At 41.5% G+C, this 60,948-nt stretch overlaps 1 protein-coding gene across 1 annotated transcript; it reads right to left on the bottom strand.

The window, feature by feature from the left end:
* Window positions 1-9,817: 9,817 nt before the first annotated feature.
* On the bottom strand, window positions 9,818-12,367 carry LOC122769036 (cytochrome c oxidase subunit 7C, mitochondrial). The gene is made up of 3 exons (XM_044025297.1): window positions 12,204-12,367; window positions 10,321-10,468; window positions 9,818-9,914 (listed from the first exon to the last, which is right to left on the bottom strand). Exons 1-2 carry the CDS (start codon window positions 12,276-12,278, stop codon window positions 10,352-10,354), a joined length of 192 nt encoding a protein of 63 aa, XP_043881232.1. The 5' UTR covers window positions 12,279-12,367; the 3' UTR covers window positions 9,818-9,914; window positions 10,321-10,351.
* Window positions 12,368-60,948: the final 48,581 nt, after the last annotated feature.

The raw sequence follows: 60,948 nt of genomic DNA, 5'->3' as shown, positions 1-60,948 counted from the left end.
TTACATCAGCAGACGTTTGAAGGAAAGCGAAATTCAATTTCAAACTCTCAAAGAACCATAGCTGCATCGAATTAAAGCCGAGATACTTTGTTCCGTTTATTCTGGTGAAAATGACACCGAGGTGTGTAATGAAATATTATGATATAGCCACAGGGGGAGCTTTTCAAGGATATAGATGAAAACACTTAGTCAGTGTGTGAATATGATAGGATGCCTGCTGAGAACAGCCTTTGTCAGATTTGATAAATATGTCGCTTCTTCACAGAAATGATTAAAAAAAAAAAAAAACACGGTGACTTTTTTGTTACCTTTCACAAACCACTTTACCAGCTGTAGTTTTCTAATTTTTTTTTTACCTTTCCACCTTCGTTGTTTCGCTTCACTTTTGAACCCCACAGGAGCCGAAGGGCTACATGTTCTATTCAGAGTGCCTGCCCGCCTGCCTGCCATCAATTCCCATTCATAAACCCAACTTTGAAAGATGTGATGGAGATGGAGGGATCTGGGGCTGAGTGAGTGAGGGAGGGAGGGAGGGAGGGGGAGAAAAAATGAAAGAAAGAAAGAAAGAAAGAAAGAAAACAGGCAGCTGAGGCAAAACTGCTGTCAGTGCCTGTGTATGAATTTTGGAATGGTGCCTGTGCAGGAGCGTCTTCCTCTGCGTTTTTTTTCTTTGTCAGGGTTGAGCCTGGTTTTCAATCCCCATTGGTGTGTGTTTGTATACAGGGATGCTGCATTTTGGAAGTGTCTATTTAGCAGTGGAGAGGAGAGAGAGAAAGAGAGAGAGAGAGAGTATTCATGTGGGTGCTTCCAAGTAGAACGAGTCACGTGACCCATCAGAGAGTCATTCACTGCATGTCTTGCTGTTCCAACCTGAGTGGAGACAAGAGGCTGCTGTTTGTTTTTTGAAGTAAAACAACGTAGGATTTGCTCGCGGGGGCCCCCTACAGTTGGTGAAGGGTATTGTCTGTGATAACTTTCACGAGTATTTATTGCTAAGCCAGCGATTACGGCGAAGTATGACTTAATATATGTCGTAAAGTAGTATTTTGGCTTTTTATATTCTTTTTGTCTGAAATAAAAGCGAAAACTAGAGTTTAAAAAAAAACTCACAACTAACTGAAATGAACTGTGCGTTTATGTTGATAAAACTAACTAAAAATGAGCTTAAACTAACATTGGAGTGAATATGTGCTTAGTTTTTCTCCTACACAATCCTTTTGGGTTCATATGAAGTCATTTTTTTTGGTTGTGTTTGAGACAGACTTTTCATTCCTAATCAAATGATGTTTTAATTGAACCTTTAAATGTCTTCTCGTGATGAGAGACACTCGTCCGTCGTCAGTGTCGTATGAAAAAGACCTCATTTGTACAACAAATGACTGGCTAAACAAAAAGCATGTGATCCTTTTTCCAGGTTTGAAATATTGAGTTCGTCCAGCTCGAGGAGCTTTTGTTGCCGCTGTGGGTTCACGGCCATCGTGTGCTTTTCGCCAAGGGCTTTGAGAGGCGCCGTTCAACTGAACTCAGGCCAACCTGAACTGGGCCTGTTCCTTTCATCCAAACATCTGTGATACCCAAAGAACATCCATGGAAGAGCTCGGTCCACAGAGAGGAAGAGGAACAACAAAAAGCGTTTAGAGCCCTCCGTGCGTCCCTCTGTCCCAGTCCTGCCTCTGTGTCTCTGTGAGACACCAGCCTTTCATTCCACACACAGTCAGTCAGCTGTGCCTTTGGGACTTGCATTGTCTCTGTTGGAGCTCGGCCGCCGCCGCCGCCACATCCTGACAACGCTGACAAAAAAACCCTAATTGAGATCAAAGTGTTTTTATGCATGGATTCTTACTGTGCCGCTCTGGCTTTGTCAAAGTTTGACCTGCCCTGGGTTACTTAGCGACTACTGTTATGAATATATATGGCAATTAAAAAAAAAACAAAACAACCAGAATAACAGAAAATGTGTCATCATGCAGCAGCTGCTGATGCTGCTGCAGCCTTTGGACCTGATCAGTATTTCAAGTCTGCTCCACTTCATTACGTGTCACAGTTGGATGATTGGATGATGTCCAGATGGGGGCGCTATTAAGCCACCCAGCAGCAGCAGCAGCAGCAGCAGCAGGGGTGCACCACTGCACAGCTTCTCCACCTCTCCGAGTCTCAGTCCTGGGAGAGAACGCTGCAGATCTACATCAGAACTTATGGTAAACAGAGCCTGCGAGAACTAGTGAAAAGTGCTGACTCTCTCAGAGTCGAGGACAGTTTGTTCCCAATGGAGAGCAATCGCAGCGATAAGGTTCCTCCTCCTGTATTGTACACACACATTGATATCTCGCCGCTGTTTGTCTTCGGCTGACTGCAGTGAATGTGAGATCGTGCTCGGGGTTTGCGCGTGAGAGAGGAGTCTGCAGACAAAGCTGACTGTTGTCGTACGGTGTGCAACTTCACGTGACATCAATCAATCAGGATTTGTATTTGCACACAGAAAAATCACAATTTGCCTGATGGGATTTCTTTTATCTTAATCTTATTCCTTTAGGCCTCACAACACGAGAGTTTCTGTCGCAACTGGAGGAATTCACCCACGTTCATATATACACTCTACAGTCAGGTCTGATAGTATTGCTTGACAGCCCATTCCCTCTGTTTACAGCTGACGACAAATGCATTTTTTAAATTCCCCCTTTCTCCCGACTTGAAGAACATTTTAAGTCTGTTTTTTCATTGTATTCTGTACATTTTAAACATATTTGATGACGTTTCTATTGCATGCTGGGTGTTTGAAAAGGTGTACGCTTGTCTTTTTAATCTCAATTACTATTATTCCTGGTGAAATGAAGCCTTTAAATATAACACAAGTTGTAGTTTGTGTACCTGCAGAAGTACTTGAATCATATTTGGGCAGCTCTTTTATGTGTGAGTGTGTGTTATGTCATGAGTTGAATCTCTACAGTGAGAGCAACTAGGGAGAGGGAGAGAGAGACAGTTTCTTGGCAAAAGAAGAGGTTGAAATATTTCCTCTGTGTCCGTGGAAGAGGAGAAAAAAAACATGGCAGAGAAAACAACAACAAATGATCAGCTGCATCTCCCTCTCCTCTCCCTCCATCTCTCATCTTCTCACATTGTCTGACTTTACACTCACACTCCATCTGTGCTGCACCGCCTCGGATAAAAGCATCTGTAGAGATGCTTCATTACTGGGGGGGAACAAAAAAAAGAAAAGAATAGAAGACGATATCTTTCCCTGTTCATTTTCTATCTGGATGCAGATCACACTGCAGAGACTGAGAGGTTTATTAGAGTGAAAAAATTCTCTTTTGTAGCGTCTCTGTCAAGGTTACTCGTTCTTGTCAAAGTGACGCTTCGTTCTGATGAATCAGAGACAGAAACGATGTCGTTTAACCATATATTAGCCACTTCTGCCTCCTGTTATCTAAATAATGCTATCTATGACCTGAACTGGAAAATAACATAATGAGGTTGTCGTCACAAGGACCTGGAAAGGAGGAGAAAAACACTGAAGAAAAGCACTGTGTGCGTTTAATTGAGAAGAAATGGAGCGAATTCAAAATGCAATGTATATTGTATGACGTTTTAGGGAGCAAGAGAGAGAGAGAGAGCGTGCCACATTAACATACTGTGTGCCTTAAAGTGGGGAAGGTGTAGAGTGAAGAATGCATGATTATTTAAAATGACAAAAAAGTTTCTCAGCCTGAAACTTGCCACCATTAACGCTCCGTTAGTAGAGTAGCTACTGTTCCATTATTGAACTGAGGACTGTTCTGGGGTCTGCGGCGGGCAACGCAGACTTCAGCTCGGGTCCCTGCCAGCTCTGTGCACCTGTTCTTTTTATATCAAAGTCAATGTGCAAAAGCCCTGGAGTGACACACGACTGTTTTTCCACTACTCTGGCTTCACAACCTCTTTGTGTTCTAACAACTGGGCAGCGGGAAGGGCTTTGAAAAGTGGCTGAGAGCACGTACATGGTCATGTCGTGTTCTCTAAAGCAAAGCATTTCAACGTTAATAATGAAGTGTGAAGCATGAAGATTAAAATATGGCAAAGTGGAAAAAAGGGCCGGGTTTTTAATGATACGCACAATATACGCAACGTGCAGCAACACAACGGTAACTTGTGACAAAAACACACATTTGCCATTTAATATTAGACGCTATATAAACATAAATCATACATTACACTTTCTGTGGCAGCAGTACAGCACCACACACAGGCCTGACTTCAAGTAACAAAGACTTTGAAAGTTCTGTTTCCATGTGAAGAAAGCTCTTGTTATTTGGGACCAGTGACATAATAACATAATGACCTATAAACAAAAAGGACTCCAAATGTTTCCCCGTAGTTTTTTATTTTTTTTACCAAACATATTATGAACAATCTGAAGTTTCATGAGGCAAAATAAAGGCCAAAAAAACAACCAAAATAACTAAATATTAAGTTTTCTATGTACACGTTTGAGTGGATCTACAAAGGCACAACGCCACAAGTATCTGGAACTGAAAAAACATTGTACGAATTCATCCTGCGGGCCGGAGTTGACCCTCTGGAGGGCCAATTCTGGCCTGCGGGCCTTACATTTGACACCAGAGAATAAAGGTGTCTGCTTTCTCTATATTAAATTACATGTCATTTAGCAGACGCTTTTATCCAAAGCGACTTACAATGGAATCAAGTACAATTAGCCAGGGGTGGAATCGAACTTGCGACCATGATGTCTTTGGTACACAAGGTAGGGTCTTAACCACTGAGCCACTCCACCCCAATGGTGTCTATACTGGACACCATTGGTTCCCACATTCCCAAACCTACTTTGTGACCACACATTGCCACTAATTAATATGTCACTGCCACACTTCCTTCCTTCCGTCCTTCCTTCCTACCTATGCCATGTCTGGGGCACTTGTCTCCCCCCCCCCAAAAAAAACCCCACGGGTCGACTTTGTATCCTGTGAGCATTCATCTCCCACTGTATCAGCCAATCCCTGGAGGTTCTCCTCGACTAATTGTGTGGCGTTCCCGGGGGCTGAGGCGCAGCGCAGAGCCACATACTGTAGATATGTACTCTGACGAAGTGGGAGGTTGCGCTCACACTTCATCTTCCCGCATTGACAGTTCCCCCACTTCTCCACAAGTCAGCATCTTTGAGGCGTGAGTGTGTAGAGAAGGTGTTGGGGGGGAAAAGAGGATAAGCACCGAGCGGGGGAAACTTGGGGAGTTCAGCGTGTCCTTGAAACTTCATCGACTGACAGTGTGCAGTGTTCGGGGGTATTTTTCTTTTTGTGCTGTTGTTCAGCAGCTGGAAGCCGACGCCGCTTTCACCTCTTCCTGTCGTCATGCTGCTATGATTGGTGGCCACGCTGTTACTGAATGCAATCCAGTCTTGTATGAATTGCCTGAAAGAGATAAAAGTATATGACGTTTACTGAACTTTTTAGAAGTAAAAGTATTAAAAAGGTTGCGGGTTCAATTTTCTGGCAAACACAAAATACATATATCTGTATACTTATAGCAACTCCAAATCAAATCAGAAGAGTTGGTATTATGGTCTAGCTTTTCTAGTCTTGATGAGCTACTTTACACTACAGTTAAAGTACAGGGCGAGCCCGTGGCCAAGTGGAAAGGGAACTTGACTTGTAACCAGAGGGTCGCCAGTTCAAATCCCCACCCGGCCAAAAAGGGCTGGGGTACCCCTGAGCAAGGTACCCAACCCCCAATGCTCCCCGGGCGCCACTCAGTGTGGCAGCCCACTGCTCCTAATTCTAGGATGGGTCAAAATGCAGAGGAATACTTTCCCTAAGGGGATTAATAAAAACTAACTTTAGTTTTAACCCATTCACACACTTCAACATGGGGTTAAGTGTCCTTGCTCAAGGACACATATTATAGCAGAGCCAGGAATTGAATCCACAACCTTCCAGGTGAAAGACAACTCGCCCTACCACTGAGCCATAGTTTTCACTTTTTTTAAAAAAATACGTTTACTTCTTAAAACTTAAGTACATTTTTTTATCAGAAAATTACTACTTTGATACTTCAGTAGTGTCACATACTAAAGTATTTTTACTTATATGGGACATTATATATAAAAAATAGTAATAAGATATACAGTTTTTTATTCACTCTGAGAGATAAACGTGTCGCTCTGAGGAAGTCGAGTCAAAGTCACTTCCTCCGAAGAAAATAAAAGCCCTACGCTGCTCTTCACTGAGTTTCGGCAAATTATAATTTATTATATAATAATAAAGTGGGGGGAAAAAATGGGTGAAACAGCCCTTTAAGTAATATTATAAAAAAGTGTCTTTAGCAAAGTCATTTCCTGTCACTCTTCTTCTTCTTCTGATTTTATTTAATAGTACAAGTAACAAAAAATAGTTACATGTGAATGTCACAGTCAAGTACGGTAACGAAGTACTTGTACTTTGTTCCATTACGACACTGAATGCATCACATCGACTGGGCGGCTTTGTGAGACGCTCGTAACAGAGCTGCTTATTACAGTTCCTCCAACTCACCCAGACAGGTCATTTAGCCTGAGCGACCACAGATGATTATATAACCATCGGTCACAGTCGTAATAAGTCCACTCATCCCAGACCAACAGTTACAAACGCATGCAAAGGATTAAATCAAATAGTATTCTTTATTAGATAACTGTGGATGCGTTACACCACGCTCAGCTCCACCCTCTTCTTCCTCTGAAGTGCAAATGAGTCTATAATTAGATTCCTCACGTGAGAGATGCAGAAGAAATGATGTCATTACAGTGGAAGACTTTCAGGGAAGCTTCTTCGTTTTTTGCGTCCGCGTGCAGTTAAACAATCACCGCGTGGTGATAAGGCCAGTGCGGAGGTGATCTTTAATGACTTGCACTTTGTTTTAATTAGCGTCCGTGCACCCGGGGGAACGCAAAGCATTCGGGGAGACGATCACAAATAATGAACTTGCCCAGATATTGGCTGTAATGAAGGCATAAACTGTGGGGAAACCCCTCCAAGACCATGGACACACACACACACACACACACACTCCAAGAACGACTCATGAAATGACTTGGGCATAATCCGCCTGTAATATATTCACTCTCTTTCTCCTCGGCTGCTTCGTTCCTGCAGTGGAGACACCGTACAAGCAAAGGCGGTCCAAAACTATGCGACTGTACTGATAACACCTTTCCCTGTGACATGCACTTTTCATAAGTAACGCACCGCGGCGCGGTCCTTGACCGGAAAATACCATTGTGTCTAATTGGTCCTCACTTGTCAAGAGCAGATTTGGATTCTTAAAAGCTTCGGTTAGAGCGCATAATAGCAAAGAATGGAGCTGATATTTATAGTTGAGAAGAAGAACAGTGTGACAGCCCTCTTAGAAGTGCCGGTGTCCGTGTGAATCTGTGCTTTCATGGGGAAAATGGGGCTTTTTCGCCTATAAGAGTTCAAGCGCTTCCTAAATGACCTCTCAAAAATGCCGGAGCAAAATTTTGCACCCGAGTGAAGCGTTGTAGACTCGCTGCAGGCCGCTCTGTTTGATGAGTAACAAACTAAAACTAAAAGTAAACCGCAGATCAGAGCTATCTCTAGACCTCCTTTCTCTAGAAGTCATGATGAAGCGCGGCTCGTGTCCTGGAGTCTGGAGGGCATGGACTCACGCGATGGGCCGCCTGGCATCCTTTCACCGTGATGGTTTTACGACTTCTTCTGAGAGAAGAGAAGTTGTGTTTGAAATAGTGAGAGCTGAGCATTCGTCTTGGTAAACAAACAAGCAAAAAGGCAATTTCGGTGCAGACTTGACAACGACTGTGTTATGCAGTGTTGAAACAATTTCCCAGACTCACTCACTTGACAAGAAACTTATGGAAATGATGCAGCACTTGAATTTGTGTCTCCTGCTGCTTTTTTGCCCTCACGGTGCATGTTAACATGGATCTATAGGTGCTGAGGAGCATCTATATTAGTCTGTGAGTGTGTGTGTGTGTGTGTGTAGAAGTTGAATGAAATGGGTTATAATCTGTTATTCTTCTGGCAAACTAATGGTCAGAGACTCTAATCCGCATTTTGTGTCTCCACTGGAGTGCACTCATTTACTTGAAATTAAAAATAGTGCAGATTACATATGAAATACAGGAAAACAGTATTGATTGTTTCAGAGAATTAAAATATGCACATTTACATAAATAACTTACACAAATATGTTACTATGTGCTAATTGAACAATAATTATTATTATGTTAATCATCAAAAACTGAGAAAAAATGGCCAATTATAACATTTATGAGGGCTTGTTGACAGAAACACATATACAAGTGCATAATAGCAAATGGTTTGGCTTTTGTAGGCTATGAATAGCGGCCAGAGCGTGCGGTGTGCATTTTGAAGTGGAAGCTTACTCGTACGGAACTTCGGTGGCCTTCACATGCCATTTTGTTTGCATCATAAACTCAAGCGGTAGCCAGTTGTGATGTCACCCACGAGAATCTGCCCGAAACACCCTTTTTGAAGCCTCAAGAATTGTGATTTGTCCTGCGTGCCTTACTTTCTCATCCATTTTACAAAATTGTCACTCTGTGTCAGCTGGGATTGGCACCCGCGACCCTCATGTTGGGGATAAAGTGGTAGAAGGATGGACATATAGTATTCTATTGAAAAATAGCTAAAACTACTGATTGAGAGCAGAAGAATATAAATCAAGTAGGATGTCGGGTCATTTTCCCACAGACTTTCCATTAGGGTTACTAAAGAAACAGAGGCGATAGATGGCAGCTGCCATGCAGCATACTCTTGCCTTTGTAATTTTATTCACAAAAGCCTCTCTCTTGCTCTCTCCTCTGTTGCTTTCCCCTTCAGCTACTAGCAAAGGTCAGTTCCTTCCATGAGCCGATACCCAACACGGCCGTAATTTATCAGCTCCTGCTTGTTGGCCTCATTAAATATCTCATAACTTCATCACCACAGAGCGCAGAGCTGGACAACCTGAATACTCCTGCATCCGGGAAGCCCAACACATATGCAGTGTAACATCTCTACAAATGGAAGAGAACACAAAGGCACCCCAAATCTTTAAAATGTTGTGTGTATAAGAAATAAGAGCAAGGGGTTAGAAAAGGATTTACACAAGGTCGTTTAAAATACCTATTTGATCTGCTGTATGTTGATGTCTTCTATTCTTACCCAGGCGCCCCTCTGTGGTGTACAGGACGGGGAAAACGGAAAACCAACCTTATCTGACTTGTAAAAATGACTTCAGGCATAAGGTAGACCTGAATAGCGCTTAACTTTTTAACATTACCCTGCTTTAACAAATGTGCAGCACCGTTTTAATACTCTGTCCTTGGATAATTATACCCAGAAGCAGAGGGTTAATTGAACTGAAAAAGGTTATTTGGGAGAGTTGAGCTGAAGAGCGGAGCGTGAGTGGGTGAACAATGCCCAACAGAAGAGATGAAAGAGGAAGAGGACTGGCTTCTTTTCATACTTGTCACCTCACTGCTACTTTTAATTTTCACTTGGTTCCACACAAGAAACGGTTTAAATTATAGTTGTATTTAGTTAATTTGACTAAAACCCCCTTTTAAAAACAGCAACAGGTAGTTGCAGCAACCGCAATTGGGGCAATTTTGATAATTTATTGTGCCCCACATATTCACTACTTCAATAATTGCTCACTGGTCCTCTGCTCTGTACCCGAGTAAAGTACCCTCTGTACCTAATAAAGTGACCAGTACATGTATCAGCACTGAATGACTGGGTCCAGAAAATAAATTGCTTTCAGCTTTAAATTTTGCATCATGTACAAGGAATGAGAACGGATGTTCATATTTGGGTAAACTTTATTTACAAAGACAAATAAGAGATTTCCATTCGCCTGTAGAGACAGAACTGGGATGGATAAATGCTCCAGCTGATGACCTATGGAGAGAGCAAGGAAACAGAACAAAAAAGGTGATTACATACCTTACACATATCTGATGACAGTGAAGCAATTTCTGAGTTAACACCAGAAAGATAAATGTGTCAAAATCCAACAATGACCTGCTCCCTCCTGCTACATATCAGTGTCTGTGCTAACTTGCTCGCGCCCACGCTTATCTAACCACCACAGCAGCATTGTGAACCCATGTGACGTTTGTTACCATCACTCTGTGACATTTAAGTAATTTATTTAAGGTATGTCACTGTGCGAAAAGCTAAAGAGACTAAATGAAGGACCGTCGGTGTCTGAGGCTTTTAAAATCAACGCTGAAGTAAATGCCAAATCATTCTGACACATTAATGAAAGCAGATACCGCTAGATAAACATAGCACTCATAATTACCATGGAAGCAGCAGAACAGGGCTGGGCCATTCTACTTCTTTAGGATCTGATGTCTGACAACAATGAAGGGAGCTGCGAAGCCACTGCCAAAGAACAGGACCATCATGCCCAGCAAGCGCCACTTATTCTCCACAGAGAAGGGCAAGTTCTGTCAAAAGACAATGGTTGTGATGACAATGAATGCATTTTGAACTCAATCACCAGAAAGCAACTTTTGTTTACTGAACCGGCATACTAGAAAACACCTGGTTCTCACATTAAAAACAGGGGACTGTGTAGCACATAAAAACAACACAAAGCAGACAAAAACAATTTGATGAGTCCAGGGTAGAAATGACAGCTGATATGAAGAGAATCTCTCAAGTTAAAAATAAAAATGGAGAGATTTTTTTTTTTACATTTCTATCATTCAGTTCATCTTATTTCTCTCCAAGTCAACACCAATACATTTAAAGAACTGTTGAATAATCGACAGACTAATTGATTGGAAAATCATCATTAGGTGCAGCACTAAACTGGGTTTCCCATTTCCCGGACCAACAATGAGGTGGAACTGCTAATTTAGTAAATTAATACAGAGAAATCAGTCATCTGTTTCTAAAATCTGAGATTAAATCTACACAACTACATTTTCGTTTGAAAGACATTATTACAGTCTTTTGATTTAATGCTATGTGATTTTCATTCTGTTAAGGGCTACTGCAACTTCTGAAGTTGTGTTTTCACCTGCAAACATAGTAGTATAGCCTATGTTTCTGACATTTCCAATCCAAGAAGGGGTTTATTAAATTCATAAAAAGTTGTCCTATGAAATATAAAAGTGCAGATGCAGCTTTAAATTGTGCACAAAAGTTCCATTCAACATTAAACGTTAGCAGAGAATATTAACTCCAAACTCAGTAACATATGTCCTCGGATGACCTGGTTAAACTGACACTGCATAAAAATTAGAGCTCTTATGTCAGCAGTTACCACAAAACAATGTAAAGCTAGGTATTAAAACTACTGAAGGAACATTGCAGAAAGTTTTTTTTTTTTTTTCCATTTCTTTCTTTCTCTTGGGCCCCAAAGTTTTAATCTTAACCTACATGTAACTTGTCTATGATTTACTTGTAATGTCTTGTGATTTATGTATTCTTTTGTATCATGTCCTGTTAAATGTCTACTGTAATAACCTGCCTTAGAACAACGGAAGAAAATTAGCTATTGTACTTCCGGCATATTTACGTTGTTGCTCTATGCTGCCATGTTGATGAATATGCATTGTCTTAATTCAAATAGATAAATAAATAAATAAATAAATAAAAGTAAATCATTAAAACATATCCCATCAAGTCAAACTGTACTCATAAACTTTGAAATTATTTAAAACTAGAAGAGGTCACAACCAATAACTCTGAAACGTCCACAGCAGTTCACTGTGACCTGCAGTTAGCACTGGAAACCAAAAAACGTAACATTTATTTACAGGTTGAACTTGTGATAAATGCGTCTAGCGGCGTGTCTTAAGTCTCTCTAATCTAACCTAAATATCAGATAAATTAAAATGGAATCGCTTACTTGTGAATTTACTAAGAAGGGACCACTTCTTTGGATGACACAATGCTAATGCTAACTGCCGTGTTTTCCATAAACACTGTGGTGCAGTCCTCGGTCTGTCCTTAACGTAGACATTTTGATTACGTGTATATAATAAATACATATGTGCATGGAAGACTGTCTGTGAAGTAGAATTATGCGAGCATTATGAGAACGTTCAAGGTAAATGACGGGACATGACCTCCAAACAGCGCTAGCTAACGTTAGCTTCTGGAAACAGACAAGGCCGCTTCGGAAAATACAACACTTTAAATAGTAATTCCGTTTTAAGTGCGTCAACTCACATTCCCTGGTCCTTCTGCATAGTGTGAAGAACGGACAGCGGATGTCGCGAATCGTCTCACGGCTTGTCCCAGCATGGTTAAATGACTGCTTTCTCCTCAGACTCGGCTAAACTGTGCACCGTGCGACCTTATCTTGTTCCTGTGACGGATGGATGGCGCAAAGGATTGTGGGGAACGGAAATGAGACTACAGTGTGTGGGGATTGTAGTTCAAACGGCTCGGGCGGCTGCAAACCGAACATTTGGATTGATTATCATTATTTTATCCTTTGAAGTAAGTAAATAAGAATAATTTCAGCGCTTTGGGGTGGCTAATTAACATTACACCGCAGTTTTGAGGTACAATACACATCTGGATTTGGAAAACTGGTGGGTGTAGTTTTCTGTTCCAACAAAGCATTAGAAAGGGAAGAAAGCTAATTTAAGTGACTTTGAACATGGCGTCCGCTTTGTTTCACTGTTTATAGTCACAAGTATTTAATTTCAGCCATTTCGTTGCTATTATTAGCTTTCTATAAAGCTTAAACAGACAGTGCAGAACATAGAATCAAGTGGGCTAAAGCCTCATATGCCCCTTCATGGTAACTTGCCTGACATTTAACTGATAAATGATAACGTGCTAAATGGGCTTCTTTGCCTGTTACCAATTTTTTTTTTGAAACGATTCATTTATGATGCAGAGATGTGTTTATTCAAAATCCATGTCAGCTAAAGCTGTATTGCTTTGTCAGGCCTAATTGGTTTCTAAAGCACTTTTTTAAAATCCTCTTCATGTCTTAATAGCCATCAATTTAAAAAGTCAAGAAATAAATTACTGTGTCTCTAGCCGTCGCAATAATGTAAGAATGACCAATTATTTAATTTAGACTGAACAGATTGCCTCGCTATCATCATACCTGTCACTCACAGACCTTTTCACCAGCGTTGATTATTATGATGATGTTTAGTTTTAATTCTTAGAGCTGATTTAGACATGATGTTGTCAGTATTACTGACGCTGTCAATGCGGCTCTTTCTCCTCATCTTGCTGTTTTCATGATTTGGGGGTCATGCTTAAAGGAGAAAGCAGACAGGAAGGGGTTGTATGTTTATTTTTTTAAACAACTTTACAACTTTATTCATAGATGGCACGTATATATATATATACATATATATACCAGGCAACCGGGCAATATGTCTGGCAACTCGTCTCTTCACCTGCTGTATCCATAAAAGGTGAAGATAGTGGAGAGCTGTTGTGCCCCGGGATACCAAAACAGCGACTGACAAGCATCCCAAGAGACGACAGAGTTGGATAACTGCCATGAAATGTGCTCAAGGTGAGCGCGAAAGAACACAGAATACTGAGTGATGGGAGCCTGCAGGCAACGGATTCTACTTGTGTGGTGATCACTTCATATCAGGTACTGAATTGAAGAACACATAATAACTTAATATCTTGTTTATTTTTCATGACTTATTTCACATGTAAACAAACTGAGTCACATGACACCTGTGACCCCATTCAGACCTGATATTAACATGTCCTCTCGGTGATCCATTCACGTGTAGATGAATTCTTTTTTTTTCTAATTCTTTTAGCTTCCTCCCTTCGTCACAGCATCTGCTTCCGTCTTGTCCTCTCCCTTGTGTCCTCCCAACTGTCCCCATGTCCCCCCTTCACAGCATCCATGAACCTTCTCTGTGGTCTTCCTCTTCTCCTCCATCTTCCACATCCTTTGTCCAGTATCATCTCTAGTCCTCTTCTGCACGTGACCAAGCCATGTCAACCCTGACTCTCTTACTTTATTTCCGAACCATTTAACCTGCACTGTCCCCCTGAATATGCTCCTTTCTAATCCTGTCTATCCTCTATGCCACTCCCAGTGAAAATCTAAGCATCTTCAGCTCTGCCACCTCCGGCTTCACCTTCTGTCTCTTAGACAGTGCCACTGTCTCCACAAGCCGTACATCACAGCACGTCTCGTTGACCTTCCCTTTCACTTTTGCTGCCATCCTTCTGTCATGCATCATCCCCGACACTCGTCTCAACCGACAGCAAGCAGAGACACCTAATCTGATCATATTTTGGCACAGGTACGACAGCGTATTAGGGCCAAGTATGAAAAAAAAAAAAAAATTACAGACCCGTGGGTGGGGGGTAATATTTTGAGAAAAAATGTGCATATTTACGAGATTAAAAGTGAAAAATCTTCGAGAAAATTAAGTATTTTTTCTCGTAGATTTGCTACTTTTAATCTCATAAATCTGCACATCCAGGATGCATTTAAATGCCGGCTTTGAACAGTCATACTTAGCATTAACATCCACCTCCCCATGTGCTAAGTCTGAACGAGGCCTTTACCTTTTAGACCAGGTTCCAGGTTCCAGTGTCATTTAAAAAGTTTACTAAATGAGTCCCAAGTTATGGCTCGAACTGTTGCCTCATCCTCATCAGGTGATGTCGGTGTGTATGCATGTGTGCACTGATTTATGTGACATGTCACTTCTGCTGCTTGACTTGTTCCTCATATATCCCCCAAAGAAACCGGCACGTCTTATTTTCATGTCTTCTCTTCCACATAGTTTGTAAAAGATGTCCTCTCCATGTCTGTGTGCATTCACAATGATTCATGCCACAGGAATGTGAAGGTAGGATGTGTACATGTGTCTTGTGTTCCTCTGGGACAGAGAAGAGTTTTATAAAGTGCCCGTTGCTTGTAATCAAATCACGAGCATGAACATCAGTTTGACATTTGTGTGTGTTTTTCAAACGCACAAATGCACAGATGTCACTTGATGTATGTGACACACATTTGGAGCGTCGACAGAACGCCAAACAAGAGCCGTGTGGATCCTGCAAGATGGATTTCACAGGTGGAATAGATTTGTTCATGTTATGTAAAGGGTTATGATTCAGACAAGGATATTTACTGTGACACCTGTGTGTGATTGTTCTCTGCAGTGACTTGAAGGGAGAGTTGATTGGTTTTGACTGTTGATCTCACACTTAACTTCAGATTTGCTCTAACATTCACAGATGTTGTTGTTTTTTTGTTTTTTTCGGTGGTTATTTGAGCTGTTTTCACACACAAACTCTTGAAAAACTGGGTCCAAAACATTACCCAGAGTGCATCTGTGAAAACAGCTCATCAGTTTTGCCTTTTCGCATATGAAGACTGCAGCCAGAGAACGTCTATGTCTGGAACACTGGGGTGAGGAGGCAGGAGGCAGGATACTCCCTCTGTGAATTTGTCAGGGCTCAGTCTGACACATTTTTCCCCCCCGGAAATTTGCATGAGGTTGTGAGTGTGTGTGTGTGGGGGGGCCTGACAGAAATCGCTTGCAGACATTTACATTTTCACAGTTCTTCCCGAGCGTATGTGTGTGTGTGTGTGGCTACAGTAGTGTGATACACTCTGCTGCTATCTGTATAATACTGTTAGTCATACAGTATACAGCTCAAGAGAGAGAGGTTAGTTTAAGTTATGTAAATGTGTGTTGATTTTATGTCATATGGCAGGTAAATTATACATGATTATTATACAAATCAGGATCTGATATGCTCTGTTTTGCATAGTAATTTAGAAAATCACGAATCAAGTTTAACACTTAGTGCAAAAAACAATAACATACGTTAGTTTTTGTTCAATGTATCCCCAAATATAAAATTAAATACATCAGTCAATATGGAATCACTAAATTTCTTTACACACTAATCAGAGATAAACCAAATTCCTGAAGTGTACGAAACAGTGTTTATCCTACTCCAAATTGCTGACCCGGTGGTTTACTTAATGTAGTATAGTTTCATATTGACCTGAATATTAAGAGATTTAGGCCTTATCCACACAGATAAGGAACAGAACTTTCCCTATACAGCATTTTAAAAAATGTTTCCATTGTTTCACGGAATGTCTTCATGCGCACAAATCCCTTCAAAAATGACTAAACGCTGTAGTATATATGCCAGGCCTATGTGTGGCACTGTAATGCCACTGAAATACACCAACAACAGAAGAAGAAGAAGACAAGGCGCACACACATTATTAACCCTTTAACACCTAAGCCTCAAAATGTTCATCTGGACTATTTTGCTTATGTTAACCATAAAAAGGGCCAGAAATGTAAGTGGTTTTGCCCATTTTTCCGGAATAACTTCCAGTATGTGACAGTTATTCACAATTAGCTGCTTGTTAAAATGGCGTAATGACAATTTGAAATGAAAGAACACTGTGATTGGACACAAACGCTAGATTTTGGTTGAGTCTTTGTTTGAAAATGTCCAAAAACAGGCCATTTGGTATCATTTGTACACGCCCTTAAAGAAAAAAGTAATTTACAAAGAATAAACTTCTGCTATTGCTAACAGAGATGTAGTGAAAAAGGTTTCCTCTTTTCCTCTAATGAGTCACAGACTAATATTAGTTTTAATGTATGACCATTTTTATTTCCCCCAGTCAATGCAGTGCAGGATTCAGTTGCAAGAAGTTCAAAGCTGTCTGTCATGAACAAGCTGAAAAATGAACAAGTCATTAAAGCTTAGAGTCTTTTTTTTGGGACTAAATCCACTGAGTCTCTTCCTATTGTTGAAGTTCACCTTGGGAGTTCTTTTTAAATTGGTTATTTTGAGCATTTTCTGGGTAGAGACTGAAGTCTACAAAAGCTGAATAAAAGGTTCTTTGCCTTTTATACATACTGTTAGATGGGATGCCGTGGTTTTGGGTCAGTGATCAGCAAAGGTTAGGGGTTCAATCCCTGGCTCCTGATGACACATACACACACAGACACATATAGAGCAACAGTGACTCACGTTAAAATAACCACTCATTACGGCCGAGGTAGGACCGTCTATGAACAAACGACACATCTAACCTTTCAGCAAATGGGCTACAGCTGCGGCAAACCACACCTGCTGCCACTCCTGCCATTTAATGAGGTGCCATGTGCACCAAATAAAGTGAATTTGTATGTTCTGATTACACACTCATTGCTAACAGAGTGTTTTAAAAGCTTGTAAAAGTGATGCCGATGGCGAGGCAGGAAGGGGAAAAGGGCGGGGGGGGTTTGACATTGTCTGCTATGATGTGGACACTCGTGGCAATCTCTTTAGCCCATGTCACGGCCGCCACAGCCATCAGCGACAGGTCATCACCTGCCACGTGCTCTCATTACCTCACAATCTGTTAAAAATGAATAAAAGTGGGGCAGTCGAGACCCAACTGTAAGTATTCATGTTATACTTTCAGTACGGTGCAGTCCTAAATCCACGTTCTCGTTCATCCTGGCCCTGCAGCAAATATTTTATCTGCTATTTACATTCCCCTGCCAAGTGAGTCAGACTGTTTCTGATTGCTCTGTAAATAACCACGTGACATCCTTCACATAAGAAAAAAAAAGGGAGCACAAACACACAAAACTGCCATCTCGAAATAATAACCCACGTTCTAATTTAAGTCGGGCCAATTAGAATTTGGTGAAACCCAGACTCGTTCATGTCTGTAAACAAACGTTTAATCAGCCGCGTTCATAATACACGTGCACGACTTGCAGTTGTGGCTCGATCGACATTCACTGCGAATAAAACCGGAGCCATATGTAATAAGTATCCGAGTCGTTTTCCCGTTTTAATTTTATAATTAAAATGCAATTTGCCGTTATCAAACGTTCCGCTGATGAATAACAGGTTAGACTGCTGTGGTAAACAGCATCCGTCTCTCTCTCTCTCTCTGCCTGCGTCGGCAGTAATGTTCTACAGAGGAGTGACGAGGTAAATGGATAATGTTAATCAATGAGGACAGTTCACTTTGGCAACAGCGCTCTCCTGTTTAAAGGCATCTTGCGTCGTTGCCGCCGGCGAGAGCTGATTTCCACAACGATGTGAGCGAGAGTCATTTTGGATTTTAAGACAGCGCTTCAATCCACTCCCCCCCACACACACACACACATGCAAACATCCATTTAAAGGCTCTAAAGCACACCTGCCTTTCTCTAGTCACTATGGGAGTTCATGTTATGCACACAGCTGCATGATTTGATATTAATCTTTAAAGTGGATTAAAGGTTGGGGCCTCTTAAATGACAAGCATCCTTTCTGAGATTTGTCTTCATGCACAATCTAGTCACTCCACTCCCCTTCCCTCACTCTCTTCGCGGTCACCGATGCTCTGAAATAAAAATGGGTGCTGATTGGATTCCTGTATTAAACCAGCTGGCCCGGAAAGAGAATTAAACAGAGAATCATTCTGGAGCGCGGAGGTAAACATGACAAATTTGAGTCATCGCTCCGCTGCGCTCAAAATGCATCAGTCTGGTGCTAGCGAGATTTTTACGAGGTCCATTACTCAGGATTATGTGAGGTGTGTAACACCTGTCTGTCTTTACGTTTACCTTTTTCTTGCATCGGTGGACTTTCATGAAAACGTGTTTTCAAATTTCTCCATCATATGGCGTCTTAAAATGATATTTCTTCTTACATTTTTACAAAAAGGAGGGTGCTCTTATTTGCTATTATATCCCCTTATGTTAAGGAACATAGCAAACTACATACATTACAAACCCAAAGGTTTCTTTTACACCTTTTTCTGCTGAGATGACTGCAAGTCCTTTGGAATAAATCACACAGCATGATTCTGCGCTATACAAACTTCACCAGTTCAATTTTATTTTTTTTTGAAAGTTCCTTTACAAGGTCAAGCTTGAATGTATTCAGTCTTCTTTTCATTTTGGTCCACTTCCACTTTTTTTCTTAAACGACTTGCCTGCACAGGATTGTCATTGACTGTATTACTTGTAAGTCCCTCGAGCCATTGAGAGAACTTCAGAAGGTTTGTTGGGGGGAAAGAAATGTAATGTAACTTTCATTCAGTTGCAACAGAACTTCCTGCCTCTGGCATTGGTATTTTTTTTTTGTGAAAGTGAGAGCTGAACCTGAGCTTTGTGCAACAACAAATGACAACAGCGACAGTTCAAAGCAAAGTAAACTTTCTTTGATTGTGTGTGGATGAAACTGGCACTGCCTTCTCATTCCTCTGCCTCTCTCCTTCCTTCTTCTTCACCTGAATCTGTGACGTTCCTAAATCCATCCTTCTTCTACCGCTTTATCCTCCACATTAGGTCGGGCTTGGTCACTGTGCAAATCTTAGCTGACATAGGGCGACAGGTGGGGTACTACTCAACTTGGGCGGAGTCAACACTGCAGGGCTGCATGAATCTGCGGCGACTTCGTTTTACACGCGTCACGCACAAACGAGTTGTTTTCAGTGTAACTGAATCACTAGAATCAGTGAATTAAAGCTATTTGTTCAGCACTTCCTCCCTGACCGGAGCACAGACTCCTTCTGACACAGTCGCTGGACTTAAATACAGCGGCAGGGTTTGTGATGTCGCTAAATACACCAGACTCCTCTGTTAAATATTAAGATTGTAGACATTTCTCTGGTAATTGTTGGAGATGAACCCGCGTGTCTTTCGTAACTGATCTACAGTTTGGCACTGTTTGTTGTTTGACGTTCTTGTGTCAGACGTCTCTTCCTGTGACGGCACTCTGACCAATCAGTGGCCAGGAGTCTAGCAACGTCACACAGAGTACCTACTCTGGTTACTAAGAAGTACCTGGCCGAGGCGAGGTGAGGTGGTGGAAACACGCTAATAGAGACAAACCAATTCACCTAATCCCCATATTGCATGTTTTTGGACTGTGGCAGGAAGCCGTAGAACCCGGGGAAAACCCACGCACACCCGGGGAGAACATGCAAATTCCATGCACAAAGGCCCTTGTTCCAACCAGGCCTCGAACCTCTAAATACAAGCTCGAACCTGCTGCAAAGGCAAGACTGCTAACCACCGCACCAACCCGTGTGGCCCTTGTGACATCACCTATTGGCACTAATTCATAATAAAAACCTCTCTAAACACAAGCCACAAGGAACAATATAGATCAGGAATAAATGCATAGTAATAGTATTTATAATTATGTTATTTATCAAAGATGTTTATAACATATTTGATTAGTAATAAATATTAATAAAGTATTATGCCTGACACAGCATGCAAACAGTCATAAATCATCCACGTTTTATCCGTGTCTCCACCGTTCACCGGTTATACACAACCGTATTCATGTCTGTGAAATAATATCTGGTGTCCTTGGTAATCCCAGCAGTCTATTGAAGATGAGCTCCCGCTTTGCCACCCTGTCAACCACGAGACAGAGTTCCACAAAGCCACCTGTCAGCGGGCCGTTAAGAGAAGCTCCGGGCTGACCAAGGACTGACCGGGAGCATCTGTGCCACTGTTTGTGTCTAATACGCTAATGAGAGCTGTCAAGCTGTCGCATTTACTCCCGCTGCCCTCTGGCATGAACAATAGCACCTTCAATTTGGCTGTCTTGAGTGACATTAACAAACACCGCCGCGAAGAGAGCAGTCGTGTGCCAGCGACACCGTGTTCGCGAGAGCGTGTAAAAAGAACACACACACACACACACAATTCTAACCACACACACACACACAGAGGGTGAAAATGAGAGGGACAGAAAGATTTGTCATCTTTAATAATGGAGTCAAGTTATTATTTTTTTATTTCTTATTTTTTTCTTACGCTAAAAAAAAAAAATTCCTCTGACTGCTAACCCGTGTGTGGGGTCTTTGGGTCTTTTTCTTTGGGTCCTCTGGTTTCCTCCCACAGTCCAAAACCATGCGGACGTGGGGATTAGAAAAAACTGGACACTCTAAATTGTGTGAGAGTGAATGGTTGTTTGTCTCTATGTGGCCCTGTGCACCTTCTTGCTCTAGTTAGTGTTTGTTTTGGCCTCTTCTGCCAGCACTGCAGCTGCGGGTCAGGAATGCGTAATGTTAGAGAATCTAAAAGGCTGCGATGTCCCTCTGAAAAATGCCTCTAATCCCTTCTCTTTTCTCAAACAATGCTTTAACAGATGAGGCGAGCAAAGCAGGAACCGGAGGGGATGAAGGCAGCGATCAGATCCGGACAACGAAGAAGGTAAGGTAAGCGTCAGTGGCACGCACGCGGGAGGAAGTTCTGAGCACACGGCGCACAAGTATATAATTAAACACTAGAGATCTTCAAGCGAGCGAGAGAGAAAGCTATGGCGTTTACCACACAGAAGTCTGTAAAAATCTGGCGACGAGAGGCTGGAGAACAAGGAAATAAGTAGAGGTGCTTGATGATTAGATATGGAGCAGGTGTGCGCCTCCCACAGGTGAACTGATTGCATGCTGAGGCGAATGCTGGACAGAATTGAATTTGGACTGCAGAACTCAATGGACATGCTTAAAGGATGCAGTTGTACTTATTTTACATGAACATCACCTGCTATTGCACTCATTACATGTGAGCCTTCTTGATCAATACCATGCATCAGACTGTGTGACCCTTCACCTACTTGCGAAAAGAGCAGCGTACACCACCACACTGTCGGTGGGAGACCGCGTGTGTGTGTGTGTGTGTGTGTGTGTGTTGGGGGGGGTTAAAACGCCTCACTCTAAAACTGTCAAACATTCATCAAGAACAGTCAGCCTCCTCCGAGCTCCTTTAACATGTTTCCACTGTAGCATCGTGGGCACTGACCTTGTTCCACAACAACAAAGTCTTTCTCATAAAAATAGAAATAATTTAATACAACGCGCACACACACACACACACTGTAGGGAAAATGGAAAACAGAAGTCCACTCTGGACTGCAGTCTTCAATAATACTCTCTGCACTATCTGTGTACACAGAGGCAATGGCACATGAATGCAAATGTGCTGCACTACTACTAATTGTTGTAACACCTACAGTTTGGAGAGCCATTTACCACAAAGCTTTATACTGTGACAAGAGTCAATGTGTGCATGATGTAGTGACTAAACTACGGCCATAGTGTAGTATAAAAACTTTGATGTTTGTCGAAAATATGCTTATGTAAGGGGAACATTTAACAACCTTGACCCCCAGTGCATTTTAATTTTCAAATATTTATGATGACTCAGGATACATATAGACATTTATAGCAACGCGTCAGGCTTATAGCGCTAAAGGTCAGGGATTATTGTGGCGGGTGCCTGCATTATGCTGACCCAGAGTGCAACAGTGTGGAGTTCTCAGTCACATGATGCCACGACGATGTCACCCTGCGTGCCGCGGTTTCATAGTACGAGTCACGTGTTTGTCATCATAAACGTTCCCATATGTCAGGCAGCGATAAGAAATTATGTATACAGTATAATGCAGTGGTTCCCAAACTTTTTCTGTTGGGCCCCCCTTTGGAGGAAGAAATTTGAACATGTTATAATATATATTTTATTATTCTGAAGATTTATATCACTACGTCTGAAAATAGTGATTTAAATGACTTTTTTTAAATGAATTTTAGTTAGATCTTGAATATACTTTTGGTTTATGGTGAAAAATAAATGCCTGTTACTTAAAATACGTATACCATATATATGTATATATGTATATATGTATATATATATATATATATATATATATATATATATATATATATATATATATATATATATATATATATATATATATATATATATATACACACACACATATGATATAATATTATATGTGTTCCGAGTGTCCACACACAAAAATGATTATGAGCTGATGATACATCTCGGCATTCCCCTTAAGGTCATGGTTTTTTTTTTCTTTCTTTCATGTTTCCTGTTTTGTTTTGAAAACATACCCCTCCTCTCGTTTCAGGTGACTTCCTCTCCTGCCCCTGTGTGTTTTCCGTCCAGTCTTGATTGTTTGCCCCGCCCTCTTTAGATTCACCTGTGTCTCGTTGCCTCCCTCCACCTCACGTGTATATAAGCTGTGTTCCCTTTTCCGCTCTGTGCCAGTTTGTCTTTGTACCCCCGTGGATTTGTTTGCCTGGATTTGTTCGTACTGAACCTGCCTTTTGAGAAAAGGTAAAGTGATTTAGTTTTTTGAATTCTGAACTGTTTTAAGTGCTGTTTTTGTCTTAAAAGCTGAGTCTGGCCTCTGGTTAGTATGTAACATCATTTTTTCGCTCGGTCTGGCCAACACGAAAGCCACATCTGTGCGTTGACTCCGTATATAAACTTCCCATCAGGTCCGGTGTGAACACAGCATTCAACTCTTCCCTCCTGTGGTGAACTGCTGCAGCGAATCTCTGTTAAAGTATCACGTTTATGCAGCTGTACTGTAACTACATTGCATGTACCTGCATGTATCTCAGACTCATGAATTAAACATTGCAAGTATGTCCTGCAGTGGTTTTGAGACTTACAGTGTGTGGAGTGTATTTTTCCACATTCATAATATGAATTTAACTGTTTGATGTGATGAATTAAAAGGAACGGCGTGCCCAGGCCTTATTCAAAAGTTGCTGAGGTCATGCGAGGTTATGCTGCTTTTGCTTCAATTTGAATATTTGTAGCCTGGTAAAAGCAAAATAAGTCTTTCATACATATTACAGTTCCATTTCTTGAATTAATAACTTTGTAGTGCACATTTAAACATCCCAGGTGGGATAAGTTTCCTAAGATATTATGTTACTCAATGCAAAGGCAAGACACGAGTGCAAAAACCTGCATGATATTGGAATGCTAATAAGTAAACGCTCCGAGGACTGACATCGACGTGTACAACAACAGAAAAAGGATTGAAACAGAAGTATTTTACAAAACAATAATGTTTCCTCCTGTAAGTTTACTAAGAAATCTGGGAAATGTGTTAATCCTACACAAATCTAGACTTAGAAGTGTTGTCAACAGTAAATCAAACCCCCATGCATCCTCATCACCTGGGGAAAACAGGTGGGTAAATCCCAGCCTGCCAAGAACTGACGGATCCTCTTTATTTTGCCAAATATCAGACTCTTTATCTGGGCACGAGAAAGAGGAGACAGTGCCAGGTGAGACACAGGTGGAGCTGTCACACACCTGCTCTGGCACCCTGTGATTTTGATCCGTTCGCCTTGTTTGGCTCAGTTTTGGAGTGTCGGGAGCACTTGACATACGGCGGGGACAGGTGCCTCAGAGACGGCGTCGCCGAAAAGCATCTGCGAGGGGCTCCTCCTTGCCCCCGTTAATGATGCTCTGTTGACATTCCAAATTCATTCTTGTGCTGACATTAAGACTCACGGGCCACTAATGGCGTAATGTTTCCTCACAAACCCCTAAATGTAAGTAATGTTTTATTTTTCTCTCTCTTTCACTCTGTTACACGTGTAACTCGAACTGGCAATTAAGCTCGTTTTGCTGCAGTTTGTTTGCAGCAATCCTGACAAATATGAATAAAGGGGGGGGGAAAAAAAGACGCTCACCAACATGCAAATTTAGCACTTGATCTGTGTCTATGTGTTCAGAGTAAAGGACTAAAGACACCAGGCAAACGATTTCCAGCTGCAACACGATACTTCAAAGCGTCCAGGATTGTTGTAATTAAAGCAGGCGTCGGATTCATTATTATGCCCATAAATCTCGCCTTGATTTCCCCCTTTGCTCAACATAAACCAGCACAGTTGTTGCTCCGCTCCCTCGGAGGAAAGGCACTGTTGGCTCACAGCGAGATATCGAACCACGGAGCAATTGCTCATCTGTAATTGTAACGATGTAATGATAGAACAGTATAGTATAGATATTCACACCACCGGTTGAGTTTCAGCTTCTTGTAACTCGTTCATCATTCTTGACAAATATGCTTTGGAAAATCCCGCTCAAGAGTAAAAGCTATGAAGCACTTTTGGAGATTTATCCTCGGCTATAGATAATTAAGCTGGTTAAAGATCTTTTATGTAATAATAATAATGAATGGTTTATTTCTATTCAAGGTAAGGGAACAATACCCATGATCCCATGCTGTTTCCTGACCTCATCAAACTTGCGTCTTTTGTTATTGTTTTGAGTGAGAGGTATGGGGGATACCTTGCAGCACCGTTATTTTAAGTTTAATCCAGGTACGCTGGAGTAGTGCAAGCTTCATTCCGTCCTATTATCCTTCCATCTGTCTTCGGTGACAGTATTGATGTTACAAAGAAAACATTTTGTCAGCATTTATTTGGGGATTTATGTTCATCTGCTGCCTACTATTCATCATTTGAAATGTTCATTCTGTGGCCCCCGCGCCTTTGTCAGTCCCCTTGGCCTGATGGATTGTTGACCTTCATCAGTGACGTTCTGTCACCGCAGACGTCCGCAGCATCCATTCAGAGCAGAACTGCTTTTTTTTTCTGAGAGAGTGTGTGTGTGGGGATTTGAGGGCTCAGTGTCATTCAGCCAGTGTAAGCACTGTGTGCTGTTTGACTGGGAAAGACACAAATATTTGATGAGTCGCTGCATCTCGCAGTGCATTAAAGATGCAGCACTGTGTCCGACACAAACTGTGCAGCAGCTTAAGGACTTGGCTGCGATCAGCGATCACAGTTCACAACTCATACACCACGCAATGCCTTGAGAAGTGTGCGCTCATCCCGAGTACTACTCAAAAACTCTCAGTGCCCATGGGAATAATACACAACTCCTTATATATATATATACAGACATCCTGGGGGTGTGGCTTTATAGATTATTCAGGCTTCGAAAAATGTGTTTATTTCGTCTTCTTATGTGCACAAGTCACAAAACAGATCGTTTTTCTTTTCTTTTTGCTCATAAAAACGAGCCAAGTGAACTTTGAACTATGACGTGTTCCCAAATTTCACAAATTCAATCTGATTTCTAACATTTTGAGTACTTTTTGCTCAAGTATGTTTATATAGTTGTTGTTTTTTCATCAGTCTGGCTAGGTTGTGCTGAAAAAAAGAATATAAGACACTCTGTATTGCACACTCTTACACCCTCTGTATATACTGTACGTTTAAACATTGTAATGGAAAATTGCAGCCAAAATGCTCTGTGTTCTAAGGGTTAAAGTCCCAATGACATCAAAATCAACATCGTAATCCCCTATATGTTGCTTGAAATGTTACCTATGACCAATGTTTAATTGGTGTTAAATGACTCTGCTATGCACACAGGGTTTTTATCGGCTTCAGCTCTAATCGGCATCAGTGGGAGCATGAAAAACCCATGTGGAAAAAAGCTTTTTTCCCTCAACCCTGTATTAGACGTTTCCTTGCTCCAACACACCTGATTCAAATAAGTGGCTCATTATCAGGCTTTCTGCAGAGCTCGGTGACGAGCGGACCGTTCAGAATCAGGTGTGTTGGAGCGCGGAAACATCTAAAAACATGCAGGGCAGTGAAGGATTGAGAAACACTGATCTTCTTCATGTACTTCAATCATGCAATTTCCGGCACAGTGCTTTGATGTAGATTTATTTAATGGTTTTAATCGGCACAGCCATTAGCATTAAAGGCGACATAGAATGCTTGTATCACACATATATGTTAGTTATGGAGGTCTACTTACATATATTAACTTGTTTTCATGGTTAAAAACCTCCTAATCGCTACAAACGAGCCGATCAAAATATCTCCTCACCGATGCTCTGGTCAGCCGCGCTGTTTCAGACCAAAACCACACCCCCAGAACGTGGACTGTGTTGTGATTGGCCAGCCAATGAGAGCTTTCCTACTGTCCTGTGATTGGCCAGGTACCTGGAAGTGACGTGATAGAGAGGCCAGCTCTCAGATACACAGCTCCCCCTTCTGGCACGGTGGATGCTCTGCATCTCAGCAGCGACAACGAGAGTAGTTCTTCTTCTTCTGCGGTTGAATGTACGCAACCGGATGTGCCCGGACTAGTGCCCGCACCGGGAGGCGCTACGGTGGTGAGAGGAGTGGTGAGGATTTCTGATGACGACATCAAATTACGAAGTGCCGATCCGCTTCGCAGAGCCCAGGAAAACAATATAACACTATTTTGTCAGCAGTGGCTGAACTGTTTGTTCTGAAACTTTAGGGTTTCATAAACGAGGTAATGACGCAGATACACACACACAAATGCAGCGTTAATTGGAGCTTCCGGTCTATGTCGCCTTTAATATTTGTAGCAAGCCTTACTTAAAATAGGCTGAATGTCTTGTGTTTTGTTTTTCATGAAATCCACAATTATCTCCTTTTTAGTTTTGGATGTGTTCAGGAGCAGGTGAGTGAAGATTTATGATGACTCGTCTTGTACAGTATATTAAGTTTCCTTCAATCATGCGCCGTATGATTCACTCATGCCCTGCCCTGCCCATTGAACCCACATATACAGTATATAGATACACGAGACCATAAAATGCTGCGAAATGACAAATTGGATCATGAAACAACAGGGCCCCGCAGGCGATGTTTGACTGCCCTGTACCATGAAATGTAAATCCCCCACACCCCTGACCTTAACTTAGCCCGGTAAACGTACAGTAAAGGTTGATTAGTGAGGCGTAAGATTGCTGCAGTCATGCGGTAAATCTGGCCCGTCTTTACGAGCTCCCTAAAAGATATTTTATTCCCGGGGTCTTTAAAATCACACTATGGCCCCAATCATTGCTGTCATGATCTCCCGGTGCCAAGCTCCTGCCTCCGTCGCTGACACGTGTAATCACACCAATAAGTGCATCTTAAACTAAAAGGAAAGGAAAGAAAAAAAAAAGGAGAGTGGAGAAGTAACAAATAACTAATGACATATAATTATACAACATGCATTTTTCATTAGTTAGAGATGAGTCATACAGTTGCAAAGTGGTCTTACCCCAGTGTACTGAATCAACACTGATATAATAATGTGTGAAATAATTTAGGCTAAGCAGTCTAAATTATTTCAAAATGCTGTGTGTGTGTGTGTGTGTGTGTGTGTGTGTGTGTGTGCGAGCGCTCACTCTAACCCTTATCTGCAAATGGGGAGGAGGAGAAAAAAGGAGAAAAGACGTTCACACCCCATATTCGTTTTGTGCTGTATTTCATTTCACACAATTATGCCCAGCCATTTGCCTGCAGTTACATTCATTGAAAATCCATGCCCGCGTTAATGGAATTATAATGATGTAGTGTATGCCGCGGCACCTAATCAAATGGAATTGATTTAAGTTACTTTTTGGCCCGGGGCCACTGCAGCTCAAAGGCGTCGCCTGTGTCGTCCGTTTCTTTGATAGTTCGTGGCTTTGGGTAACAGTGAGTTGACGGACTGAGGAGCACACACACACACACATGCGCGCACCTACACGTGTTAACAACACAGCTATTGTCTTTTTTTTTTAGCGATCTTCAATATTCTGTCTGCGCTGACTTAATGAGTTCAGTGTGGATGCTGGTGAATTTGTTGGCCCGGTAAGGAAAGGTATAGTGCTTATTGATGGTGAATCACCTGGGGATGAAGTAGTGCAGAACTCGTTCAATGTCTGCTTGTTTTATTGTATTTATATTTATTTATTTATCTCTGGTAATTCTCATCCAAACAGCCACGTTTGAAGCATGTCAAGCTCGACAGATTATGTGAAATGAATGGAATATTCTTTGGCGCTGCTGCCACTGGTGACCTTAGTATGACACCTGCCAAGTTTGAAGCCTCTCGAGCCAACCCACTGGACCGTTATCCATCGATAAATATAGAGCTGACCCCTAGGATAAGTGGAAACCTTGACCTGTTAATGATGAGATGTCAAGGCTAGAAATGTAAAGTCACACAAGGTCGCCAAAGTTTATTGGCCTCTTTTCTTGCTCTGGAAACCTTGAGACTCTTTCTTGCCAGATATTTGAATCAATGGACCCTACATTACATTACATTACATCACTACTAAGGGCCTTTCTGTGTGGAGGTATGTGCAGGTGGGTGTCCCCCCCCCTGGGGCTCTTGTTAGCTCGGATGTGGTTAATTGGACAGGATGTCTCTGTATTATCTGTGATGGACCGGTGGACGTACAGGGTCCAGTGGCTCCATCCCCCCCTCTTCCTCGCGACCCTGAACAGGTGAAGTGGTAAAAGAAAAATTAACCTTCTTCAAAAAACACTCAGCAAACCCAGAAGTGCCAAATGAATCTGATGACTGTGCCGCTTGCAAAGGTCAGGACCATGAAGTCCTGCTCGTAGTGCATTCTTGGCTCTGCAGAACTCTGTGTGTGTGTGTGTGTGTGTGTGAGGGGGGGTAATGAGTGCAGCATGAGTAAGGTTTAACCGTCGCAGTAGTGACTACCATTCACCTCATTGCAAACACTGTATTACATGCTGGCAAAATTACAAGTTGCATTCACCGGACTGACTGACTGACTGACTGACCGTGCTCTTGGGAGACAGCCAGCCGTGTGAGACAGCTCTTTCTTTGTTGTCGGTTGAGAAATGTTCTCGAAAACCAGCGTTAATTAGACTCTCAATTAGTGTCTCGGTCAGCGCGGGGAAATATGCTCGCGGTGGACTGACCACAGGATTGAAGCAAATCAGCAAACACGTGTAGGAAAATGAAATAGAATATGTGGAACGTGGAGCTCTGCAATCAGAGTCTCTCCTCAGCGACGAGGTGGGATCACAGACCTCACATTTTGTTTTCCTCTCCTCTTCCTCTGAAAGCATGCAGACAAATTGCGCGTGACGCCTCTTGTTTCCTGTCTTCCCGCCATCGCGGACACCGCGTCTCCCATTTCCTGCCTGCCTTGCAAACACAAAAAAGGGGAAAGACGTGACAGTTATCGGGGCCCGGGATTATTTGTATTCCATCTCTTCCTTCCACTGCACGTCAGCTTTTATGAGTTAACTCGGGCGAAACATTAAAGAGGCTCATTCTTTATTAATCCGCACAATGACAACTCAAAAGCTTCCGACGCTGACTTTACTCCGCGTGCTTGCAGTTTTCCTCTCTATGAAATCAGGTTATTGTCATTATACTTTACGCATCGCTCGCATGTTTGCGCATGAACTTTCTGCAGCGATGGAATTACTGCAAATAAAGACGTGGTCGACCTTGTTACACAACTGTAGTGGCGTAGATTTTAATCCCAGCATGGCAAAGACTTGAGTTTTTGCCCACTTTTGGTGACAGAGGCCCAACAGCTGAACTAACCCATAACGAATGCAGCCACTTTGCCTTTTGCAGCTGCCCTGGGCTCAGTTTCACAACTCAACGACTGCACTGAACCCCTGAAGGAGCGATACCCACGTCATGTCAGATATCACAGCGCTAATGTGCTGAGGGACAAAATGAAATGAGTTGTCACATTAATGTCCACATGCAGATGTGCGCGTGCAGCGTGACCGCATCACTGGGATTTTTTCAGAACCGGTCGGAAACTGCGATGACAAATTTTGAGAGAATTAAAGGAACATATGTACGGAAATCGCTCTGTGACTGTTTGTTTTTGCCGAGTTAGCATTTTGTTTTGTGTCTGATATGAAGTGATCAGTCCGTTCCCATTGCTTCTCTGCTCACTTCCTGTTTGTTTCATTATAGTGATGCACCCATGGTTTACGTTGTCACGTGAGGCCAAGCACGGATTCTTGCTCCAAAATGGAATCAAAACAGCCCAAAGAAGCCACGTCTTCAATGAAACGCCGACAATGAAAATGACATATTTTCATAATCTATGATGCAAGAGATAAGCTTGTAAAGTCGTCTTAATTTAAAGGAGTCAGACTCGACATAATGTATTCCTGGTTAATTCAGCAGGGAATTCCTTGTTTATTTCTCACCTGCTCAGTTTTCAGTTTGTGGAATGCGTGTTTTTCCAAAATTCAATGAAAACTGGTTAAATGTTAAATTTTGTGTGAACTCTGGATCCACCTGTGCTGTCTTTTTCAGCATCAGCTTCAAGGATGCTGTGAAATCCTCTCCACGTTGCTTGTCCCCTGGCTGTTTTATTATCCCGAGGCACAACAACGATACACCATCTTCACTGTTTATGAGCATGTCCAACTATGAAGAGTTGTCGGACATATTGCCTGGTGTGTTACGTTGCCTCGTAAACGCGTGTGGATTTGAAAGAGCACGGCTTCCTGTCAAAAATGGGTGTCGTCTTGATTCGGTGATGTCGCGTGATGGGATTGTGCGACATCCGCTACAGGAGCTTCCATTCACACGTTAAATGAATGCAAATATAACAAGTACTTGTCCCCTCTTCAGGATCTTCCCAGTGTAAACACTAAGTTTTTTAGGACCAGAACTCCTCATGGAGACCGATCCTCGCTCCCAATGAGGCCAAACTCATTTCTTATGCATTGTAACCCTAACCAGAGCCTAAGTCTCATGAGAATTGAGTGAAACTTGAGTGAAAACCACTTTAAGTGAACATAATGTAGAATATCCGTTGAACTATTCACTTATACAAATGGCCCAGATTGGTATTTCCTTGATTTCCCCCTTAAAATAGCAAGAATAAGAAAAGGTAAGGGAGAAGAGTACTACTCTTCTACTACTGCAACTCCCTCCTGGCTGGTCTTCCTGCATGCGCCATACGACCTCTGCAACTCATCCAGAATGCAGCAGCTCGACTGGTCTTTAACTTACCAAAATTCTCCCACACTACACCCCTCCTCCGCTCCCTTCACTGGCTTCCGGTAGCTGCTCGCATCCGCTTCAAGACTCTAGTGCTTGCGTTCCTTGCTACAAACGGATCCGGTCCAGCCTACATCCAGGACATGATCAAAACCTACACCCCAGCCCGCCCACTCCGCTCTGCATCGACAAACCGGCTCGCTGCCCCCTCACTGAGAGGATCGCAGAGGCACTCGCAGAACTCGAGACTGTTCACTGTCCTCGCTCCCAAATGGTGGAACGACCTCCCCATCGACATCCGGACAGCTGAAAGCCTCCACATCTTCCGACGCCGACTAAAAACACATTTCTTCCGACTCTACCTCGACTAAGACGACAAAAAAAAAAAACAAAAAAAAACCTTGTACATCGCACTTATGACTAGCACTTCATTGTTTGTTCTACTTGAAGCTCTTACTTACTTCTAGCTCTTATATGTACCCAAATGTTTAAATGCACTTTTGTAAGTCGCTTTGGATAAAAGCGTCTGCTAAATGACATGTAATGTAATGTAAAAAGAGTGACACTCAATCCATGTGGACTTCTCATGCAGATAAATTAATATTGACAGTGAAACGTTCAGTGCCACATGAAAGGTTCACTGGACCGTGCCGCCAATGATTCTGTTGCTTATTTATGTTTCAGTGAACTCCAGTGATAATTCAGTACAGCCCAGAATGAGGTGGGCAGAGCAGCCGAGGTGTTGTTAGGGGTATAGCCGCTATACTTCAAGACATAATGATGGATTATGAGCAAAGCAGACTGCATGTGGAAGTGCACAATCAGCTAAATGTAAGACCAGAGGCTGGGGTTTCCATAAATATGTATGGCATCTTACATATTGTTAAGAGCCTGTGGTGAATTACAGATCAGCATTATCAATTCAGAAATGCATAATTCCGCCGAGGTACTTTTCCCAGAAGTGGGCTTATTTCTGCAAAATGTGACAATGGAGTCTCAAAGAGCAGACGTGGCCTTAAGTGGCTCGTTTGATTTGCAGCCGCAGAGAACGAGTTCAAAGTGACACTGTCTGTCTCCCGCTACCTGTCAGAGTGAAGAGAGAAAATCGAGGAAAGTTTGCGAAGTCCAGACTAGGAGGGGTGGTTTCCTCATACAATCTTGTTTCCAGTTTCTGAAGCAATCACGGGCCAGCAGAGCACAACTGCGCCGCAAATTAAGCCGACTCTGATTTTTAATTAAAACGAAGAGGCGTGATCCGTCTGAAACTTTGTTTGCCTTTCAGGCGACACACGCTATCATCTTCATAATAGATGCGATTATAACGTTGTGTGGGGGAAAAAAAAAAAAGGAAAAAAGATCACATTACCATTCACATTTTCGCACCATGTAAAGCGGGCGGAGACTTCTTTCCTTCCTTTGTCGCTTGCCTTCCAAACATTGTTCCAATTAGGACAATAATTGTAATAGAAACATGAATTATTCAAAAGGTGTGAAGCAGCTGTACCCGGTAGGCACAATCAATACGCCTTCTGACACCTTTGCCAAGGCAAAGTCCATTACAAGTTCTAATGCATCGGAGTAGCTTCTGAACCAAAAAGCAATTTCATGTTGATTTCTCCGGGGAGTGCACAAGAGAACTTGAAAGAGACAAACAAACGGTTCAGCAGTGGGCGCACACAACCCTGAAGGGATACAAGCTTTTCCTGTACAAAACTGTCTGACTCCAACCTTTTTATTGACAAGCCAAACATCAAAAACCTGAGATATTTCTGAGGTCTCCTCACACGGACAGGTTTCTGTGATTCTAGGAGGGAGAATGTGCTACATTAACCTTTCTCCACCGTAGCTATACCGCCTCACTTTACCTCGTTCAGGCTTTTATTTCATTTATGTCTTTTTGTTTGGGCTGTATGAGCGGCAGACTGATGTGAGAAATGTCTTACGTCAGTCAGAAAGTCGGAAAAATCAAACCTTTGGCTGTGTAATGAGGCGATAATATTACAGAACAAACTTTTTCACGTTAAGCCTCTTCCTAAAATTAACAAGTCCACTTGGGATTTTTGCACAGGAAAGAAGAAGAAGAACAAGATAAAGTGTTTTTTAGTGTAGTTTAGTTCCTTTCAATTTGTCTTTCAAGTGATCCAAATGATGAAATAAAGTGCTGTCCCATGTTGGAAAAAGGTTCCTGGAAAAAAAAACCCCATTAACAATTAGTCGAAAGATGAATGTTAGTCATGGCATTGCCACCGGAAAGAACACGGGGATTTGCATCAAAGGAGAAAGTGTGTTCACAGGGGTCTTGGATTCCCAAACTGGTTTTGAACCATAGCCTGTATATAAAAAAAAAAGTCCTCAGATTGCAAATATCAACTCATTTTGTGACGTGAGATTAGCAGATTGACCAATCTGGGTCACAGATATCACCTGCGACCAATGCTGCAACTAACGATCTTTCACAACCGATTAATCTGTCGATTATTTTCTCCATCAATCGACTAATGTTGGTGAGTGTTTCTCAAACCTAGCAAGGATGTTTGTCAAATGTCTCGTCCAAAAACCAAAAGATGATTCCGTTTTTAATGATTTCTTTATTACAAGAAACCCGAAAATATTCACATTTAAGAAGCTGAAAAATCAGAAAACTTGCTTGAATTCCTTTAAAAACACTCCAAACACCAAATCGATTATCAAAATAGTTGACGATTCATTTAGCAATCGATTAATCGAGTAATTGTTTCAGCCCTATACCTGCAACCAGACACATACTGGACAACAGTAGCTCTCAATCAAACCGGTCTCCACTCATACAGTATGTGCTAGCTTTATTGTCTATTTTACTCTTAATGGGACGATAATTTACAAACTTTGACATCATGCTGTATGGAAGAAAATATGAAACTAGCGGAGCCATGGTGGCTCAGTGGTAGGGCGAGGTGTCAACTCCTGGCTTACTTACGACTATGTCACTTTTTATGACGTTATATTCGGTCCAGAACTTTCCTTTTTTGTGTTCTTTCTAAACTTACCACTCAAAGTACTCTTCTTCTTTTTTTAAAAAACAAAACAAAAAACCTCCAGGTCTATTTAGTCGACTTCACTTTCTGAAAGCATCTTTGGGAAAACAAAAATAAACGCAAAGAGTCTATAATCCTGCTCCTCTTATAGGAAAGTCCGTCAGCCTCGGGGCTGGTCCTGATGGGTTGCTGCTGCTCCACTGGGTAAGAGAGGTGTAACAGAGCAGATAGAAACGCACCGCGGAGGTAATGCAACGCTGCCGACGTTTCTTTACCGAACCCGTCCTCGGCTCTTGTGTCCCGCAGGCGACGGCCTAACTCGTTATATCTGGGGATATCTCACTGTTTATGTTGATATTTGCGGCAGACTTTCATTAAGACTGATTTCTCACCGCACTCACAAATCAACAGCACACTCGATGCCGTTTGTATGAGCTTATGTCAGCAAACGACTCCCATTTGCTCCCCGAGCAGCGAAGATCGATTCACTCCGCAAAAAGAGAAATAACCCAATCTGAAATATTCTAACGGCGGAGTTAAAACCATCAAACAGATGTATTCGTCAGCGCTGCCTCTCTGTTCCCTGCCTGTTTGAATATACTTCACTCTTTCCCCCTATTATTTCCTTATAATTTTCCCAGTAATGGTCCAACTTGGGCCTTTAGCTTTCAGCCAGCCACCGGTATTAGGAACATGTTAACAAAGAGATGAAATGTAATTCATCAGCGCCGACACCAAATCTCTGAGATGACAAGGCGTCCTGCAGGATCCCAGACTTTATTGGCCCGCAGATTAATGGACCGGAGGAGTAATTCAAAGTGAAAAATCAGTCCTCGGAGAAATAGATCCCCTTATTTCAGGCGCTGTGGGGAAAAAAAGGAAAAAAAGACCCCTGATAGAAAATAGAGCGGTTTCTCTTCGCCGCCCTAATTTACAGTTGGCAGTTAGGTGACACACTATACCTTAAATGTGCAATGCAATTGCTTTGGAAGCAGATTGATTTTGAAGGGGAGAAAACAACAATGATAATTCCTTCACTGTCGGAGTGGGGGGGAGCGCCTCTGGAGGCACATGAAGCCAAATCTCTGATCAGATAACTGTTATCTTCGATTTACACTCTTTGAAGTTTGAAGTCGCGGACGAGTTTATTCCTTTTTGGACGAGTCGTTTGAAAAACCGAGGCCCGTGACTTGCAAGTACTCATTGATCGGATCAGATTTTTCCTTCTTCCTTTTATTGTCCCTTAAAATTCACTGTTGCTTATTAAACATTTAAGGCGAGTGTGTTTGAAATGAGACTCCGGAGAGGAACGTGTCCCCGCATTGTCTCTTTCTGCCTTTTTTTTTTTAATCCAATTACGTCCAAATAATTGGACATGTACTCGGCGTCGGTCCGTTGCTCTGTCATTACAAACCTCAGCCGCTGTGCTTTTACTTCAGGAAGTCTCTTAAAAGACAGCGGGAGACTTAATCATATCCAACCTCGTGTCCATCAGGATCCATTATGTGCCCAAACTGCTGCTTATACTGGTGAATCCTGCATAATGTAGGTATTTTGATGACAAAACCACTCTGCGATGAGGTTTCACTTGACAATGTCACATCACAAGTGTCTTTTCTGGAAAAGTAAAAGTGTCTCGGGAAACGAAATGGACTGTGAGGCCAAGCGAGAAGAACTCCTCTGTCTCTATTTTGGTTGGATGAGTGATGAATTATCCACTTTGCCCTGTCACACTGTGCTAGTTTTTGCCACACTTGGACTCATGGGTCTCAGTTTAATGGTCTGGATTTAGGGTAAATGAGAAATGTTCATATTTTTTTTTTGATCAATCACTTCAACTGGGCATTATATTTGTTCATACTGTGAAGATGTAATAAAAAATGATAGAGACAATAGCTTTTGTGTGAACTACAGTTAATCGTTCGTTTTTTTAGACGATGAAGTTTTAAATTTTAATTCTAACGTTCAATGATTTTTGTTGTTTGGATCTTTGTGAACAGAAATGATTATATTGTTTGTGTTTTGAGGGAGCTTTTGTGTGTGTACAGTGGCAGAGCAGCAGTGGGCGGGGCCTCCTCAGTTCCATTTGTTTGCTATAAATTGGAATCCGATGAATTCAGGATCGTGGTGTTTGGGGGGAGAAAACAAAAAAACAAACAAACAGGGAATAATGTGTCTCCCTGTAATCACCCTTTGTCCAAGATTAATGACCGAGAGTCGGTCTTCAGGTGGGGATGAGTCACACAGACAGGACACTCAAGTAGCGGAACATGGAAATGGCATTTTCTTTAAAGAAAACAGACTGGAATTGCCATCAGGTGTACGTGTTTCTATTTCCAAAGAGCCATTAAGCAGAGACAGCAGAGAGTTGTCCTTTAAACAGCCTGTGTCCTCCAGCATTCTTGTTAAATAGCAGGTATATGTCGCCTGCTGTGGGGATACAGTGACGCTTATAAAAAGCTACACAAACCTCGTCGTCGTCGTTGTTGTTGTTGTAGTGACCTGCTCGTCGTCTGGTGCCTCTGGTTCCCCTCTTTTATTAATAACGCTTGAGCCAATACTCTCTCCAGGCTCTCAGGAAGGTGGATACAACCTTGGAAACAAAGACAATAATGTGGTTGTGGGAATTAATTCCGTGTGTGTGTTTACTTGTATTTGATACCTCCTTTAAGGACCTTTGCTGGCATAAACACCGACCCTGTCAGGACCAGCAGTCCTCATGGGGCCAAAACCTAATTTCTATGGGCACATGGTTACATTTAGGGCTAAGATTTAAACTGGTTATAGTTCAGGGCGCAAAGATAATGCATCGTTTAAAGTTCATGTAAGTGTGGGCAAGTCCTTAAAGTACAGGGTTAGGGTTAGAATAGGAACTTAGTTGTGGTGGTTGAGGGTAGGGTAATGGGCTAGATGCTACATGTGTGTGTTCTTGTAGGGATGCCTTTGTGAGGACCAAAAAAGGAAGGCCTAAGGAAGTGAGGACATTTTGGCTCTTCCTCACATTCTGACACCCCTAAAAACGTCTTTTTCAGGGTTAAGACCTGGTTTTAGGATTAGGATGAGGTTGAAGTTAGGGTAAGGCACTTAGTTGTGATGGTTATGTTTGGGGTAAGGGGTTAGGGAATGCATTATGTCTATGAATTAGCTTCACTCCACTGGCTGCCCATACACTTCAGGATCGATTTTAAAACGATTTTATTTGTTTTTAAATCCCTGAATGGTCTTGCCCCGCCCTACCTCTCTGAGCTTCTACATCCATACTCACCCGCTCGCTCTCTCAGGTCAGCTGATCAGCTGCTCCTGAGTGTGCCTAAAACCAAGCGGAAGCTCAGAGGGGATCGTGCCTTCGCTGTTGCAGCTCCAAAACTTTGGAATGCTCTGCCCCTTCACATAAGACAGGCCTCGTCCTTGTCTGTTTTTAAATCCCTTCTTAAAACCCACCTTTTCTCTTTGGCCTTTGACACTTCATGAGACGTTTGGTTTTATTTATTTTATATATTTTAATTTTTTTTTAATGTATGGCTGCTAATTCTTATTGTATTTTATGATTCTAATTTATTTTAAGCTGTTTTATCTAATTTTGAACCTTTTATTATTATGCCTTTTATTTATTCTGTACAGCACTTTGGTTCATTGTGGTTTGTTTAAAGTGCTTAACAAATAAAGTTGGATTGGATTGGATTGGATATGAATGTCCTCACTATGAATGCCATGCAAACGTGTGTGTGTGTGTGTGCGCGGGTGACAGAGAGAGACAGTGAGAGAGAGAGCGCTACTGGGGCAGTGTTTGCATGTTTATTGGACAGCGATTGTGTACTGTTTATCTGTACAAATGGATGATAGATTAGAACAAACAGACTGACTGACGCCACCTTCTCGTATATTCATGAGGCCGATTGTTTTAGTTGGCACTGGGATGGACTCTCCGGGATGTACCCCACGTTTTGCCCTATGCCACCTGGGATCGACACCAGTGCGACACCCTGCGACCCTCATGTGGAGGATAAAACTTCTGGTGACATATCTTGGCCTGCATGGTAATTTTTTTTTATCCTCTATTTGAATGTGACACACACTACACTAAACACGGGGTGCATGTGAAATCACTCCCCGTGTTGAAGACGGTGTCAAACCCTATTGGTTAACATGACAAAGCAAGATCCAGCCCCCCAGGGGCGTGTCATATCGCTCTTTGTTTGTCACTTTTTTGGTCCAGTGCGACCGACCTGTCTGAAAACACAGACTCTTTGCAAAAAAAAAAAAAACGTATTAAAGCTCCGCCGGTGTCTGTCTGCACCATCGCTCTCCGTGTCACGTCGTGTAGGCAATTTGCCCCGAGGTGAAAACTCTGCCCTCGCCAATCACTTGTCAAAAGTCTTGTGAGTGGAGAGGGAATCATCCAGTTCATGTGAAGTTCACGCTTCTTTTCCAGTTAACATCAACCTGCCTTGCACTTGTCTTTCTCACCTTCACGTACCCTAACAGGTGCGTTCCTGTCATCACCTCTGTCACGTCTGCACAGATGTAAAGAACGGCGCCCTCTACGGGTCACCTGCGCGTCGACTCATGCTTTATTGTGTGACTGGATCCCCCCATTAGCTTCGTCGGCGGTGATTGCTTACCTTCTTGACCTTCGTCAGCAACCTAATATCCCAACAGCATTTGCAAACAACGTCAACACAACGATTAAAACTGACAGACTTAGTAATCACATCAATAAATCAACAGAGTGCATGCATCACTCAGCAGTTAATGTGAGAGGGCCTGTCTAATGTGATGATTGTGTTTCAGACTTACTTTTTTTCCCCGTCCACAGCAGCTTTTCTATCAAATATGAGCTTATGGTTCATAGATTATCGCGACCCATCCATCGTCACACTTTTATTGTCGGTCACGCCACATGCGTGTGATAATTATGGCAGGAGCAATGGGAGAAAATGAAAGTGAGTGTAAAGCACAAAATGTGCTGACACGACACAGAATTTAAGCACGGGCAGATTCCAGTTCACGAAGCTCATTATACTGCATTATCTTTTTATTTTATGGTTGTATTTTTGTTGTGGTTCCATCGGCACCGTTTAGACCCCGAATTTAACACCTGCCGTCAGTGATCCAATCACACGTGGATGTGTATGTGTGTCTTTGCAACCACGTAAGACCAGATCGGGCCTCCGTCGTCCTGCATTCAAATAGAAAGTGACGTCACGTCTGTACAAAGTAGTTTTTTGATGATTCTATGACTGATTCTAATGATTCAATACACTGAAAACACGTGCTTTATAAGTCACTGGTTTGTGTGTCGCGTGTAAAAGGAAGTCATGCCGCGCGATGACTCCGCCCACCTTGAGGAGGTTCTATATTGTAGTCGTGTCGAGGCGAGTCAAGGCGAGTTGGGACCATGTAGTGGAGACAAGAGGCAAAAGTGCTACTCCCACCGCTGTAACATGAAATTAGATTTGAACCATTACAAAAAAGAATGAATATTAATATTGTTGTGGCAGCTACAAATAAATAATGTACAGTCTAAGTGCTAAGTGTAAAAAATCCCTGAATACGATCCTAATCTTTAGGACCTGACCTAAATCTAGCCAAACTGTCATCATTCCATATGTGTACTTAATTATTTTTTTTTCTATTGCAAACCTGGAGGTGCGGCACATGTGCCACTTCAGTAATTCTATTTCAGGAGGCGCTCCAGTGGCTTCTATCAGAATTATTCACCTCCACAGTCACTCAGGTCGGGTTGGAGAACTTGTTGCCGTGCAGATGTGATGACAGAGACTGGAGCGAATGACCCCAAGAGACCAGAGGTCAAAATGGCTCAGGCCTCCCATTTTATTCTGGATTCCAGTACTTTCCTTTCACATTACAAGGCTGACTTACCTTTGGCCCCTGTGGGGGTTTAAAACGATTACCTGGGATCCCACAGAACAATTCAAGGCCAAAGACTGGAGTCTGCCTGAAGATCCTGGTTTAACCAGATGGCAACCAGGTGGATTATTCATTAATAAATTTACTTTTATGTTTCTTACTTTACCATTGTGGTGAAAAATCTGAAATCTGGTGTTTATACATATGTGTATATATGTGTGTGTATATATATATATATATATATATATATATATATATATATATATATATACATATATGTGTATATATATATATATGTATATGTATGTATGTATATATGTGTATATATGTATATGTATGTATGTATATATATTTATTTATATATATATACACATATATATGTATATGTATGTATATATATGTATGTATATATATGTGTATATATGTATATGTATGTATGTATATATATTTATATATATATACACATATATATATACATATATTTGTGTATATATATTTATATATATATACACATATATATATATACATATATTTGTGTATATATGTATATATATACATATACATATACATATATATGTATATGTATGTATATATATGTATGTATGTATATGTATAAACACCAGATTGTTGAAATGTTGACGTGTTTCTCATCACGTTCACGTGCAAACAAGAGCTTCCTGCCATGTCACCGAGCGACTACAACCACAGTAATGGGCTTTGTAACCATTTTTATTCTTTTGATTTTTTTTTTGTGTGTGTGACATGAAAGAGGCATCAAAGTCATCAAGTCCCTGTGTGGACATGGATGAGTGCCTTTTCAAACAAAGCCTCTCCGTCAGAGGCCTTGTGAATACTCTGTCAACACCACGCTGTGAGCCGAATGTTTATATGCAGCTGAATAAACGAGGATAAAAATGATGTTCGTTGCTAGATCAAAATTTTAAGAAGCAGTGAGAACTCCTTTAAAGAAACCTATAAAAAACAGGTGAGGAGCAGAATGGTTGGTTGAGCCGTGTAGTAAGTGATGCATATTTGGATAGACGCACACATAAAATCCTCTATTTGATTACATTTCACTTGTGTTCATGCCTTTTTTTTCCCCACATCCTCACATGTCCACATATCAACGCGGCTTCACACGCCGCGCTGTCAGCTCTGGATTTGTCCTGTTTCCCTGACATCTTGAATGTAGGGGGTGGTGAGTCACTTGGCAGTTATAGAGCGAGTCTGACTGACTTAGGAACATTGCTGGTGACGGCAGGTTTTGACTCGATAAGCCAAATGTTTCAACACACCGCTGAAGGCAGGCAGAAGGATTATGTCTCGACGTATGGGAAACTTGAGAGTGGATTAGTAAATTATGGTGAGGTACTGAGTGCAATAATTATCATCATAATTCATTTGTATACAGTAGCTTCTGTGCAGCATTGACTGATATTAACAAAATGACAAAAACAGTGGGTCTTAAAGCTGCGGTGTGTAACTTTCCTGTACACGACATTCATATAATGTTCACATGAGTTCACGAAATGCTGATTTCTGTGTTTCTCAATATAGCAGTGATTTTTTTTTTTCTTCCCACGTCTCAGACGACATTCCCAAGGTGCACACATAGTGACGCAGGACAGAAGGCAGAAACACAACATCTACAGTGTGTAGCGTTGTACTAACGTGAGACAGCTGCATACAGCTGGACTATATGGCAGGAAGTAGATTCTACTGCTAAAAAAAACACACACGTATGTTTAGTCTAAAATACCAATATGATATTAGACGGAATTGCAAAGTAAAAGTGCTTGTTTTGTACACTTCACAATAAAAACCTATTTATGATGCACAAAAATGGAGAAATAAACAGACCATTTTGCAAATTAAAACAGCTTAAATATATGTAATTTAATGTTGAGTGTAATACTTTTTTAATAAAGCAGTGATTACAACCCAATGTCTTATTACCATTATAAAAAATATTGCTCGCAAATAGATTTAGTCTTATCTTCTGTCTTTTTTCCAATGATGTCAAAGCGGCATTTCTAAGAATCGGTAGCACGTCAGACAGACGGAGCAGATGTAGCAGATGCAAATGCACCAAAACTCAGTCAAGCAACACCTCTGCCGCTGTGAACAGACAGAGGACGAGGATTATTGATGGCGTTCCCGTGGTAGAAAAAAGAAGAGCTGCCCTTAATTTAAACCGGCTCACTCGTGACTCCATAAAATCAATTCAACGTCAGGCGTGTATTGTCAGAAATGTTCATTTTTAGCCTTTACCCGGCACGTCAGAGGAAGGACAAAGACTGACAACACTCTTTTCACTCTCTCTGTCATTTCCTTCTTTGTTGGCTCATGTGGGGGCACAGCTTCTCTTCTTCTTCACTCACGTAATAAGCTGCAGCTTCAAATCACCACTGGTTGCTGTAGAAACATAGGTACGGAAACCGAACTTCTTTTTTAATTTGAAAGTGATTGTACAGTTATACAAGCAAAGCCGAGAAACCCTCTGCTGCATATTTAAAACAACACTCATGGCAGGTTTCTTGTTTCCCCGCCGCGACCCTGAAGGAATGAGCGTGACAATTATGTTGACGGCTTAGTGAATAACAAAAGGCACAAATACTTTTTCCTCTTTTTGTTCTGCACTCTATGTTGTCGTACCGCAGAGGCTAATAAATTCTTGCCATTGTGATGAAAGTGGATTAAAACTCGATCTGATTTAAAGAATCAAACAAGGTGGGAGCGATCGCAGTGGGAATAAGTTCATTCAGTAGTTTTATGGAATTCAGACGTCTAACTACAAAAGCACTAAAACACAGCGCGGCTAATTGCAGGGCAACGCACGAGGCTAGCGGGGTGTTTTTGTATCTCGCGTAAATTAAAGTTCCGAGAGAGAGCTCAATTGCAGATGATCTGCGACAACCCAGTGTGACGTAGCCTAATATAAACTGTTATTCTAGTGCCTTTTTGAAATTAGGCGAGACCAGCAAGTCATTCGGTGTCAATCACACCATATTCACATTATTTCACCCTCACTTTGACAATTTGCAAAATGGACGTCTTTTGTAAGAAGACCTGAAATGATTGAGGAAAAGGTTTACCAGTAAATCAAAATGCACTTCTATTGTTGCAGCAATAGTCAACTTGAATGAATTAAATGCGTGAATAAGGAAAGACTCCACGCTTAAGTCAATTCAAACATTGTTTTTTAAACACTCGGGTGCTGAAAAATGCATTGGCGCAGCGAGTGTGTGCTGTTTGCCTGTCGGCGATCGTCGACACAGTGTGTGAACATGCATCCTCGTCTCCAACACATGCCAGCGGAGGCAACTTTGTTGTCGGCCATCGGTGGATGGACAGAGAGACGGCGCGTCAGTGAGATGTGATAGACACGCGGTGTTGCCGAGGCCGGGAAATAAAATAAGAAATGGAATCCTCGAAAGACAGAATGTGTTTTGCAGGTGTCAAAATAAAACGTGGCATTCTCCTCCCGTAGCAAACAAAATGTTGCTATGGCTTACTAGCATCATCGTGGTGTCTATATTTGAATTTCATGAGGACGAGTAACTGAAGTTAAGTCAGTCCATTTCTTTAAATTCGTAATTGAACCAGCCAATACTAAGTAAATGGCTTATCAAAATGGTCAATTCAACATCAAAACCTTGACATTTAAATATATATATGCCATTTTATAGCATGCATTTGTTCATTTAAAGAGGTTATATTCATGTCATGATTCCTCTTTAAAACCAGGCTGTACATTCTGCTCCTGGAATCCAGTTCTATAAGATAATTTAATCAGCGGCTCCATCTGCACTGGCATTAATTAGATTTTTAATAGAGAGGAGAGAAAAATGTGCCTCTGATATCGCTCCATCTTGCCTTTACCTGAATTACCATATGCAGCACTATTAGTGCTATGAATTCCTGGGAAATCTATGGGCAGATGAGGTTATGTATTTAAATATTTTACATTACGGCTCGGGCGCAATTTAGCATACCGTCGTGGCATGAGCCATGAAGGTAAATGTCTGTTATTGCCGAAATCCCAGGGGCTGTTTAAACCTTTGTGTTGTAAATTCCATCTCGTGCTTAATTTTCAGCCATCAGAGGCAGAAACGAATGCAACAACAGAAGGAGAAGGATGGCCACCTACGACTTCATTCTTTTTTTCTTTTTTTAGAACTTAATGGTGCTTTCAAAGTAATAGAATCCACCTACTGAAACATTTTCAACCTTGGTTGTGCAGCAGCGCGGGGAGTCATCCAAGACCAACAACGGACACACTTGCATGAATTTGCCACACGCCTACAACCTCTCCGGTAACTCAACGATGCAGATGAAGCTTAATCTAAAGAATCAGAATAGATTTACAGACCTTCATCTTTAACGCGTTCCCCTATCATTTCAGCTCTAGCTTCACCCCTCAATTTGCTTTTAATGTGAAATGTGCAGCAACTCGTGTGACAAATTAGGAACAGTTTTGAGACTAAAGTTATATACAGTAACTGTTCTGCAGTCATATCTTCATTACATAAGGATTTGGCAGCGTTAGAGTGGGTAGGTGTGTCAGCTTGACTTCAGAAGATGTGATCTTATTCCTCTGCATGTATCTCAGGAATGGAGTTTGGAATTACTGACTCATTTTGACCCTGAGCGTAAGTGAAAATAATTGTAACTTTTACCACAGACATGTGTCAAGCGTAAATTATTGTATCCAGAGCGCAAAAATACAGTGAGTAAAATCATGGGATGCAAAACAAGGATGCAGCTATGAGCTATAAGCTGGTATCACACGTACAGAACACATCGCGTGGGTCTGACACCTCAGAAGTATAGCTTTCAGAGATTAGCAGAGCAGTGTCTGTTAAGGCTAACTATGTAGCAAGAGTTGCTAATGTTACCAAAGTGATGGTGATGTCTGCCATCGTTGGGTACAGTTTGACAAAAAAAAAAAAACATCGCTAATGGTCCGAGAGCTCCGTTTGGGCTGTGTCATGTCTGAAAGAAATGTTAAATGTGATTTGATTAGCTAGCGGGGCCAAATGGTTGGTGTAGTGGTTAGCATACTTGCCTTACCCGGTCAAAATAAAGACCTTTCCTCCAAAAACACGCATATTTGGGGATTAACTGTTAGTAAAGATGGCGGACACTGTTTACATTAGAAATATCTTCATTATTTCCTTTGTTAATGTGCCCACCAATGACACTTGGTCCTGTTAGCTTAACTGTTAACAAAGATGGCGGACACTGTTTACATTAGAAATATCTTCATTCTTTCCTTTGTTACGTGTCCACCAGTGACACTTGGTCCTGTTAGCTTAACTGTTAGCAAAGATGGCGGACACTGTTTACATTAGAAAAATCTTCATTCTTTCCTTTGTTACGTGTCCACCAGTGACGGTCCTGTTAGCTTAGCTGTTGGCAAAGATCCTGTTTACATTAGAAATATCTTCATTCTTTCCTTTGTGTCCACCAGTGACACTTGGTCCTGTTAGCCAAAGATGGGCTGTTTATTAGAAATATCTTCATTCTTTTTTGTGTCCACCAGTGACACTTGGTCCTGTTAGCTTAACTGTTAGCAAAGATGTTTGTTTACATTAGAAATATCTTCATTCTTTCCTTTGTTACGTGCCCACCAGTGACACTTGGTCCTGTTAGCATAACTGTTAGCAAAGATGGCGGACACTGTTTACATTCTGGGAATGTCCCGTTCCCCTACGGGTGGGTCTAAAAAGTGCGCAATTAGCGTTGTTGTTTCAAGCCTCAGACCAAGGCTTGGACCAAGTGTCCCTGGTGGACACGTAGCAAAAAAAAAAGAAAAGAAGCTATTTCACGACTCAGGGGAAACTGAGGTTGGGAAGCACATTTTTTTCTAAAATACTAGCCCTATGCTAGTAACACCAAGCTAAATGCAAATCGGTGAAGTATTCCTTTAACACTGCTCCTTTCAAAGTGAATCAGAAGTGTTCCAGTTGACACCTTGTGTGTCCAGCTTAAATAGATATATACTATACGAGTATAATTAAAAAAATAGCTCTGACCTAACAAGACTGTTTCAGATGAGAAAAAAACAACGGATAAAACACTTTGTTCTACTTTAGTTTGTGTCTTTGCAGGATTCAATCGTCTCGAGGCTTGTGAGTGTGACTGTTTGGACAGATCTGGGGTGAATGTTCTGCACCTCTGTTGATCTGTTTCATTATTAAAGTGAGTTTGTTCTTTAGTGCCATTCATTTTTTCCCCCCCCTCTGTTGCTCACAATTTAGCAATAAAATATTAAAGACACACTTTGACTGCTGTTTTTTTTTTTTTAAGTTAGTTTGTTTGCTTTTTTTCTTTTCTTTTACATGTACATCAAACCCAATGAGTCTTGTCATGCAGAATACATGTGTAACGCATGAATAAATCATTCACAAATGCTTAGTAATGCACATTGGTGGTATTTAAATGACTGACAGTCTAAATCAAGGCGGGGGAAACCCTGATAATTGTGTTACGCTGCTCACACAGATCCACAAGATCTATATAAAGTGTATTGTGTTGTTAATGCGTTCTATTTTCAAGGTACTGTATCATGGGTGAGAGAGGCTTGTAGTCTGTTTTCTCATCAACAACTTCCTTGGATCTTGGCTTTGCACACACACACACACACACACACACACACACACACACACCTAATCCTGAAAAATGGAGATCCCCGGAGTGGAAAGGGATGAGTGAGACAGAGATAAGAAGCCAATTAATCATTTCACCCCCGTGCTCGCGCAGTTTATCTCGTCCTGTGAAGTAAAACAAACAGGAACAATGAATGAAGAATATGAAAAACTGATCTTGTGCAATGGGAAAGAAGTTAGACCTGGAGTGACTGTGGCTGAATGCATCACTCATCTGTTGATTGCTGCTGCAGCTGCTGATGGAAACCGCCCTGTCAGCTTTTCTCTGCCCTCAAGAACCTACCTATAGGAGAGGATGAGACTGAGTGGGTAGTGTAGGTGTTTTCTAATTCCAGAAGATGGCAGTAATGCAGCATCCTGCATGGAGCCAAGCTGCCATTAAACGCCGTAGAAGAAGAAGAAGCAGAAGAAGAAGAAGAAGAAGAAGCAGAAGAAGAAGAAGATGAAGAGTGATCTCCCTGGAGGCACTGGACAAGGTTACCATCCCTCTGGCTTTTCTCCAACCCTCACTGCTCCAGCACTCACCTTTATGTGATGATGATACATCCAGAAATGAACGGTTGATTCTGTAACCACAGCAGAAGCCTCGTCTCTGATGAAGACCTGAGTTATGTGTCAGAGATGAGAGGTCTCATCCTCTGACCCGGGGCACGACATGATGTTCCAACATCAGTAGCACCGAGGCACTCGTTCACATCCCCGCAAAAGCCAGGGGGCGTGATCCAAATGGTCCTCGCAGCCACGCCGAGTTCAAATGATGCGATGTTCTTCCCCATCAGTCAAACAAAAGTCTATGTCACTGCCCTTCTTCACCCAGATGACATCAAATAGTCTGCACTACAGAGGGGAGAATGGCTGCTGCCATGGGCGGCCTGGGTGTGAAGCGATATTAGCAGTAATAAGTAAGTTGAGGCTTCCATTTTTGACTTTTCTGCACTTTATTATTATTGCATAACATGATATAAAAAGTTACTAATGTACATCAACTTATTTTCAGGGTATATTTTCTATAAAACTATCATAAAAAAAAAAATATTGTGACTTAATATGACTCCTAATAACCTAATAACCTGTTTGCAGCACCAGTTTTTGTTGCTGTAGCCTTTGTCCTTGTCTGCAAAGTAGGAATATTGTCACGTGACTATCACGTGAACTCATCTGAAACTGTAGTTTGAATGAACCATCCATTTGTTAAAATGCAAAAAAAAAGAAGCCGAGCAGTTTTAATTGTTTGTCCGTGAAGGACAAGTTCACCCTCGACAGTGTTGTAAAAAGTCAGTTCAAAGATAATTGGAGTACAGCGGAGAGACTTGGGATCTCCCAGGGAGAACCAGGTGGCAAAGAAAGGCAAAAAAAAACAATTATAAGCTAACCTAATCATATTATTTCAAGTGAATTCATTATTAGGTCTCATGAGCGGTGTTATAATATGCCCCTTACAAGAGCAAACTGCCTTTGCTTCTTTACTTTCTTGGTGCTTGATTTTGTGTACCTAGCTTTGTGCGTCTGTATGGACCAGGCGGCCCGGCACCACGTTGACGTTTTTCCCACCGAACCTTCAGAGGTGTCACCCGCAACCATGCAGGCTCCTATTGGACAACACCAGCTGTCACATTTAAGCATTTAGCAGATGCTTTTAATCCAAAGCGAATTAAAAAAAAAGGGGAATAAGCTACATAGAAGTAGTCTTGGAAGGAACTCCACTCGGTAGGAGCAGTGGAGGTGGATCCAAGTACAGGGGAGGGGTATGGTAAGAGCTCTCAGCCACACTGGTGTCTACTCATGTGAGCATAATTTACCAGAAGGACATCAAGTTCTAATGAAAGACTTGGAAACTGGCAATTGAGACAATTAACTCCTCAGGAAAATAAATCAAGTGGGAAGTTAAGATTTGGATTTCTTTGTATACACATACATTGGCGGATATTAATTGACAAAGCTATTCTCAGTCTTCTCTCCTCCTTCCTGTTGACTTGTATCAATCAGAGGAGTTCTGGATTTAATCAGCTTCGTTCCCGGGATATTGTCTCACTGTCTGTCCCCAAGTGTCAGCACTGAATTGGGAAAAACATGGCTTTTATGTGTGTTGCTTGGTCTCACAGGATGTTTTTAGGAGGCAGACACATCTATCTCCCGTATGGCGTTTATATGATTCTGTGCGGTTTCATGGTTACGATTGTGATCCTGAAAATTCCACATTTGATTAGTATGTAGTATGTATTCTTTTCCTGGTTAAATAAAGGTTAAAAAAAAGAACAAAAAAAGATGGACGAGTGAATTTCACCCCATGGTGGCTATTCAATACATTGTTACTTCCTACTTTTCTTCATTGAGGAGACTCTTGAGTCCACCCCATTCTTTTCTTTGTCTTTTCTTTATACTGCAGCTGGCTCTTAAAACTTCACACAATCAGCACCATCAAATCCATGTCAGCAATCATCGGCGCCGCTGCCGCCGCAGATTTTCAAGGCTTTCTTCCTACGGTTTGGTTGTCAAGGGAAAAAGAGCAATGACACTCCTCTTGACTTCCAGTAAATCCTGTCTTGCCATGATTGGCTTTGATTGCACTCACTCCTTTTTTCTCCCCTGTATAATTTAGTCATGTGGTGCAATGACCTACAATTAGTGCTACAGTCGAAAAATTAAGCATGCTGAAGAATCCCTACATTACATCAGGTCATGTCGATCACAGCCATTCGGGTTTGACGAATCATCGTGGAATAATGCTGAAGCTTTTCATAGCTGCTGCCTCCATAGCTGCTATTATGTCGCTGTTATTGCAAAATAATACTAGTCTGTCTATTTTCTTGAAATGTACAACTGCAAGTAAAGACCTTCCAGACGTTTATATTCTATTGTTGCATATTCTCTAAGATTGGTTGAAAGTCTCTATTCATTGTTGTGGAAATAAAAAAAAGAAAGTGTAAAAAAGAGAAGCTTTGTCAGCAGCTTGCAAGTAATGGAACAAATCCATGTCTCACTTCCTTGTATAGCAAGATTTTAAACACTATGCAGCTGTGCTATAAATCCTGTTCAATTGTCACCTTCTTTTTCTTCTCTTTGTCTCTAATGTAAACCCTCGACACTGGCAGTTTCACTTTGAAAAGAGCCAAAAAAAGAGAGAGAAACATTTTATTTAAAAAATCATTTGATCTGACTGTTTCTATAACTGTTTTTTCCGAATTCTGACTTTTTCCTTTAATCTCAGAATTTTTACTTTTTTTTTTTTCAAAATTTTGACTTTAATCTCAGAATTCTATTCTCAGAATTCTGAGATTAAAGTGAGATTTCTGACTTTTTCTTTAATATCCGAATTCTGACTTTAATCTCAGAATTTTGAGATTAAAGTGAGAATTTTGACTTTTTTCTCAGAATTTCGACTTTTTTTCCTCAGAATTCCGAGATTAAAGTGAGAATTCTGACTTTTTCTTTAATTTTCTCAGTATTCTGAGATTACATTGAGAATTCCGACTTTTTTTACTAATTTATGCTGTTTTATTTTGTTTTCTTTCTTTCAATTTTTTTTACATGTGGCCCTAATACTCTTCCGTAGATTTTTCCATCCACTATATATTACATTCTAAAATGGGTTATTGACCATTTACCACCACGGCTTGGACCAAATAAACAACTACAGGCCGGCATGAAACACATCCTTTAATCAAGACAGACTATCATATGCGTGTCCCTGAGAATTTCTGTTTTTGACCAATTTTTATATTGGTCCTCTTGAAGATGAATTTTAGGATTCTTATCAAACAAGTTGAACCACATGATGGGACGGGGGGAAGCAAGTGGAAATGAACACAGATGTTTAGTTACAAGCATGTTGTGTGGGTATCTGATGTAATGTCATATTTTTATTGTGACTCTCAAAGAAAACAAAATGGGACAGTCTTTCAGGAGATCAAATGGAGAAATCATTTAGGACGGATTTAATTCATACCAAAAACACCTTATACATTCTGTGGAGATGTCAGTCCATCAGGACTTTTTTAAAACAGTTTTGATATCAGCAACATTAATTCATGTTCTGGTATAGCAGCTTACCAAGGACATTTAAATGTTCTCACTTAATTGGAGATACTATAGTGCAAAAAGCTGAGTTTTCTGGAGCAGGACCGTATTGTATAAGCACTCTCCTTGTTAGATACGCATATTAAGTCTTGACTATTATTTTTTTTTTACATAGTGGAGTCCTTTAATGAAGGTCCCCAAATGGAGTCAGGGTTCTGTGAGGACAGATGAAACTGCAGAGAGTTGCTGTTACTTTAAATAAGTTGGTTCTTTCTTTCCCAAAGCCGTGTCCGCTGTGTGTGTTAAAGGAGAGAGTAAGACTCTTTCACAAGTGTGACACCTCCAGAGCTTAGTTTGGAATCACCATAATTACTTTTTTTTAACCTGATTTATTTTTATTGTACTGTCCTACATGTACTAATACTGCCTTTGTAACTACTACAACAAATACTTAAATTTGTGACAGTTGGCGAGACTGAAGCTGAATGTTTCTATGTATAGTATGTTTAATTCATATTATCATATTATTATAATAATAAAATAGACAAAATAAATCAAATGCAGATAGGCATAATATGTACAGTGCTTAACAAATGTATTAGACGACCTGTTTTAGAAGGTTTAGAATCTATCTATCGATCTATCTATATATCTATATATCTAAATGAATAAATAAATAAATAAATAAAACGTTATTATTGTTATTAATTAATATACATATAAACAGAAGTGCACGTAAGTCAGGTCAGGTTAGGTCAGGTTGCCGAATAAATTGACATTTGTTTTCGCGTTGTCTGGTGACGTCATTACCTGTGTCACGCGGTCGGAAGCGAACGCCAGGTGAAACCACGTCACTGAGAAAACGCGGACTTTTTGTCGTGGACTCTCTGGTTCGAGTCATATTCGCGAAAGGACACAACTGTTGTGTCGTCACCGACCTCGTAAACAACACAGTGAAGCTGACGGTGAAACAATCCGACTGTTTTTCGTAAATGTTAGCTCACGGTAACAACAACAACAACAACAACAACAGCAGCAGCGGCAGCGGCGGAGGAGAAAGGTGATTTTCACGCTGTTACTTTCCCCTAACTAAGAACAAGTCAGATGTAGAGAAAGTGGATCCATGACCTGGCTTATACAGAGAATGGAGTCTAAAGTGGACACTGGTGGAGGAGCCAAACGAGCCCGGAGAGATATCAGCACACGCGGAGGCTCACACATCATTTAAGAGCAGCGCGCGGTCTTCAAACGCAGGTAAGTGAGCAAAAATAGCGCTGACTGTGTTTTTCCCTGACGGTGAAGTGGGCCGCAGTGGCTTCAGCTGAGTGAATGTGGGTTAAAGTGAGTGTGAGGTTGTTTGTGTTGTACAGTAGTTCAGTTCGTGTTGAAGTTTGTTGTGGACGCACAGATGATCAGCACCATGGACAGAGACTCTGGACTGCTGGGCTTTGCATAAAAATGTTAGGGCTGTAAATGATTAAAGGGCCACTTCACCCCAAAAAAATATACAGTTTTATGTTTACTGATTTCCAGAGATAAATTTGGTATTTGATCATCAGACCGTGGATGCGAGATACAAGTCTCATTCCCACAACAACAGAGGAAGTTCGGATTGGAAAAAATAAATAAAATTGACAAAAAGTCACTTCCTTCAAAGAAAATAAAAGCCCTACACTGCTCTTTAAAAAAAAAAAAAGTTTTAGTGTTTATTTGCCAGATTAGCTTCCGTTAACTATAATAACCTTGGTACACAGGCGAGCTAATCTTCTGCTACTGTATTCCAATGATACTTCATGAAATTCGCTTTGGATTAAAGCGTCTGCTAAATGCGTAAATGTAATGAAACAAAGTGCTGTACATCAGAGATAAATACAACACATAAAATAGTCTTAATAGACCTAAGAACAAACAATAAAACTATAAAAAAAAAGATGAAACCAACGTCTCATTCTGGGTCCAAAGCCAAAGAGTTAAAAAGGCTTCTAAAATGGGTTTTTAAGAGATTGTGAAAACGATGGTGTTTCTCCTCCAGTTGCCTTGTCCGTCTAGAATGAAGTAAGACATGATGCCTAAGGATATTGTCGCTCTGCTGTGTAATTGTATGTGGTTGTGTAGCTTAATTGCCCAGAAACAAGTTGCAATTCAGCCTCTGACAACTCCGTTCCAGTTCAGTACTTTGATAAAAATCTGTGTGTGTGTGTATTCAGCCTCTGAGGAATATAAATAATCATAAAAGAATACATCGCTTTAACCAATTAAAGAGCAACTCTGTTTCATTGTTGGCACTAAATAACAGGTTTCATGACAACCTTGCACATTGTTTGACTTCTCATTGTGTCTTCTTCATGGCTGTCTTGATCTCATTTAGTGAACTGATGAAATGTAATTACAGGATGTGCTATAATTAAAATCCCCTGTTGTAAAATGGTGACATACTTACGATTATGCTGCCACCGCCTTGTATATGAAATGGAGAAAAAAAACAAAAAAAATCTGCTCCCTCAAATCTGACATCCATTACTCGTGACCTCTGAAGTCGCAACTTTCCCTCCGTTTTCAGCCTGACTGATTTCAGGGCAGAGCAACACGGTTTCATCATGTCTGTGTACTTGGCAAGGAGACGGGGCAATTTTCCAAGGTTTCATCAACACATAAACAGCAGCTTCACACATATAAAAACTCTGTTTTTTTCCAAACTGCTTTGAACGATGCGGGCACCTCTCGTGCCCTCCCGACTGTAATGTCCTAAAAATCTCTCACTGAGCCAAAATAACAAGAGAATTGCTTCAGGGAAGGAAAAGGAGAGGAGCCGAGTGTGTGGAGTTAGATGGGATTCAGAGGTGTGTAATGTGTAATCCCAAAAGTGTCCTCAGAACTCATCAAAGCCTTTTTCCCATAGTTGCTTGCACTCTAATTGGGCAATGTTAAAATGGATTACCATTTAAAAAAATAAATAAAGCACAACATACTAGTTCTTAATGGAGGTAATAGGGAGAAAATCCAGTCGTTTAACTTATAGGCTTCAGTGTGTCTGCTCAAGCCTGCTCCAGGAAATTATAGCTCAGCATATAATGTGATGTTTTATTGTGAGAGTAATGCTACAATCTGCCTTTGGGGTTGTGTTCTGCCAACTGTGTCTGATATCGGAGAAAATATTAAGTATGGTAATTACCCTCTCTGGTTGAGATAGGCCAGTGCACCTACCCCGCCCCCCCCTGTTTAATTGCTTCCTTTGCGATAATTAGTCATCGTTAAGAGATAGTCAATTGGGCATTAATGCACGGACACACAATGCACTGTACTGGACATCCAAACTGTGAGTGGAGTGTCATCAGCTGAGAGGTCAGCCGGGTCGAGCTGATTAAAAGCGGAGCCTCACCAGTAAACTTCAGAGGCTCTGCAACACCGTACAGAGCCAACTGCAGCACAACAGCTGTGGCTGTCGGTGGTTTTTATGGTTCCCCCGACAACCACTGTTGGTATTTCTAAAGATATTGACACATTACCATTAGTTTAAACAAAGGTTAAGGGTGTGATTGTGTGTGTGTGTGTGTGTGTGTGGACGTCGGCATGTGCAAATGGAAATACTATGTTACTTAAACATTAGTGCGAAGAATCAATTTCATCCTGTTGTGCAAAGACATAATAATTAACATCGGGGACGTTAATGATTAACCATTAGTTTGATACAACATTTCATTTAAGACTTGAACTGATTGAGTAATCAATTAACCAACAGTGTCTGTCACTTGTGTAATTTCTCCAGACCTCATGTTTTGGGTAACTGAGATGTTTTTTTTTACCAGCAGAGGACAGTGCAGCTATGGAGGGTCACTGCTTTGTTTTGTTTTTGCTGGACATAAACCATGTTGACTGGTAGAAAGCATGTATTTGCCAGATTAGTCAGATCCTTGGTCATCTGTGCCATTAGAAAGTGTTTCTCTGCAGCGTGACGCGGTGACACAGCTGAGTTTTTCAAGCACAAAAACGACATCATTGTTAATGACCCATCCTTCGACTGCCATTTATCAACCGGTTAAGCTTTTGGTGCTGGGGAAAGTCACACAATTTGCATCTAAAGTAGTCTACACCCATGTATTAAGTCAGGGGCCACATACAGAGCAGTATCTGCAACTAAAAAAATCCAGTATTTCACATATGATTACAACATTTTACTACACATCTATGTAGTAGTTCTGATACTAAAGTGGAAGCTAATAAAAATGTGACCCCAGGGGACAAATTAGGAATTACTGTACGTATAACTACATCATTATAGTGCTCTGCTTCTGGACAGTGGTCGGGGAAGCGCAGGGGAGCTATTATTACCGCCAGGGCCGGAGTGGTGGCTGCTCCAGGTTAACACCTTTACTTCTACAGATAGGGGATGAACAGGCAGGGACACTCGGATCATCTGGAAGAGTCTGAGTGTTTATTTCTCTCAACAGGCTTGGAACACAACACATATTTACCCCACTTCATAGTGACTAATGCTAACTCCGTACGCCGGCTTCTCTCGCTTCACACTCTCATACACCGCGCTGCTCATACACTTACCTGGCTCTTAAAGGGGCCGCAGCATTCTTCTGACAGTAGTTTACAGAAACTCATCTTGTGGGCCCGATTGGACCTTCTAGTGGGCCGGATCTGGCCCGCGAGTCATACATTTGACACCCAATTTCCTTCTTTACAATCTGGCATATCAGGTCAGGTCAGCAGCTGCGGGGAGGTTTGTTTATGGGCCATTTAGTCACGCCTATGTTTTCCTTAATGGAAGTGCGTACACATGTTAATTGTTGGGCAAGACACTTTAATTCCGGCAGTTTCACTAACGGAGATGATGCTGTGTATAGTGATGTGATGCTGTGATAGAGGTCAGCTGGCTGCAGTGGCTCACACTCTGAACTGGGTCAGAGTTTCCACATACTTACGAGACCTACTGCTACACAACCCTAACATAAAATAAGGGCCAAGAGAGTTATTCTTGTACACATCTGTCCCTTGCTTATGGGATAATATAACTCATTTATGTCTTTACTTTATCCCTCCATTAACATTGTAATGTAAGGATGAAGGTTAAGGTTAATGTGAAGTAAAGTGTCTGCATCAATATCTGCCAGCAGGAAACGGCTTAAGAGCAAAGTACCTCACCTTATGCAGTGGATCATAGGCTTTGCTCATTACACCATCATTTTATCAAGAAGCTGGCAAGAGCAATATTGAGGAGGAAGTTCTTCCTGCCCCAATTTAAAACTTTTAAATCCCACTCATGAACGGGGATGGGTATTGTCAGGATTGTATCAATACCAATACCGGTACTGCTGAGGATTCTTGAATTCAGAGGTTCATGTTGAAACCAATGGACTCCAGTCCTGTGACATGAGCTGTCAACCTTGTCTGGACTGACCTCTGTGGCTGCTGCATGACTGATGTTGTCTCTGGGATTATTAAGCACATATAAATTAGAAGGTCTTATTAAAAGTGATACCTACAGTGTCTGGAGTAAGTAGCGATACATTTAATCATGGTGATCGTTAGCCTACTGGCTGTTGTCACATGACTGTGGCTGGCAAAATAAATGGTCAAATTGTGTAATCAAAGATTAGGTATGAAATATTCAGATACCTATGAGTCATAAGGAATTTTGGGGAAATCTACCCTGACTGGGTTGAAGGTAGGGAAGATCGATTGCCACTGCCGGACTCAACGTGGGGACAGTGATGCTTTTGCATGACGAGCTCTATACGGAGCTCTCGAAGTTAATGGCTCAGTATGGTTGTTGTGAAACCACACAAGGCGACGGTTTCTTCTCTGCGGACCTTTCCGCAACAGAGAGTGCAACAATGCTTTGGTCAACGGTGAAAAGAAATGCCCGTTACTTCTGACTTGCGACCAGCCCTCCCATCGTGTTCCCGCGGTGCGATGGAAGCGACAAATCGCGTTCGGTGTGAACACAGCACAAGTTGGCATAAACTAAACATGAATTCCACTAGTGGTGTAATTTGTACCAAGCAATCATGAACCAGTACCAATTTAAAATCAGTCCTTGATACCCATGCCTACTCATGAATCAGTGAGGAGGCATTCATTCTTACTGTAACTCCACCAGGTATGAAGCTGTTGCAGCTCTCGGTGAAGTGGCAAACAGAAATCACCTCAACTTTTCTCACTCACCCAGCACTAAAATTGAGGTTAGGAAACAATTTACATACGATATCCCAGCAAATGGTGGGCAATTGCACCAGGGAGATTGTGTTGGACCTGAGGGAGGCTTGCCCTGGAATCTGTGAAGTGCCTGTAATGTTGTGATCTAAACTATTGCCTGCAGCAATTGTATTTCCCACCACTAGCCCTTCTCATCATTCCCTCCTGTCAGTCAGAGGACCAGAGGGCCTGTGGCAAATTGTGTATATGTGTTTCTTGCGGGTATATTTTTAAATTCACATCAGTGCCGTGTGAAGAGAGGTCTACATGTCACTCCTCTTGCAGTAAGGGATCTCGCATGTTCATTCAGCCGGCGTTGGAAAAAAAAAATCTCACCAACACCAGCAAGTGGGCGTGCCCCCGGAGCCCGAGGGGATGAAGAAGCCGGAATCAATTCAATAAAAATGAAACAGATAAGACAACCTGAGCTGCTTCGGTTAAAATGCCAGCAAAGCAGGACCTGTCAGATCCGGCTCGCTCTCCTGAGGTCATGGAGACCTTGGTGGATGAAGCTTTAATCTGGAATAAAGGGAGATGGGAAGGTGCCTCAGGGGGTGCAGGTGGCCGTGTGGGCAGACATGGTCTGGGAGATAGAGGACAATTTTGTTCAACCACTAGAAAATTAAGTGTCAACATGGCTAAACTCGTACAGTCTTAGTGTCAGTGAAATAACTGGTGAAGATCTAAAATGTTCTTCACCCTTTATTGAGGCTTTTTCTGTGTGTTATTGGCTTCGACACAGTTTTAGATCACCCACACAAGGTCTATATTTTGGATGCATGTAATGGTCGTGGACTCCTTTTGACCTCAGTGTAATTTTTACTGTATGTTAGATTTTAGCTTTTTTCTGCCTTTTTAGTGGCCAAATGTGGTCATTTTTTGTCTCAATGGAACTATTAATGATAGTTTTTCCCTATGTAATAAAAGCTATTTATTTCACGTTTTGGACACTGCACAGTAGCATCTAATTTGTCTGTGTCATTTTCTATATTTACATGAGAGGATTCATGGCCAGAGAATTCAGTCAACGTATGTAGGGAACGCTTTTTCTTACTCAGTCACCAGTGTTTTTCTAGTCATAGCAACTTCCCATGACATGTTCCATTGAAGAAAGTTTCCAAAGACATCATTGTGTATTAATAACAGAGCAAATGTCTGGTTTCTGTACTCTGCAAATCCAAATCATGTTAGCTCCAGACAATGTTGGTGCAGTAGCTGCACCACTGCGACATTGAACCCCAGTGAATGGTGTTCCTCGCTGGCTTTTCAGCTGTAAAAAGCATCGAGGGACTCTGTTCACACCTGATATTATTGATATTATTATAGTGTCTCAAGTGGACAGTGCAGGTCTGAAAGTATTGTGTGCTTCTTTAGATATGTTCACAATCCACTGTAGTTTCATAATGAACTTTAGTATCTAGACAAATTTTGAGTTTTGCAACCATAGTGGATAACGTGAGCTTAAGGCAGGGGTGTCAAACTAATTTTTGTTCAGGGGCCACATACAGCACAATGTGATCTCAATGGGCCGGACCAGTAAAATAATAGCATAATAACCTATGACCAACAAGAACTTAAAGCCCACATAGACTGGAAGCTCCAATTAACGCTGCGTTTGTGTGTGTATTTGCGTCATTACCTCGTTTATGAAACCCTAAAGTTTCAGAACAAACACTTCAGCCACTGCTGAGAAAATAGTGTTGAATTGTTTTCCTGGGCTCTGCGAAGCGGATCGGCACTTCCTTAATTTGATGTCGTCATCAAATCCTCACCACTCCTCTCACCACCTTAGCGCCTCCCAGTGCGGGCACTAGTCCGGGCACATCCGGTTGCGTACATTCAACCGCAGAAGAAGAAGAACTACTCTCGTTGTAGCTGCTGAGATGCAGAGCATCCACCGTGCCAGAGGGGGAGCTGTGTATCTGAGAGCTGGCCTATCTATTACGTCACTTCCAGGTACCTGGCCAATCACAGGACAGTGGGAAAGCTCTCGTTGGCTGGCCAATCACAACACAGTCCACATTCTGGGGGTGTGGTTTTGGTCTGAACCAGCACGGCTGACGAGAGCGTCAGTGAGTAGATATTTTGATCAGCTCGTTTGCAGCGATTAGGAGGTTTTTAACCATGAAAATAAGTTAATATATGTAAGTAGACCTCCATAACTAACATATATGTGTGATACAAGCATTCTATGTCGCCTTTAATTCATACAAAACATGACATTTCTTGAGAAATATAAGTGGAATTTCAACAATATCATGCCTAAATTTACTATTTACACATCACACTGGATCTATAAAGGCACAAACATTTAGTCACAGGTATCTGGAAGTGAAAAATATTGCATTTGACATTACGTTCAGATTGTAATTGTAGTGTGAAATTTCAACAAATTCATCCTGTGGGCCGGATTGGACCCTCTGGTGGGCCGGTTCTGGCACCCGGGCCGTATGTTTGACACCCCTGGCTAAAAGCGACCAAACCCATTTAAGGAAAGAGTGAGAAGGCATTTTGATTTGTTCATCAAAGCAGACAGTTAATAAAAACATGGATGTGAAGGACAGAAAAATGCATCCCAGGCTGCTTTGAAAGTCATTGTAGATGTTTGTTATTTCATCTCTATCTCTGTAGCTCAGCCTGAGTAAATCATCGGGTTCTTGGTCACCTCTGTAAGCCAGGAGGCTTTCTCCCATGAATGTTCAGTTTGGCTGTGTGGTGAGCTCTAAGAATCATGGTTAGCTTATAAGAATCATGTCTCAAACGTCTTCCATTTGAGAATTATGGGAGCCCCTGTGCTCCTGGGAGCCTTCAACACAGCATATTTTTTCCCTTTGCAGCTTTGCCCAGATCCCTGCCGTGACGCAACCCCTGTCACTGAGTGCTGCAGGCAGACCATTAATCCCAATGGCTTGGTTTTTGCTTTGATTTGTGTTGTCAGCTGTGTACCGATACAGACAAGTGTGTAGCTCTCCAAATCATGTTCCACTGGCCGAATTGCAATGAATCTAGTAAAAATTAACGTGTCCGAACTACTCAGATTGGTGTATTTCACTTTTTTTTTTCCTTTGGCTCAACGTTGTACTGGTTCGGCTCAGCTGGTAGAGAAACACACCAACAAGCGATTACATTGAATAATTCATCGCTGTATTTTATGTCAGATTTTTATGGCAGTTTATAGCTCAACGGGCATGGGACACACACACACAGCCACAACATTAAAACCAGTTCTGGATTTAATGTTGTGGCTGATCTTTGATCCCAATGATGTCAGTGGTAGACTGACCCGTCAGTCAGGCTCCAGTGATTAAGAAAAAAAGTGCATTTATGAGGAAATGGGAAGTTTTCATGGCTTGTCTGTTGCTTATGTTGGTGGTAAGTTACAACCATCACAAATGTGAAATGTGCAAACTGCAGCAAGTATGACTGAGAACAGGGTGAGGGACTCCGAGTGGAGAGGAGGTCAACTAACAACATATTAAAACTCATTTTTTTACATTTTATTCCTTCTGTGATAAATTTGCTTAAAACTTTTTTTTGCATTGAAAACTGAATCAGTCAGAGCTTGTCAGAACATTTGTGCTTCATTAAAATAATCTTTGAAATT

This window comes from Solea senegalensis, linkage group LG5, assembly GCF_019176455.1.
Source record: "Solea senegalensis isolate Sse05_10M linkage group LG5, IFAPA_SoseM_1, whole genome shotgun sequence".
NCBI lineage: Eukaryota > Metazoa > Chordata > Actinopteri > Pleuronectiformes > Soleidae > Solea > Solea senegalensis.
This window is presented reverse-complemented; position numbering and strand designations above follow the sequence as displayed.

Coding starts and splice junctions, on each gene's coding strand:
- LOC122769036 (XM_044025297.1), bottom strand. CDS start 12,278: ATGCTGGGACAAGCCGTGAGACGATTCGCGACATCCGCTGTCCGTTCT. Junction 10,469..12,203: donor ATGCAGAAGGACCAGGGAAT/GTGAGTTGACGC, acceptor GTCTTTTGACAG/AACTTGCCCTTCTCTGTGGA.